Genomic DNA, 54931 nt, shown 5'->3' on the forward strand with positions numbered 1-54931 from the left:
TTTCGTCTTTTTCTTTAAAAATTCTAATCAAACAAGAATCATCTCATTATTTTTTTCATTGACCATATTTTTTTCTACTTCTTTTTCCACGAATCAAACGAGTTTCTTTGTAATCCGATCTCCGCCGTCCAATTTCTTCCCTTTCAGAGTCTTGGTAGGAAGAAGAGCGAGACCGAAAGGTCGCCCATTGCGCGATGACGTCATTCGAAAACGAGATTATTGAAAGTTGATTTCCAATCATAACCGTCCAAAAGGATTCTGGGGCAGCATCATCCACATGACCGGTGGTCCCCACTTCTTCCCGCGAATCGCAGTTACCCTCCGTGGTCCCCACCTCACCCATATTTTTTCCTCGTCCTGACTCGCTGCGCCCGTCCCACCCACCCGCGCCACCACCCTCTGATACCCATCAGACGGACAGCGTTCTCACAACAAAAGTCACAACCGTCTAGATCCTGATCGACGGTGTGCAGCAAGTCCGCGTGTCCCGAAGTCGTTGAACCAATTGGTGATCTTTTTCCCACCGCCCCCTGACCCGACGCCATCAGCCGCGCTCTCCTCGGCTTTCTCCGGAGCGCCGCCGTTAACCGACCGTCTCCCGTCGTTACCCCGGCAAACATGTCGCGCAGTGTCCGCTTGCCACGTCACATCCCGGACGAGCCAGAGGGACAGAATAAGCGTCCTCTTTCCTACCTCTAACCGTTCAACGAAATGGACGGTGTTGATCGAGACAAACTGAGAGCGGAACATTACTGACTCGGTCTCCAACGCGTAATGGGACCGGACTAAGGAAAAATTAAAAAAATAAACAATAAGGAGAAAACTATTCGATGCGGTCCTTCTTCCATTTTTATTTTTTAACATAAATAAAAAGGAACTGGCGTTAGGGTTTTATAGCTGGCACTCCAAGACGGCCTTTCTCTCTCGTTCATGGTTTTAAGTCTCCGAGGATGGTATCCGGTCACCGCCAAATGGGGTCACCGCACTTTCTTCTCGTCTTTCTTCTCCTCCCGTTGTTCTGCTGCTTTCCGGGAGGAGCACCGGATCTGGAGGCCGACCGGGCGGCGCTTCTGGCCTTCCGCGCTGCCGTGGGGTGGGCGGCGTTGCCGTGGAACGCGTCGGCGAGTCCGTGCACGTGGATGGGCGTGATGTGCGGCGCCGGCGGTGGCCGCGTCACGGAGCTCCACCTCCCGGGCGCGAGGCTTATGGGCCAGATCCCGGCTGGGACCCTCGGCAACCTCACGGCGCTCCAGTCGGTCAGCCTCCGGTTCAACGCCCTCTCCGGCCCCCTCCCGCCGGACCTCGGCGGCTGCAAGGAGCTCCGGGGCGTCTATCTCCACGAGAACCGTTTCTCTGGCGGGATCCCCGCCGGCTTCTTCTCCCTCGGAAAGCTCGCCCATCTCAACCTCGCCAGCAACAACATCAGCGGCGGAATCTCGTCTGCGTTCAACAGCCTCACACGCCTCCGGACGCTCTACCTCGAGAGCAACAGGCTCTCCGGCGAGATCCCCGACCTCGACCTCTCGAAACTCGTCAACTTCAACGTCTCCTTCAACCGGGCGCTCAATGGATCCATCCCGGCGCGGCTCCGCCGGATGCCGCGGGATGCATTCATGGGCACCGGCCTCTGCGGCGGGCCGCTGGGAGCTTGCTCCGGCGAGATTTCGCCGGCCTCTCCGCCGCCGGCGCCGGCGTCCTCTCCGTCGCCGGAGCCGAGCAGCGGGACCAATGCCGGCGGGGGAAAGAGCAGCAAGCTCTCCGGAGGGGCGATCGCCGGGATCGCGATCGGCTCCGCCGTCGGATTATTGATCGTGGCGGCACTCCTCGTCATCTTCTGCCGGAGGGGCGGAGGGAACAAGACGCGGTCGGTGGAAGCGGCGGCGTCGGCGGGGGTTGGGAAGCCGCCGGAGTCTGACATGGCGCCGAGGGACCACAAGGGGGCAGTCGAGAACGGGACGGGGTCGCGTCCGGCGGCGGCGGCGGCGGCGGCGGCTGCGGCTGCTGCGGGGGCGAACGGGCATGCGAAGAGCCTGGTGTTCTTCAGCGGGGGGGCGAAGGTTTACGATCTGGAGGATTTGCTGAGGGCTTCGGCGGAGGTGTTGGGGAAGGGGACGACGGGGACGACGTACAAGGCAATGCTGGAGATTGGGATGTTGGTGGCGGTGAAGAGGCTCAAGGATGTCAACCTCCCGGAAAAAGAGTTCCGGGAGACGATTAGCGCCTTCGCCGCGATGGACCACCAGAACTTGGTTCCCCTGCAAGCCTTTTACTACAGCAGGGATGAGAAGCTTCTTATCTATGATTACATGCCCATGGGAAGCCTCTCCTCTCTTCTCCATGGTGAGCTCCTCCTCCTCCTCCTTTTCCTCCTTTTTTCTTTCCTAATATTCGTCTCCTTTCATATTAGATTTGATGTCTGATATAATGGAACATCACATAGATTTGTGTTAAATCTTGTCTCTTTGTAGTGCTGCATCGTGTTTCTCTCTCTCTCTCTCTCTGTCATTTTGATGGTAGGCTGCAGCAAGATAAGGTTAAAGGCTTTAGTTTTGTATTATTGAATGAGGAAATGTGTGTTATAGAATTTGTCTTCTCATGTTCTCTTTGGTAAATTTATTTTAACTTAGTCTGGTATTACGGAAATTAGTCTTGCGATCTGTATTTCGGTCATCCAGTTGGTAGATATGGTCTTTGAAATGCTTTAATTTTCTTCAATAATGCATTCTCATTTACTCCAACAATGTCCTTCAATCTATAGTTTTGGTATCGACTGTATCTTCCTCTATAGAATTTCTGTTTGGTAATTGTTCTTTTACTACCTTCTTCCCCTTTTTGATGCTTGGATTTTATGATTTTCCAAGTAAATAGCTTCTTTGGTAATCAAATGCTTTCTTTAGAGAATGTGAGAAGCATCTCTTCATATTGCTCTCTGGTGGCTAACATTCATATACTCCAAATTACTTGTTCCCTTCACCAATGATTCAGGGAACAGAGTATCTGGTCGCACGCCTCTTGACTGGGAGACAAGATCTGGGATTGCCCTTTCAGCAGCCCGGGGCATCGAATACATCCATTCCATGGGCCCTGGAGTCTCACATGGCAACATCAAATCCTCCAACATCCTCTTGAGCAAATCCTTCGAAGCCCATGTCTCCGAGCATGGCCTTGCCAACCTTGTCGGCCCCTCCTCCACACCCAGCCATGCCGCCGGCTACCGCGCCCCGGAGGTCACCGATATCCGAAAAGTCTCGCAGAAAGGCGATGTGTACAGCTTTGGTGTGCTCCTACTGGAGCTGCTCACGGGCAAGGCCCCTGCACAGGCTTTCCTCAATGAAGACGGCATTGATCTGCCAAGGTGGGTGCATTCAGTCGCCCCAGAGGAATGGACTTCAGAGGTGTTTGATCTTGAGCTACTAAGGTACCACAATGTAGAGGAGGAGATGGTTCAGCTGCTGCAGCTGGCCATAGATTGTGCTGCTCAGTACCCCGAGAAGCGGCCGTCGATGGCCGATGTGGTGGTCCGGATTGAGGAGATCTGCAGGTCAAGCCGAGCATCAGCTCGGAGAAACCAGCAGCAGGAACACCATGCCATTAACGATTCTGATGACCAATCATCTAAACACACCGATTCCATTGACGAGTCCAGACCTTCTGGGCTTCATTCTTGATTGCTGTCTCCGCCAAAGTTTCTTTCTTGGATGGATGTTGGTTGGTTGTTTTAGTTGTTTCCCCTGGGAGTAGAAAGGTGGTTGGTTATGTTCTTTTATTTCTTTCAATTGCTACGGTTTATGTGGTTTTTTTTTCATGTTATTAGTTTGGTTTCTTTTTAACCTTTTCAGGAGTTTCTGAATGATGTTAGGTTGAGTAATAACTTTGAGACTTGAAAACTCCTGATGTTTCCTTCTTGCCTTTGTATCCCGGTTTATTTTTTTCTTGGTGGATGAGGAAAGAAACTGGCTGGTTACTGATGTAATTATATTTAACGGTTTCTGAATATTTTGAACGCTGTTAATATTAGATGATGCTTTGGTTTCTTAATTGAGACCTTTTATTTTGTTAGGTGAACCAACAGGCCGTTTTGATGCTGTTGCCTGTGAATCTTTTTTTTTTCTTCGAATAATAGTGGAAGGTGACATGCTATTTTGCAATGTTTTCTGTGTTAAAAAGCTGACTGGTATGGGTTGGTGACTCAACTTATCTGTATCTAGAAGCTTGCTTGTTTGGATTGGTAAGTTATGCAAGCTGACGAGGGGGAGCAAAATCTGTTATTGCTACTGATATTAAAGCTAGATTGGGTCATATTAGAAGGCAATGGCCTTATGAAATATTTTTATATTTACTAAGGATTGTTTGGTTGACTTCTGATACATTCCAGAATGATGGTTGGTGGGACATCTATTTTTTTAGAAAAGTTATATAAAATATTTATTATATTATTAATAAAGAGAAAAATTTTACCATGTTCTATCTATAAGCTTAGGGGTAGTTTTGAAAAAAAATTATCCTAATTCTCGGCTGATGTCAAGTGGACTTTTCCATGTTTCATATGATTTTTTTAATAAAATATAAAAAATTTATTTCTACGAAAAAGACGAGTTTATTAGGGTTGATCATAGACTGATCGTGATGTTTGTGTTTGTAATTAGATTTGAATGGATTTGGACCATTAGCTTGGCAAAAGTATCAGGGTTTAAACGAGGAGAGTATGTGAGGATCTGTGCAGTTGTGTGTTTAGCCCTACATCATTTATTAGTCGGAGAGATCTTGAGTATTTATAAATGACTAACAAATTTTAAAAAATATTTTTCGGCTAGTTTTTTTGGATAAGGCCATAAGCTGTGACAAATGGTATCAGAATGAAACTGGCTCAAAAAAAACTCCAACCAATGATAAAGCATCTTTCTATTTTCTTGTTGATCCCACTTTTTTTTTTTTCCCGCACGAAGGACTTAGGATTTATTTTTATAACTTATTATTATTATTATTTCCATATGGGCATGCTCAATTTGTCATCCAATATGACCCGGTCATTATTAGTTATAATTTTTTTTTTCCTTCTCTCTTTTCTCCCACCATCCTCGAAGTTCAAGATTTGCGGTCATCTTGGTTGGAAGTTTCAACTGGTGTCCTGCTATTAATTTGGCTTGCCGTTGGCTTGGTGCGTTGGAGTCTGATGTCCTCCATCTAAATGGGAATTCCGTGCGAGAATGGTTTGAAATGCTCCATCCTGAACGTCATAACGGCTGAGCTTATTATTTTATTTTTACCATTGTATAAATTTATGCAGAATTGATAGCGTTTGCAGGTCAAATTAATCTTCAAAAATGGATACAAGTCAGACTCAACGTCTTAGGTTGGCAAATAATAATTTGAAACTATGCATTGATTAATTCAGTTGAATGAGATAGAAGACTTCAGCGGCTATTTAGTTTCATACCATTTGGCCAACCAAATACTGAGTTTCATAACATGTGGACATGGTGTTAAGTCCCCAGTATTTATTACACTTTGAATTAATCAACTGCTCTAGATTAAACCTTGGGCAGTATAAAGATCGCCATCAAGAATAAAAGTAGTTAAGGTCAATTGAGAATAATGAGCTCTCGAGCTCGTCGAAAGGTACATCAAAAAGAAAGGCAAGAGGAGATGAGAGCTTTAGCACTAGGAAAATAACAAGAGTCATGTGAAGTAAAGAGAGTAGTTAAAGTAGGATGCTCTCTTTCAGGAAAGAAGAGAAAGCTTAAAGCTAAGGAGAAAAGAGCTAAAGATTAACAAAGCAAAGGAGCATGCAAGACCTGCAATGGGACATTAAAAGGAGTAAAATCTATAGTATCTAATGGAAAAAAGCTTTCATACTAGAGCTTCGGGTGAGATTGGCTTTTCTAATAGGCAATGGATCCTTCATAACTCAAGTGGTAAATTTCTGCAACTTTTGTATGTAACTACACAATAGGCCAAATAAATATGGTGACCAACCAAGATGGTGTGTTGCATGCAGGCCAAAGTTATATTGTTAATAGAAATTTGTCGGATACTTCGTTTTGGTCGAAATTTCGACAATTCTACAACCATAGTTCTACTTACAAGCCAAGAAGTTCAAAATTCCAACTACTTGGATATTTCCTGGGATGCTTGCTAATCCTCTTGCCTCTAGTTTTGATGGGAGGTTAATTAATTTCTGCATGAGGGAGGTTAGGTTTACTCAATCTCTAGGAATGTAACGGCTAGCGTCATTATTTAAATTAAGCAATGCAGGAAGCTTCATTAGATTAGTTTAACAGGTTACATAAAATGTATACAACTCATTCCTGAACTTAAGACAGTTTAATTAATTGCTTCTGTCAACTGAGCATTAGTTCATAATTAATTTACACAGCTGTAAACAAGCACACCTGCATGTCTTATTTTTCAGTTTTCTTAGGCCATGTGAACTGAATCAGGCCAATTCTAATTTCTCCATTTCTGTGCTCAATTGAGGCCTTCTTGACATCCCCAGCACTTTACCTGAATCCAAATTTACAATCAAAATTTTGAATTCTGACCTTATCCAGTTTAACTTAGGCATAAGTATCAGAATGAACTATTCTTGAACATTGGATTTCTTAAAGGCTATTAGCTGAAATGCACCAGGGCAGCAAGCATGCCAACCATTATTCCTAGTCAATTAAAGTTTTACAAAATTAAAGGATATCGAAGTGGCTTAGTCGATAAAGTCATGAGTGTTTGATAGAACTGACTTGGATTCAAAGATCTCCGGTCTTGCCTTTGATTTCGGCCAAGTTTCCTCCCATCCTAATTCTCAGAAAAAAAAACCTAAATTTTATCTAAAAAATTATTATACTCTAAGAAAAAGCAGCATCAGATCTAATGTGATTTGTAAAATACATTCAATTTTTTTGTATTTCTTTTCAGCATTACAAATAGGATGACCTTTTTGCGAAAGAAAAAGGCCCTTGCAAGAAACAAACCACCATCAGTGTAAATGATTATTTGCAATAGCAATATGCTCTCGCAATCTATCACAGCTGCCTCATTAATTCTTGCTCAGACTAGGGTTTGTTGCTAGAAGAAAATTCTTTTTGATCTTAATATTTAGCCCTTTGGATCATCATCTATGAAACATATCGGTTGTTATGAACATAAGAGATCAAACTTTGATGTCTCTAATCAAATACGCCGAATACAATTCCACTTTTAGCCAGTATTTTACTCTTGTTTCTCTCCCTTAAGTTAAAAACTATGCTAAAAGAGATATATTATAGTTTTGAAAAAGATATATGTTTAGAGTGCCTCATGTGGGAAAATGCAAGTACTTCAGCATGAAAAGGGCTTAAAAACATGTCCAAAAACTCAAGTAATACATATTATATAATGTTGGAGAAAGAATAAAATAGCTTCATATACCAAGATGAAAATCCTTGGTTAGTACTCTAAATAATCTTTATTATTTATAATCCCTTTGAAGACAGTGACGGCAGGAGAACACCTCTTAAAGGACTAGCCTGACCTGGGATGAAACACCTTCTTTTCCGCCTTTCGGTAAGTAAGTGAATATCTCTTTCCTTCCTTTTTAGCCTCTGTGTAGCTCTAGAGCAACCTTAACTTGATCTCAAGGATGGGATTCATCAAAGGGATTAGAGCAAACCAAGTATAGAAAGTATAAAATTTTATTTTTTATTCTATTTATGATTTTATTTTTATATTCTTTAATGATAGAAAGGAGGTCTACATTATTCTTATCAAAGTTCACCATCTCAGTACCGGATCCCGTATTAGTACCATCCTATTATAATGTTAGTATGCGATATAGTATGAGATGCCAAGGCGTAGCGAGTGTCGGTATGGTATGAACATGTATATCAGTTAAGTACTAATACGATATGGTACGGTACTGATTATTACGGTGAATCTTGACTCTTATTATAAATACCACTTTCCTTATTGGCTTGAATAAGATTCTAGAGCTTATTGAGGAACTTTGTTGTCCACTTGGTGATGCTTACATGAAGTGCTTTGAAGCTCGTGAACTAGTTAGTAGCTTGATTCCCCTTGCAATACTTGTCGATCATTCGAAATACTGTGAGATTTTCCATCATATCGCACATACTGAATAAAATTGATGTTACAATCCACACACTAATGGATAGAGATCAATCAAGTTAACTATTATTAGAGGTTCCTACAAATCACACTTCTGTTGCACAAAGAATTTTGATGATGAAAATATTTTCTTTTCAATGGCCTTACGAATTGGACAATGATCAAAAATTTTGTACCATGTGAATTGTTATTTATTTCGGTGTCACATCATATGTATGCAACTTATCTGAAATTAATTATTTCTAACTAATTAATTATTAAAAATTTAAAGTTCCTCTTACAAAATCTTCGAAGTTTCTTCCTCTGAATCACTGATTGGCATGTATTATACTACTCATTTCCTCCTTTACCAGCTCGAGAAAATGATCCACTGTAAAACTAGTTGAGATTTAATTTAGTAAAAAAAAGACAGATTTAAATTAGAGAAATTTATCTCTACTACTTTTTTCTAATTTTTAAGGGATAAACATCTTTGTTCTAATTTTAAATATTAAAGTTTTGTTCTTGCAAAGTGTCGTTTTGTTCAAAAGAAGAGAGTGTTAGATGAATGGTTGTGGCTTCCCATTTATTCTCCAATAGCCAAGTTGATTGAAAACTAGGTTAATAACTAGATTGGACCACATTGCTTTTTTCTAATTTTTTGATAAGCAGCTTTTTTTTTTTAATTTTAAAAGTTTAAAGTTTTGTTCTTGCAATATGTATGATTAAAATTTTTGGATATATTTCTCTTTTTTTTTTCCAATTTTTGATTATTTATTTATTTTTTGGTCTCTAAAATACTCTGTTTTGAAGGTCTAATCACAAAAGACTTGGACAACTACATAATGTTAAGTATATTTACCATCTTATTACTCTACTAGACCAAATATGATTGATATTTCCTTATTAATCTTCATGCACATTTTGCATCTCCCATAGTCTTGATGCACTTTTCTTTTCTGCCACATTATTAGGTTATATATTGACGTACATATTGTTGTAATGGACAAAACAAGATACTGAGAAGAAGCATATACTTTTCATTTATTCTCTCTTTCGTTGTATCTTCATATGGTATTAGAGCCTACTTATATTTCTTGCCTACCGAAACCTCCACTCTCCCACTTACTAATCCATATGTCACTCCTTGTTCTAAGTTCTGTCCTTCGGGCTCTGCACATGAGAAGAGATGTTGAGGAATATTAGTCCCACATCGGATAGGTTAAGAACTCCTATAGAAACTTCGTTCAGATTAACGACAACTAGGCACAAACTAGTATGATAGATTAATAATATTGGTCAGACATGTTCAAAGTCCTGGAAAGGCACAAACTGACAGGCGATTGATGGTATCATTTGCCTCATGATACCACATGGTTGTCATATAGAAATTTTTTTTTTCTAACCAAATTCTTCTCACTGTAATATATCATTATTTAATATCTTAAAGATTTCATGGCAACTAATAAGTTTGATACAACTCGGCTAACAAGCCAAAAGAGTAATCTTACAATCAATGATTATAAAAATATAGTTGAGCTTCTTCTTTAATCTTCCTCTAGACTACATGGGAAGAGAAAATCTCTGAGAGTTCTATGTTTCACATATTTTTTATTCTCGACGCCATGTTAACTAATCATGCATCTCGAAAGCTTATATTGAGAAGGAAAGGTACAATAATGATAAACTTCTCTTCAACAACAACAATAACAATAATATCTTTGTTAAAAAAATCATACTTGGTAGAAAGTCCAGGCAAGAGTTCATCTCTCCAAAACTGGGCATTATATCATATTGGAAGAACAACCGTTTCAGCTTTTGGAAATCATAGAGGACAGTCACCATTGAAGTTTCCACAATTGCAGTCGCTGTCTTCTAAGGATTACCGGCTTCCTATCTAAACTAATGAGAAACGACTCATATGAACTCTCAGTCTTAGACAAAGCCATGGCCAGTTAAATGAGGACATCAAGAATTAATGCAGCAAAGGTCAATAGATCACTATCTGGTCAAAAAAAGGTAGAGGATATGAGAACTTTGACTGCAATAAAATAGAACTTTATGATGTGATCAAGCCATTCGAAGTATAATTTTGTTCTTTCAGAAAAGAAGAAAGCTTAAAGTTGCAAAGAAAAAAGAGCTAAAAAAGATTAACAAAAGAACCAGAGATGTTGTGCTTCAAGGGTATAAAGACACATTAAAAGGAATGCCAACTGTAGAAATGTCCCAGAGCCCAAATGTGAGGTTAACCAATAATATTAAACTAATTATCTAAAAAAGTTGAGCCGATGAATTCAGGATTATCTTCAATTTTTTTTTGTTAAAAAAAAAAACAGAGAGTGGATCTTTTTTTTTAAAAAAAAGTAGGGCTTTCCAGTGCATAAAGCACTCGTCTGTGCCTTACTTTCGTATGTGAAAAGGCTGTTTTCGTTTTTAATAAAAAAAATTTAAAAATAAAAGATAAATAATAAAAAGGATTAAGCAGCTCTACAAGTGTAAAAAAAAAAGGAGGAAAGATATGCGGACAGGCTTTTTTTTGTGTTTAATAATTTTTTTTAAAAATAAAAGATAAAAAATAAAAAGGATTAAGCAGCTCTACAAGTGTGAAAAAAAGAGAGAAAAAGAAGGAACTTAGAGAAAAGGAAATTGAAAGCACAGAGGGAGTCATTCACGGTATAAAGGCAACATAGTCTTTTTGATAGGAAATAATTTTAAAAATAAATCAAAGGCGAAGTTTCTTCGTTAAGTCGTAATAGTAGAGGTAGGAGAGATCGTTCTTCACTTCTAGCAGCAGCAGTCCATGCAATTATTTCCAAATGGTGGCTGACCAAAATTATTAGTGTCTGGTAAAAACATTTCATTCCTTCGGAGCAAATTTCAATTCATGACCTAAGATGGAACAACATTTTTGACCAAAATTATGATGTTGTTAAATTAGAGCCTACACCGCTATTTTTTTAATGAAGTGATCGTACTACAACATAATACATTTTTTATATTGGTTAAATCTTAGTGAAACAAATAAAAAAGATGAAAATTTTTGGACTTGATCTTTGTACAACTTAAGATATATACTAGAAATTGATGTTGGTCCGACATTGTCAAAGCACGTATTGGCTTAATTTTTTTAGGGAAAAAAGAAGCTCCATTGGCAATACATAAGCAATATCGCAATGTGAAATAAAGAGTTATTTTTAAATTTTATGACAACCTGCAAACTAGGTTATAGCCTAGTGATTGCATCCTTAGTACATTAGGAAGTGGTTTGTACATGAATTTTGGAATGTTTTCCAAGTATTTAACATGTTAGTTCTTCCATCATAATTTTTAAAACAAATTGCTGGTGCTCACAATTATTCTAAGGAAAACTTTTACAGCTATCTTACCCATAAACAATCCATTTTATTTTATTTTTTTTGAGAAAATTTTCTTTTGGTTGCAGGTTTCTTCACTTACATGTAACCCATTACATTTTGATCACTGTTTTATAAAATTATTTTTCCATTTCCATTGAGCCATTTGAACATTTGATTTAAGTATCTACAAATTTACAAATAAATTAAACATGTTTGCTCTGACACATCCTCGCATAAGCAGGACAGACAATAAAATATTGCAACTCATGCTGCAAAAAAATGTCTAGAAGAGTAACAAATATTGAAATTGAATGAAGCCACCAAACTCTAAATCTGTTTGCATTTAAGTATTCTTCATTTTAAATCACAAAGGAAGCTTCCTTCAAAATAAACAAATATGTGGTGATATCCATCCACTTTTATACAATAAGCAAGATGGAATATACAACACAAAGGCACATTATTTTTGTTACAATCAATGGTTGGTAGGAAGAGCATCTAATATTTGATCCAGCTTCTTCTCATATTAATAAAAGGCAGGGAGAATAAGAAACCACTGAGCTGGAACTTGGAAGGCAGATCTCCTTATAATTTAAAAGGAAACATACAGTGAGTTCTTTCCTAATGTTGAAGCAATTGGAAGTGAGCACCGAGATGGCAGCTCTTTGTATAAGAGAAGCTGCAAACCTGCTTTCATGTAGTTGGTCAGCAGAATATTCCTCCAATGCGTTTCCATTAGCTTGCTAGGTTTGCTCTGTCCTCTTGCAAGTAATATTTGACATTGCACAAGAGGCATCACTTGGAATAAATTGGCATCACCTAGCTCCAATGGATCAGGGTTGTATCTTTCGCATGAAAGAAGGATTCACCTTCCCTTGCACGAATCCACCATTGGATCATCCACTGGTGACTTTGAGATCTATGCAGGTGGATGAATGATGAAGTTCAAAGCATTTTGAGGTTTGTATGGTGAGTGATCCAATGGTGGATTCATGTGAAGGAAAGTGTGAATCCTTCTTTCATGTGAAAGATACAGCCCTATCGTTATCAATATACAATGCCTCCAGGCAACCAGCAGCTAGTCTCTCTCTTATAGTATAGTGAACATGGATAAGGACAATGTGTGTTCAAGTGGATTTATACAAGGGGTTAAATATAACGAAAAATGTTCAAGATCACCCACCAAATCAGTGCTCTAATGCTTATATTTTTGCTAAAAAAAGAACAGTGAATGACACCTAAAGCGCAACCACCACCATCAATCTTTGGTGGACTGCATCAATCTCCATTAATGCTGAGCAGTGATGGTGGTTGTTTGGTAACAACGTTCAAAAATAAATGCTCCAATAACATTTAGCCTAAGATTGCTTTGGACCTTCTCCTACAAGCATATTTCACTTAGCTAGCACTAGAATGCTCCATGCTGACCTTGAAAAGTGTCATGGACTCACGGTCCAAAAGTTTGAAGGATGTCCAGGCTAATAAACCCATATAGCACTTCTTTTATTAGTTAATGTGGGAATAATCACAATCTCTCCCATCCAATCTTGTGATGCCCTCATCATGATTGGCTCCTACCCGAGAGAAGAGAGCCCACCCATGGCCTGGTTTCTCCTCGACCCTAATAAAGGTCATAATGCACAATGCACCTGGCTCTGATACCATTTGTCACGGACTCACCGCCCAAAAGCTTAAGCTGTTAGGAAAATAATAGGCCTAGGCTAATAAACACATGAGACACTTCTATTATTAGCCAATATGAGACTACGACAAAGGAGGCAAGTTTGGGCTGGGACTAGCAAGATCCTGCCGTTAACTGATTGGATTGCATTGGATTGGGTTTTTTTTAAAATCTATAAGTTACTCATATTAGGCCAGATTAAGTATAATCCAGAACCAACCCAATGCATTTAGGATTGGATTGGGACAGATTTAAAAGAGTCCAATGCAAGATTAAAGAAAAAGTATTTTGTTCATGCTACATTTACAAGAATTACTAATAAAAACATAGATAACAAGCAAGGAGAAAACTCAAAAACACCATCAACCATTCAAATTTCAAAGGATGTTTTTGTAAGTGATTATATTGCACGTCCAACACTTACAGATAAATTATCTATTACTTCAGTTAACAGCATGTTTAAAAAAAAATCAATGTTCATCCTTCTTTTGTAACTCGCATGACAATTTCTTCCTAAAGAAAGAATGAGGAAATATGTACGCAAGATTCACACTCGTACCATAAAGAAGACAACGATATTCAACTTAGAGAATTCCTGAATATAAATTACGCTCCCAGAAGTCAGAACCTGTTTCAGTTAAAAGTCTGCCATCCTGTTTGTTCCTCTACAAGCATTATTAGAAATGATATAACATAATTAGAGTTTATTCCTCAGAAGTAAATCCCTAATTTCATTCTTTTCCTCTCACCCATTGCATTCTGTATCATTTTTAAATTCAGATTTCTAGAAAATTTCTCCATTAGATAATTCATGCCATCTTGTTGGTTCCTCTACAAACATTATTACAAATGACATTACATAATGAGAATTTATTCCATAGCAGTAATTCCTTTTTTCTTTCTTTTCTTTTTTCTGCATTTCTTTTTTTCCCATCCTTTTCCCTCTTTCATATTCCTTTTCTCCTTTATCCCCATCTTTTCAGCATCAAAACTCTTGCACACAGCCTCCTTAATGTTAATGGTTGACCCCTCCTTCAACCAGACTTCTTTAGCTAATCTCAGTAACTTGTGGTTGTGGAACGCCACAACTTATAACTTCAACGAAACTAGATATATTAGCTATTGTTGAGATTCATCTTTAGCAAATTGGACCAAAAGAACAGAAAAATATTACAATATGTTCCTAGAATAAAAAATTAACCAGGAAAGACATCCCTCTAAGAGAAAATGTTATTAGATATAACATAGTAAACATAAAATGCCCACTCTAAGATCAGAAAAACAGTATTTAAGGCACAATCAGACCTCCACTGCCTGTATCAGCCTCCCCTTGCTCCAAATATACCTTCCCTGTCCCTAACTGCAACAAATATATAAACTTTTACCGCAGAATTTAAATGTACAAACAAAATGAAGACTTAAATGATCATATCATAGTCCTAATTTCAATTCTAAATTGATAGTGCTGTATCTGGACAAGTCCACTCTTCAATTTTCCAAAACCAATTAACCAATATCAATTCGAACCCATCAATTATACAGTCAAACTTACCAGTTGTGGAGTAATTTTTCAGGAAGACCATGACATATAGAAACTAACAGGTGTAAGAAGTGGATATATGACCAATTTTATGATATCTAACCGCAGTTTTCTTTGAAGGTCCTGCCTAAACTGTGCAGTCATGGCTATCATCAGTAGACTGTTGAGGTCCCTGCCAACTACTAACTTGGCAACTTGCACAGAGAAACAGAGACCAATACTGTAAAATAAAATATAATTCATACTTCAGATAAGTCTTTACTGACAGATGGATCTAAACTTCGATAAAGGTGAAAATGCAAATATTATAAAATCTGAAATAACCTCCATTTTCATTCATCACCGATGTAAAAATAACAAAGAAAAATGGATTAATTAAAGCTGGGCATTGTGAAAGGTGGATGCTTCATGGAAAAAATTATATGGTCAAAGCAAGAATTTAATTGGGTCTGGATTTTGTAATATATTGAACAGATGCAATAATTTTTTTGGTTGATAAATTATGAATTATATATCCAAGTTATCAAATATAGAGATAAGGTGAAGCAGTCATTATATCTGCCAATACATCAAGATATAAGGAAACATAACCAAAATATATAACAGGAAAAAGAACCTCCCACCACCACACCACTAAGGCAGGGAATATTAACCTGATTAACAGACCTACCCAAACAGCAAATGCTGATTACTGGTAAGCATTTTCAAGTCACACTTTGGCTGAAAAGAAGCAGAAATAAGCTTGTTAAATTGATTGGTTGCAGGCTGCTTCTGATTCAAGACAACAATACCACCAAGAGATGTTGGAATAGCCTTTAGAAGCATGATTATTGGCTGATTTCAGTACTTGACCATTAATGCTCAAGAAAATATAAGCTCTGGAATTCTGCCAGAAAAATAAAATGTGCAAATATGATGCTAACAATGACAATGACATGAAGACCTTAGACATTTTTATTGTGAAAAATTGGTACATGGATATACTGGACAAACAATAGGTTCAAATCTATGACAAATTGAATGCATTTAACAGAAATAAAAAGTTCATGGGATAATTACAAACCGTCACAACAATTGATTTGTCTTCATTATAGAGTGGTTGATCTCCAGAAGTAGGATATATAATAGCCAATTGTTGGCGAGCAAGATAACAATCCTGACAACAATGCAAGCCACTCCAATCAGGGCCTCTGGGCTGCAACCTGTGTTCGAGAAGAACAAATCAGACGAACAGATATGAAGTCTGCTCTTAGGTTATTACAAAATTCACATCAAGACCTACAACTAATGGTTTACATTATGCACTTCAAGAAAGGGAAATCATGTTAGATCATAGTTCATCATCAATGGAATTAGTAAATAAACAATAAGAAAATCATAAAACACAAGTCATGCAGTATATATCTTTGAATGTCTACATCTTAAATCAACCTTATAAGTTCTCATAAGAATACAGAATACCGAAACATCAGCCCATGGAGTCAGTGTTAGTTAGGACAGAGCACCTCCTACATGATACAGAATAATTCTGTCAAAAAGCATGACTAGCTACTTGACAAAGTTGCCTTCAGTCTTTATGCAGAAGCATCTAATACATTCTAGAAAAAAAAAGTAACTGACTGACCAACAGAAGGTTCTAAAAACACAATTCCATCAACCATATGGTCACAGGTTCCAGAAGAATAAGACATGACATTACATCCAGTCTCATGAATTTCATTCAACAGTACTTTCTCTGGTTCAACTTTTCAATTAATTTAGCTTTTTATATAATAAAATAAACTGTGCAGTTTCCTTAAACACTAAACCAGTAACTTCCAATTTAGGGCATATTTGGCATCGCTTTTATTTCTTGTTTTCTATTTGTAAAAATAAAATTACAGAAATCAAGACAAAAAAAAAACATGTTCGATACTATTATTTTTATTTTCTACTTTTTCAAGTCACTTTCATTATTTCTAAAAAAATAAAAGTAAAAAATTCTTACGTCAATATTTTCAGAAATAAGAACCTCGTTTTTTTACCACCATGACCGCTGCCGTCGCCACCATTGTCACTGCCATTGCCACAACCACCCTTGCCGCTGCCACCACCACCATCATTAGCACCTTTACTGCATTGCCAACACATCCACCACCACCACCATCGCCACCACTATCATTGTTGTTGCCACCTCTACCACGCTATTGCTATCCTCATCATCACTTCCGTCACACCATTGATGCTTTTGCCACCACCACCATTGCTGCCATCGCCACCACCACCATTGCTGCCACCATCATCACTGCCATCGCCTCCACCACACCCCTACCGCCATCGTCATCACCTATGCTATGCCACCGCTAAGCCTGCCACCAACATCGCCACCGCCTCCACTGCCTCTGCCGCCTCCGCTGCAATTATCACCATTTCCACCACCATTACTATGTTTGTTTTTAGAATATAACTGACTTACCAAACATGTTCATATTTTTCAAAAACAGAAGAAACAAAAATAGATTTCTATTTTTTAGCTTCTTAAAAAAATAAAAAAGTGAAAGTGATGCCAAATAGCACCTCAACATTTAGTATGCCAAACTTTGGTTCTCAAATAAGTATTCATCAATCCATTAGTAACTTCAATCACAAAAATGTATTTGATTTAGTGGTTAAAAACGGTCTCTCATGAAATAAAGACAATTGTTTTTATGCCACAACTAGAAGTCTTGCCCCGCACCATTGAGAAAGATATCTGATTTTTTTGATAATTAACCAATAATTTTGTAAATTCTTTCCCACCGTATATCATGGTAACCCCGAAAAGAAATCATGCCTTTATGAATATTTGGCAACTTGTACTAAAATTCATAATATTTTGCAAATATCATGGATGGTTTTAATAGTCTTTAAATGATGGTAATTCATTTATATGTTCCCCATTTTTTTATCCATTTCTCAAATTTTCTGACTTTCTTATGACATTTCTTTCGAATTTCTCATTAATCCATAGCATATTACAAATTTTTGCTCTTGGCAAAAAAAAAAAAAAAATCAGTAACTCAAATTTGCTCTAGCTGATTGCATCAAAGACCTGATGAGGCACCAGTAAAAAGAGGTCTCCAGAAAGAGGAGGAGAAGAACATTAAAAGACATGGATCAAAAGTCAATATGGATCAAAATCATAATAAAAAAAAGATTTTGAAAATCTTACAGCAAGACCAATGGTCACCCTTATACAAACAACTAGCTAGCATACAAGGATTCATCCAGAAGCCATGGATAGTTAAAGCAAGATACAATGAGCACGGCGGTTTATGACTATAGAGATTGAGTATTGTCGACCATCTGTTTCCAAAAACATATTTTCCTCAAACTATAAAAGAAAGAAGCATCACTTTTCTACAGTGGCTTAAATCTTTGTCCCCAAAAAAAACAAAAACAACACAAAGATTTCGCATAAAATTCATGTCCCCTTTTTTCAAGAGAAAAAATCCAAGTCCTTGTTAGATTCAATACATTGTCTCCTCTATCGACAAACCCGACAGAAATATTGTCTCCTTGTTAGATTCAGTTGCATTTTTATCAACACAAACAGGATATTGAGCCCCAAATATCTAAAAGAACATTATCGCGTCAAAAAGAACAAGTCGGGGGAATACCTGCGGGAGAACTCGATGATTCGAGATCGCCCAGCAAGGGAGGTGGCGGCGCAGCCGCGCACCCCAACACCGCGAGGATTCCGCCCATGGCCGCGACCCAGGCGATGACATGAAGGCTTTCCCCTCTGTTCATTTTCCTTATTTTATGCTCTTTATAATCATGATAATTGAAATTTATTCCTATATCTTTGCTGCTTACAATCATGGAATCCTTCAATTATCGACTTCTATTATTGTACATATCTTATAGTTATTTCTAAGGTAATAAAATATGTATTTTTAGCTGATAAAAATATTATGAGATTTATATCATAAGAGATTATATATATTTAAAAAATATAATAAAAAAATCGAGACACCCTTTCTGACCAATTTTCTCATTATAGGAAAAAATACCGAACTCTCATCTCCTCTCCATTACATCCCAATACAGCTCTATTATTACAATCAAAAAGAAAAAAAAAAGAGGCTTTTACGTGTTGCAGCCAACTTAGTGTTTTATTATACGACCGAACATATCGTATTAGACTTTATATTATTCGAGAAAAATTGTAAAATAGTATCATCACTGCTTTCTTTTTTCCATCTCAGCATCAATTTGTAAATATTTTCACCAAGGTACTAGGTAAGCTCGATTTCATATGATAATATGCTGGGGTGTTTCTACTATGCACACGCTAAGTTGTGGAAGAGTACTAGATAACCAAGTCAAGCTCGTGCACCTTTATTTCTCCATAATCGTTAAAATTTATACCATATTTGTGCTCTCTAAAATTATGAATTTTTTTTCTGTATATTTATTAGTCAACCTAGTTAAGCATATGTATTCTTATTTATCCATAATTATTAGAATTCGATTTTCTATATTTGTGTACTATACAATCATGGACGGTTATTGAGACATATTTTCATATTTACGCTCTCTGCAAACATGACCAATTATTATGATCCATATTCTTATTTATGCTCTCTACAATCATGGATCATTTCCTTATTGTATATACCTTAGATTCGTTCCTAAGATCATAGGTTTTGTATTTCTAGCTATCCTAGAAATTATGGTACTTTGTATTGCATAAGATTATATATATTTACAAAATATAATAGAGAAGATCAAGCAGTTCCTCCCAACCGATTTTCTCAGTATTGCGATAATCTGCAACACTAATCAATAACAGTAGTAATTTACAAGATTTTGTGGTATCCCAGGTTGCTAAATGATCAGCAAGAAGGGCAATCTTAGAATTTGGCAATCATCACATATTTTTAACTTTGCGTTATATGACAATCATCACATATAAACAACATGTTGCTTCATCCAAAACTGAATGACTTTCATTGGATATAACAGCTAATACTCCATGATTATGTTTCTCAATGGATGGTGATCACATTGTTTCTTATTACCACTGTTAATTTTTTAATATATATGCAAAATTATAAACAGCTCAAACTGGTTAGTTCAAGGACAGCAGATTCATTTTTAACCAGAACATGGGAAATGAATTCTTGGAAAGTTTTCCACCAACATTCTACTGGTATGAGGTGGGACCGGCAATGGTCGTGTACACCTGCATGAATAGATTCATTGAAATGGATGTCATATAGTTCTGGGTGGCAGCAAACTGATGACTTCCAGCCAGTGGCTGATGTGCTTCCTCTGTGGCAACTCAGAAAAATCACTCAAAAAAACATCATCTACTGTCCTAGACCATTCACTTGGCTTCATTATGGTATGTTTCTTGGGTCACATTTCCAGGTACCCGAATCATTTTTCTCCTCTTTATGGTGTCCCCACTGTCATCCACGACAGGAACTCTTGGGCCCAGGATCTCTAAAAGAATCCAAAGATGGCATATGGTTCAAGGATAAGGAATTTGTGTACTGAAAAAGCCAGTGGGAGGAGCATTTGGGCAGACATCTTCCTCTCTGCACATATCCATGGCTTGCATGACTAATTCTATCTTCCCAAAACGCAACAGGATCCCTCTTAGTATGTTTGATTGGCTGAAGGGCAGGAGAGCAGAGCAGAGACAGTCGCAGAAGTACCATGACATTGATCTTCCATTCTCTCTATCACTAGTAGCTAAGACACACCTTCGAGGCAATCCAATGCTTGCATACTACTTTCTCTCTGCAATCTTGTTACTGTATTTTGTATCATGACTTAAGTATACTGATCTCATTTTTGCTTATATATTGTTATAGCTGCTGAACCTGATCAACTTCATCTGAAATTCTAAACTGTGGCTTAATATTGATATGCAGTCAATGATTGGCAGGTAGGGAGCTGAAATGCTGCTATAGGGCCTCTGTTGATGGCTTCAGTGCAACTGACTTTCACAGTTGTTGTGACTTCAAAGGCCCTTGTGTGGTGATAGGCTACACCACAAAGTCCTTCAAGTTTGGTGCATTCAATCCTGAAGGATACAGGAGCACTGATGATTACTATGACACTTTTGATGCATTCCTATTCTACTGGAAGGAGGCAGCTGGTGCAGGAGGTGCCGATGAGCCAATCATACTTCCCAAGGTCGGTGGCAGCGGCGCGGCGCTCTTCGACTACGCTCGGGGTGGGCCGCAGTTTGGAGCTGATGGCCTCCTCGTCGGCCCCCCGCTTGCGCCGGTGATGGGAGGTTTTGCGGGGCCTGACACCAACTCCGGCATAGGTGACCTTAGGCAGGCCAAGTCTAGGCTGGGACTGTCCTATGCTAAGAGGGAAGATGGCATGGAATCTCTGTTTGGGGATGAGTCCAGAGCAACTCTGGTGGAAGTGCAGGTCTTTTGTAGCCCCCAGATAGCAAGCTTGTACTGAGAAGAAATGGAGGAATCAGTTCAGCTTCCCATAGCCATGATGCCAAGTTGATCAGATCAGATGTGAAAGAAGATCAAATTTGGCAGATAAGATATAGTCTAATGATGCTAAGTTGATCAGATGTGCAGGTTTTGCTGTAAGACCTGCTTTAGGCCTAAAAGCCTGGACTGTTATCTCTCAGCTTTCAAACATGGTGATGAGAGAGTCTTAAGGTTACTTTCCTCTAATAAAAGAGCTTCACTTATTGTTTCATACAAATGCTAAAGTAAGGCCAAAGTCGAGGAGTTGAGTATGATAAATGATTTGTCAATGCTATTTTTCCAATGTATATATACTACTATAGTTGCATGTTTCCTTTAGCCATTCTTGAAATACATGTGACAGTTTACTTCGATAGCGAAAAATGTGCTCAAACCTTCAAAGAGAATGTGGTTCTGGTTGGTGACTGTTAGTTGGTGGCCATCATATAACAACTTGATACCAATCTACATCATACAAGAGCATATATAACCACTGAGATGGATGCGAGCACTAATTGGGCTGCTCTGATTCGATCATATATGACTCAGATTCTGTCGGTAATCGTTATCATGAGTTCTTTTGTACCATCATTATACTTTTATTTTGTATTACATATATTAATAAGGGAATGCTATATAACATATAGTTTGTGGATAAGTTCAAATATTTTGTGATGGTCAAGATTTAAATCTAGGCTTCTATAAGATCTCTTTGAAAAATATAAAGCTTGGGGTAAGGTTTCCATAAATCTCTAGTTGCTAATCAGAGAAGTGCGATCGAATTCTATATAGTATTTAGGTTCACGAATAATCTTAACAAATGAATCTTGTAATGACAGACCGGGTTAGATTTTGATTCTGTTGGCTACACCTATATTAGAGTAGGGTGAGCAGCAGCTGTACCCAAAAAAAAAAAAAGACAGCTGGGTTCCGTTTCAAGTCATCTAAAAGTTGATCGGCCGTGAACGCTTATAACTGGCAGTATTAAATCATTCTATGACACCTTGGGGACTCCTAAATAATTCCTCATGTAATATTTCCAAATTTTGCGGACTTCTATGAAACTAAAGACTTCGATTTATTAGATAATATCAATAAAGTACCTAAAATTTAATTTTTGCGAACAATATCATATGGATCGATAGTCCAGAAATTTTTAAATAATTCAAGATATAATTAGGGAAAAATAGATATTTTTTTTAAAAAAATATTTCTCATAGAGATTTTTTTTAAAAAAAATTGAGGATGTGTTGGGCATCATTGTCACATTTTTTTTAAAAAAATCTAAAAGTAAAAAAATTCTATTATATTTTTTTAATATTTCTGACAATAGAAAACTTGTTTAGTTCCTCTATTTTTTTCTTTTACAATGAGGTAGCATCGTGGTTGAGGACAATGGAGAGCTCGAAGTCAGGTGGGAAGGCAGTCGAGTCGAGGGAGCAGTAAAGAAAAAGAAAGCGAGGATGGGATGGGTGACACGGCCGACGACTTGGGATAACTCAGCATCAGATAGAGAAATGACCAGCGAGGTCTAGAGAGATTGTGTGGTTGGATGGGAGCCACAGGGCTTAGAATGAGATTGGGCGAAGAAGAGGAGTTAGAAGGAAAAAAAAATCTTTCTAAAAGAATTTTAAAATAAAATTTTATATTTTCACTTTTTTTAAAAATAAAATTTTTTTAAAAAATAGAGGCAGAAATAGTATAATCAAACATGTTTTCTGCATTTACTTACATATTTCTGTTATAAAAAAAGAAACAAATAAAAAAAAACACACACACAAAACAGGGACCTTCAAGTAAGTTTAGGTCTAATCAGGGACCTACAAGTAATCCTGATCGACTCTCTGCCTATGACGCCTCCAAGTCCCACCCTCTCCTCTTCTTCTCCTTCGCTGTCTTCTTCTCGACTTCATGGCGACCACCGCTTTCTCCAACTCCGGAGCCATCTCGAGCTACTCCTTCCCTCCCCCAATCCCGAACCCTAATTTTTTCCCCGCAAAGTTGAATTGGTCCTCCAAATCTCCGAGCTCTGGCCGTTCCGCAATAGTCCGGCGTCTGAGGAGGTACTGCTCTCCGGTGCCGGATTCTTCGTGCTCTTTGGATCTCCCGCTGCTTCCCTTCGAATTGGATGAGGTATTGCGGAGGAATGTTTTAGTTTCTCTTTGTTTGCACTCCAGCGAAAAGAAGTTGCTTCTTTTCTATTAATATCGTCACATTTCGTGTTAAAATTGTTTTTTTTTCTAGTTTAGTTAATTCTAAAATGATCATATGTTTTCGAGAATTTATCTTACTATTGATCTCAATGGAGATTCCCATATACTTAATTTTAAGAACTAGAAGCCTCCTGTGATTTTCTCTTAGTAAATTACATAACTGAATGATTTACTTTCTTTGCCAGTGGTGGTAATGTGGAAACCGTTGTTTGGTTTTGAGTACAGTGCGTAAGCTGGTCAGATGGTAACATTAGCTTGGGGGTATGAGATTGGAACCCTAGTAAGGGGATGCCAGATTTTTGAAAGAGAGTTATGTGCGTTGGTATAAGATAAGAAGATTAAGATATTGGAAGGATGTGGGAGGGCGGGTTTGTTTAGAAAACACGGCACACCGGGGTTCATCTTTATATGTGAAAATTTGTCCTTTGAAGGGTTTAGCCCCTTGGTGGGAGCATGGATTCGGGTATAAGTGATTTTGGTTAATTAACATCAGTTAAATAGACCACTTTCCCAACCTTTTTATAATGAGATTATTTGAAGATGCATGAAATTTATATTGGTTTGGTTGCTGTCAATGTCTAGGAAGAAGCCTGGCTTACTTAAGCATGGAAATTTTTTAACAGCTCCATGTTCTCTCGACAGCAGGTGCTAATGTCATTAGTAAAACTAGAATGATGGATTAGTTAGAGGCTATAATGGACTTTTATCTGGGTACTTAAATCTAGTGGTAATATTGGATTGACATCACGTGTTGTCATTTCTAAGTCTCATAGCTAATTTTGTATATCAGTTTTTCTCCCTTCTTTCTTTTCTTTTATTTTTTCTTTTTCAAGGGAAGCATGTGGCTATCTGAGGGTCCTTACACAGACTTGTATTTTGCTCACAACCCTTTTTTAATTCTAAATGGACCTTCCTTTAACTGATAGCGCAACAACACTTAATTTACCTACTAAATAGTGGACATACTTTTGGTTTTGTTTTTAAAAAAAAAATTAGTTATATGGAATACAAATATGCCTAGATGAACCTCATGAAATTCATTCATCCCATGGTTCCATGCTCGGCCGTATACAGCAGTCAAAGATTCTTCTTGGTTCATTTATTTTATTAGAACAACTTTGTAGCCATAATCTAATACCCTTGAAATCATGTTTTTTTCAGAAGCATGCCAATTATTTTCTTTTTGTCTATGTGATATAAGTTTAGAGAAGGGTAAACATGAGAGAATTATAACAAAGGTTCGCCGTCTCAGTACTGGACCCGGTACCAATGGCACACTAGCACAGTGTCGAGACGGTATGGTACTGAGTTTTTTTGGCATACCGAGTGTCGGTATGCCACCTCGGTATGCTACCTGTACCAGTCGGTATGCCACCTGTACCGGTCGGTATGCTATCCGTACTAGATACCAGTACGTTACAGTATGCCCTGTGCCGTCCGGTTCGGGCCGGTACGGCGTACTTTGCTTACAACCAAATCTGCATGTTTAAGCATTGATCATAGAGTTGCTCAACTTTTGAGTTTTCATTACATGCATGCACTTTTCAATGCATAGAAGCTGTTCAAATATCCAATCCCTAAAGAAGAGAGTTACTTGATTATTTTAAAGTATTCACATAACGGGCAGACAATCATTCTTAGAATTTTTAGAAAATTGATGGGGATTCAAGGAATGCTGTTTGATACCTTTATTAACATTCATAGAAACAGATGATATTAAACCTATCCATGGTTAGTTTTTTTTTTTTTTTTTTTTTTTTTTTTTTTTTTTTTTTTTTTTTTATGAATTGCTTTTCTTTATCTTGTGATGCAGGTTTTAATCCCATCTGAGTTCAAGACATTGCATTTATATGAAGCAAGGTTTCTAGCATTGCTGGAGGAGGTACTTTTCCCATTTATATAATCGCTTGACATTCCATTCAGTACATGTATGTATTTCTCTTGGTTAACCATATATGCTTAATTTACTTGCCTACACATATTTTATTCAGTGAATGGCCTTATCTCTTTATACCGGTAATATGTCACTTAATCGCTGATGTCTAAGACTCTAGTCAAAATTGATTATTAAGGATACCATAACCTGATGCTTTTGATGTATTACATTCATTATACAAATATTGAAAACATAGACAGCACATACAATAGAGGGGTTGGACCGAGTTGAGAGGTGCTCCTATGTTGGTGTGTGATCATTGCATGCCTTGAAAACTCAAAGGTAACTTTTTACAACATCAATAAATTGCATATTGTTGAATATATTTGAATATTAGGCAAAAAAAAAGGCCACTGGAAACATAAATAGCGATTTAGAGATGAGAATTTTGAACAAGGTGATGGCTAAAACTAGAAGGATAGGGCTAAAAATGACTGCAGATGGGAGTAGGACTATGCATGAGTTGCTTCAATTGAGGATGTAGTGTTGGAAACTGGTTGTGATGTCATGGGCATGTTCAACCAAGATTTAAGGATGTCTCTTATATGGAGGAGCTTGGATCCGTAGTGGAAGACCAATAAAAAACTACAGATGGAGTACTCTGGTTGGGAGTTATGGGAAATGGTTTTGTAGTATTCTAAATAACAGAGGACGTTATCCTTGTATGGAACTGATGATGACGAATCACCAAACTGGCCCATCAAAGTTAGGATACAACATTACAACTTGTTATTTATGTTAGTTTTAGAATGCTTTTATTATGCCAATGTCACTGCAAGTGTTCCTAAATGCAGTATACACTTGAAATGGGAGGAAAACTACGGGTTTGAAAATGCAAGCATGAGATATTTGTTACTGGGCAGAAGGTAGATAATACAACCTTCCCCCTTTCCTTTTAAAATCTGTTATTGGGTGGTTGAAAGTACTTAATTGACCTTTCTTTCTTTGTTCTTTTAAGATCCTGATCAAAGTTCGTCGTACCGGTACTGAACCCCGTACCGGTGCCATACTAGCATAGTATCGGTACCGTACGATGCGGAATTTTTTTGGCGTACTGAGGTTCGATACGCCACCGGTACCGGTACCGAACCGGTACGGTAGGCCCGGTACCATCCAGTACGGTATGGCATACCATGATCTTGACTAATGCATCTAGTTGCATATTGTTTAGGTTTAGGGTTTAGAGTTTAAGATCCTGACTCATTTTTATGTCATGATGTTGGCATAGAAATTACCTAAATATATGGAATACTTTGCTAGTTAATATTATCAAAGATTGGATGGTCATAGATTATTAGATAAAGACTTGTTGGGTGACCTTCAGCAATGGTATTGACAAGCAGCTGGCCTTTCTAACATCAAGTTCGTAAGGCCATCTTGTTGCAGAAAGATTTAGTATGAGCTCCTAATCTAGCATGCTTGATGATTGAATTTTCATGTTAAAGTAATTATATTTCTTTTTTACAAATGTAATAAAATGTAGGAAAGTTCTCTTTACCTATTTTTTTTGTTAATGAGTACATGTGTTTATCTAATTAGAAGGTTACTTGTGTTTAAGAGGTGTTACATATGCATGGTTGTGCAAATGAGAACACCTACATGGAATATGCAACCAATATGCATTCTTTTTTGTGTGGCCTCCACCCAACAGAACATGTGGCCTTTTGACAACCATACACACATAAAAACCAGATTTTTGTTTGCATGCACATGCCATGTAGATGGTCCTCATCTGTTTAACATGCCATGATACATACTTTTTTCCTTGTAATCAGCTTGGTATGGGGTTATAACAAGGTCTTGCATACATTCGTGTATACTTGAAACTTTTGTCTATAACAGCCAGTAAAATGTGAGTAGGTCTCATGTGGCCAATTGAAAGATGGGATACAAAGAAATGAGTAGCCGCTTTTACCAAAAAAAAAGAGAAAAAGATGGGATACAAAAAAGTAAAACCCATAAAATGGTTTCCATTCTCAGTATTTTGTTGTTTATTTTCTGCTGAACCAAGTACCAAAGAGTTCCCCCCCTGAAGAGTATTTCTAATAATGCCTTGCTCAATTCTTTGTTATTGGGGACCTTTGTTATACTTTACTGGTACTAGAGCTATTCAAATGTTTACCTCCCTGCTTCTAAATGTGGATATACAAGAAATGAATTTGTAGCTTGATTGAGTAAACATGGACCAGAGGTGCCTGTTTTTTTTTTATTTACAATAGAAATCTGGATGGATCATATCTCTTGCCTACGCTACTTTTTGCAGTCATTACAAAGAAGGAAGAAGCTTTTTGTTCACTTTGTGCTAGATCCTGTTCTTACGAGTAGATCTTCAGCTGGAGCATCCTTTGCTGCTAGATATGGTTGTCTGGTCCTCATAGAGAGTGTAAGATTCTGCTCTTAATATATTATGTAAGAAATGCATATCATCTAATATTAACCAGTTGTGTGGCTCAGATTAAACAATTGGAGATTGGAGCACTGGTTTCTATTAGGGGCATTGGTCGTGTTCGCATTGTGAAACTGATGCAGGTGCTTCTAATTGACTTACTTTTAGAAATAAATTTTTGATTGTAAGCTTACACTAATAAAATTCAGATATCTTTTCCTTTATCAGTGTTTTTATGCCTTGAGATAAATGATCTATGTTATTTTCATACTGTGATACCATGTTGTGCAGCTGCTTTCATCATTACCTCGTGCAGATGCATGTAAATGTGAAAAATATTGCAGCCTGAACATAAAAACCTCTAAAAAAAGAGAATTAATGGCCAGTCTCTTGGATATTGCGAAATCCAGTATTGTGATGCTTAAAAAGATTTTTAGAAGCTCTTGTCTCAGTTTTTGAAGAGGTTGAATAAAAATAGGAGTAATGTGACTTTTCATCACTGTTTCTTTTTGTTTTTTGTTGGGGGGTGGGGCGGTGAGTTTCATAATTATTTAAAGATGTTATGAAGCAGGTGCGAGCAATATAAGAAGACATGGACTGCTCTGTGAACTTTGAAAGCTGGTCTTGAAGTCATCAAAAGAAGGAATAGAAGCATATTGCTGATATGAGTCAGGTGGAAGATCATGTGATGAAGATATTGAAGCCAAAAGGAGGAATGGAGGAAACAACTCAAGGAGCAACATGGTTGCAATATTAGATGTTGGCTGGATGAATGAAGATCAAAACATCATATGGACTTCGGAAGTTATGATAATGCATGACATTAAGCGACGGGGACTCATACTTTAGAATATACCATGTTTTAGGTTGATAAGGTTGCCTACTTCATAAAAAGCAAATCCGGAGGGTGGCTAGCCTTGTGAGTGAGGTCTCTACTTTTTAAATAACTGCTAGAGGGGTTTGGGAAATACCTAAAGTGAGAAAGGAAGAAATGGGTACTTTTGTGTCTTTTTAATTAGTTTTAGCTGTTTTCCTATTTGATGTACTATTTTCTTTATTTTTGAGAACATCGAGGAAGAAATTCTACGAAAATAAAATAGAAAGTTTTAGAATGCGATTAGAGCTTTAAAGAGGAATATTTGCTATAATATTAGACTTTTTATGCAAATATCTATATATCATTGTTAAGTTTTCTCCCTTCTAATCATTTTGTTTTTAAAAATGGGTTGGGGATTGGTCTCATACAATCTCATGCTAAAATTCGGTCACTTGAAGATTGAGCCTGAAGCATTTCTGTCTAAAACTTGGTTTGAAAATTGATTATAAATAAATCTAAGTTTATTCGACTTAGTTGGATCACATGTTTAGTTGCATTAGTTGTGAAAGAGACATACAGTCATCCAAGAGTTATAAGCAGATCAGATTGCGAGAAGGTTTGCTTGAGGCATTTTTAAACAAAAGAGGAATAAGAATTCTAGCCGGGTTATCTAGTTGTTCTGCTTTCCTCATCTATTAATTAGTAATTAGTATCCTACCGTTCTTTTCCTCTCTTTTGTTATTATTTCATCAAATTTTCGATGTTAAAGTATTTGCCAGGCAAATTAGGACATACTGATGAAGAAAACCGGTGGCCATAGGAGTGACCAAGTAGTTCATTTCTTGTTAAAAAAAATGGCAAGGAAAATTAAGATTCAGGTGTTTATGGTTCTGTGATAGTTTATCGTGGAATCAAGCTTGATACTTGGATGGAGTCAATGCAAAAGTTGAGAAAGTAGGTTACAGCCGGCAAAGCTAGCATTTTGGTTGGGGCCCATAATAACAATTACTGGTCTATGAATATAATTCACAATCACAAAATTAAAAATTTTAAAATCATAATTGAACAATTAAACAAAAAAATGACAACAAAGTTCACTTATGAATGTTATATATGCCCAATACCACTTATATCAGGTTAGAATAGATAACTTACCGCCACTTGTAGAAAAGAAGAATAAAGATAGCAAAAGATTGTTGTCACTAGAGGTGGCAATCAGGTTAGATCAGGTCGGATACAGGTCGTGTTGGATACAGGTTGGAATGAAAAACTATAAACCCGTACACCACCCGTTTAATAAATGGGTCATATTTTGAGATCTAAGCCCAATCTATTTATTAGGTGGGTAACCTAAGTTGATATGCATGACCTGTTTAATAAACAAATCGGTTTTGGTTGGGTTGCCCTAATCTATTCCTCGTCCATTTCCTCACTTCGCCCCTCATCCCTCTCATTCTGAATTCCCTTCTCCCAAACCCTAACCCTAGAATCTCTAGGATTTGAGTGGCAGCATACCTCAAGTTGATTTTCATCTTGGGAAAGACCAAACCCTTGCTCTAGATGCCAGACTCATAGGGTCGGGTGGTGCAGCCAAAGGGGAAGGCAGCGCGGGGGGGGGGGGGGTGTGGCACAAACCATATAGAGAAGGCATTAGCAGCGGCACCAAGGTTATCGTGAGTGGCCCTTTCATGGATCTTCATATCAGTGTGGTGACAACTCTTGGAGAGCTAGGATCTTAGATCTCAATGTCCATGAGGAAGGGAGTCATGAGGAAGGAGACCCAATAAGATACTTAGAGGAGGGGATTGAGAGGTGAGGGTTTCAGAAAGATTGGGTTGGTTTGGAAGGTGAGGGTTTGGGGAGGGATGGGATTTGAGAGGCATGTATCAGGAAGGGATTTAGGGGCTTGAGAAGGGTTGGAGAAGTTTGGGCGTGAGGTTTGGCAGGGATGGGAGGTGAGGCAAGGGTTTGAAAGGCAAATTAGGATAGGAGGGGTTTGGGAGTGGGACATGGGAGGGATGGGACTCGGGAGGTGGGACTGTGGGAGGCAAAAGTGGGAGGGTTGACCTAGACCATCTTCTCCTAAACACCAAATGGCCAGGTGTTGAACCAATGGTCTCGATTGAATCAACTTAAATATTAAATGGGTCTAGCCAGGTTAGATGAGTCGGGACCCTTGACCTGAACCCAACCTTAATGAAATAGGTAAAATGGGTCAACCTGTTTTGGGCTCAAGCCTATTTAAACCAAACCCAAACTAATTTATCTTGGGTCAGTTGCATATCGGCTTGGCGGGTCAAGTCATGGATTGCCTCCCCTAGCTGTCATTGATAACTATTGTTCATTATGAGGATCAAGGTCGGCGGAACTGGTATTGAGCACCGTACCGGTTCTTCGGCGACACGAGCCGGTACGGGCCGTGTCGGGCCTGTACTGACGGAGAAGAGGGCACGCAGATCGTGGAAGAGAGGAAAAGAGAGAGAGAAAAGGGGGAGAGAGGGAGGGAGCCCGGCGGAGGGTGGCGGACACCAGCGGAGGGCCGGTAGAGGCCGAACAAAACAGAAAAACCGGTCGCGGCCTCCGCCGGCCTCCCTCCCTTTCCCGCTCGCTCTCTCTTTCCTTTTTCTTCTCCAGCTCCGGCAACGGATTTCGTTTTCATTGCTGGAACGATACCGGTGAGCTGCCGGTACGGCTCGGAATGGCTAGAGCCATCCGGTTCAAAACGGTTCTGCCAACCGTGATGAGGATCAATATTTTTTTATATCAGATTTCTATTGATGTATCTGGTTTGATACATAATAGGTGCAAATTACATATAAATAGATGAAATTTCATGAGCCCTCTTCTTTCACAAGGTTTGTTGGCCGGAACAAAAAGGTTGGTTGCTCTACCTGTGCATGTTAAACTCAGTGATTCAAGAACACTGTTACCTTAGGAACCCAATTGGCGAGGTTTACTATTATCCTAGTGTCACATTGTGTTTTAGTTTATCTAATGTATTCACATTTTGGTAGGGTCTTTGATGTCAGCAAGTTTCTCTCTTATTTCTTTGTTGTTGCTCATAACTGAAATCTTTTCGGCACCTTTAGATGGTTCACTAACATTTTTTAAAACTGAACATTTACTTTGTTTCTCTTCTATCTTACTTGCATTTTAGATGGTGATATTGTTCACTGACTCAGATGGAACCATACCTGAGAGGAGTGGTTGTACCAATACTAGATGGTGTCTCTGGTCAGAAGAGTGAAATAGACTCAAAACTTTCGGAGTTAAGGGAGTCTCTCCATAATCTACATAGTTTGCAAATCAAACTGAAGGTAGTCATGCATTGTTGTTGTTATCATTTTTTCTGGTTGTGGTTATTTGCTAATCTTCCTTGCTATTCAATCAGTAACTTTCTGCTAACAAATTTTAATAATCAGGCATCCAAAAATGAACTGTTGCAAACTCGTATAAAGAATTCTCTGGCATGGGCTGAAAGAGGAGTTTATGAAGATTGTGATCAAGCTTTTATTCCAAATCTAGCTGAGCGTTTATCTTTCGGAGCACTCCAAACTGTTTCGGGTGCAATTCTACTTTGTTCTTTTGTACTTATAATTCAATCACTCGCCAAATTTATATTAGGACTTGTAAGATATCTTATTTTCTTTGTGGGAAAAAAATATACAAACCATAGCAACCCTCTTGTACTTTGTATCTTCATCCCAAAGCAAATAAAAATTATAAATAAGCAAATATTTAGATATTAAAATTGGACAAGAACAAAACCATGCCCACTAAACATACCTCTGACCAATCAATTGCATGGGTTAAGTCATGGTTGCCATTTTGCAAAACCAAGATAGGAGCAAGGCAAGATTGAGAAATAAAATATAAAAGCTGACAATATAAAAATTCAATTTAATTACAAATGCCCCAATAATTACATGCTTAGTAGATGGGGTTTCTAAATAAATGTTAGCAGGTCCTTCTTGACTTGCTAGATCATACTATGGCCTGTATGTGAAACTCATGCCCTGAAAAATGTTTATTAGACTCCAAGAGGAGTTTCATTGGAAGTTTTGGTTAGATATTCACTATTCAAAAACCCAAGTGCAATGAGGGTGCTTAATGAATTTAAACTGCGAACTTTTCTCCAGATACATATGCTTTCATATTTTCATTATTTCATCTAGAGTTTCCCATCATCCTCATATATCAAGATGGTACCTTTAGGTCGATAATTAATGTTGCAGAAAAAAGCTCTTACTTCTATTATCATGTTAATTTTGGGAAGCATGTCTAACAACTAATGGTTTTGTCTTATAATAAATGCTGAAAAGAACATGATAATATGTATGTGTATCCAATATTTCATTTTTTGAAAACTCTCCTCCTACCTTTAAGCAGACCAGAAACATGGACCAAGAGTTTGGCTATTAGATGTTGAAAGTGTGAGGCAGCAGGAGACTAGATTTGCATTTTTGCTTTTTGGTTCGCTTATCATCAGTATCACTGACATACAGTTCATTGTGGATAGTTCAGCATGATATATGCGGGCATATATGGTGGGTGACATGTCTGCCTTTAAACAGCTGGTTGGGTGCATTTGTGATTAGTAATTTAAGATAGTGTTTATATTCAAGAATCCTCTTAGTGCATCGAAAGAATTGCAATGAACTTTATTCTTTTTTGGTACCATAACACAAAGTAGTGTTCATTGACTTCTGCGTGTGTAAATTAAATTTTTTATTGTTTTTTGTAGCTTTGATGTAGCCCTGATAACTCTGAGATGTCCTTTTATTATATATATTCTTTAAAGCAAGAATTTGTTACTTTGTTTTATTTCTTCTGTAACTGAGGTGTAATCAACTATTTCTTTTGTCATGCCCACTCAAATTTACTGTGTCAAGTTCTTCCATGCTTTAGGAATGTCAGATTCAGAATTACTAGCTTTGCAAAGTGAAAAGCTACGAGCAATGGATTCAAGAGACACTTTAGAAAGATTGTGCAATGGAATTAAGTTCACTAAACAAAACATTAACATGGTTGCAGCCAAGCTTGCTATTCAATCTCTGTGAATCTAGTGTTGATGATGCAGGATCCCTGCAGCCAGTTGAACAGGTACCAAGTGTAAGTATTTCCATGGTCCAATTTTTGGAACATCTGACTAAAATTGCCATGATATAGCTTATATTCATTTTGTGAGAAGTACAAAATCATCGTGGGAAGGGAATATATCTCTTCAGGAAAAAGCTGTATTTGTTTAGTTGTGTATCTGTGTAAATGTAAACTTGCCATATTGATATCTAGAGGGCAAAAAATGCCCCAGTTAAACGTATTGTTTTTTGCTTATATAGAAGCATTTATACTTTTCTTGCACAGAAACTGTTATCTATATTCTTCTGTCTGCTAATTTTCGATTCCTGGAAAAACAGGGTCAAATTTCCAGCAAAAACAGGATCAAGTCTTATACTACACCCTCTCCCTCATCAGGCTACTTCTTGGTTTTACCTGCCTAGTCCTCCGGCATTTTAAGGCTGGAAGTAAAGTGAAGATTATCATTAGGTGCAAAACCTGATGCACTTCTAGAAGAGCAAGTTAATGTGGGAGACTTGGAGTGGTTAGTTTTGTTATTCCGTACTTTTTGATGAAAGAATATTTTTTTTGCATAGCCAATAGTTGTTCATTGACTTGATTCTAAGATATGGTTTTACACATTGCACATGTAGTCATGGTTATGTTGAGATTGAGGAGCATGTTTGATGTCCTGTTGTCCTAATTGATTGACAAATCTCCTCCCAACTGCAAGAATATTTTTAGTTAGGCAACTAGGAGTGAAAACTTTCTAGTTGAAAAATGAGAATACTTTTGATAATTTACATATGAACTTTGACCTTAAGATGTGTGAGGGATGGTTGTAAAAGGATTTTGATATTTGAGATGCTAGTCCTCTTTTGCTAACCCACTCTCGGAATACTCTTGTACCATATGATTTTTGATAATCAAGAAAAAATAGTTTTTGTTGATGATTGCTTTCATTAATCAGCATCTGTTGAATGATAATTATAATTCACCTTTTCTTTTAAGATAAGTGGTTACTTTCCATTGTCATTTTAAAAAGTATTTTTAATAATAAAAATAAAAATTATAATCATTGCTAAATAAAATTTATAATCAATTGTAGCATTCATTAATTGAACAATAAAATTATCTTGTCCTAATTATTAAAAATTAGAATTTTTTTTCTTGCATAGATAAATATTGTTTTGAGATTGGATTAGCAAAAGTAGGAGTTGCTGAATTAAAAAGCGGGATTTGCTGGACTGACATACCATGCCGCTAAGAAAAGAGGGGAATGGTAGGCCTTCTTAGTAATATAAGGCATGCTTATGGGTATTTTTGTAATATTTTCTATTTATGAGAATCCCTCTTTGGTGGCCTATCTTTTTCTTCTTGAAATAAATCTTTTCCCTCTCTTGTGTGTTAATTGGCTGCTCCTCCTGACCAAAAAAATATCCTTGTCTAGGGTTTTGTCTTCTAGGCTCTATTTGGATGGGGCATAGAGTTTTTTGGAGGATAACAAAAAGGTAATTCTATAGGTATTAAATTTATGGGATAAACATGCATGAAACTTTTTTGATTCGAACAAATATGATGCTATTCTGAGCAATGGTTGCAATTATTCTCTCCGCATATTTGGATGCTCAGGAGAGATAGGAAATAATGTTTGAAAGTTACATGATGAAAAGTGGATGAAAAAGATAATTTTTTTATAAATTGGACCAGTTTATCCTTAGAATCCCTACTATTCTAGATTCATTGGATAAAAAAGTGTTTAAATGCTTTCATAGAGACAATATATTTTTTATACCAATACGATTAAAATATATCGTATATCATATTATATTATCATTCCTTTATTATTAGGTATAAATTTTATTGCATATTACAATAGTAAAATTATAGTAGAAGACATTATACAATACAATATAATAAAATATAATCTAGTATTGTTTGATTATAATAGTAAGCATAATCATTTATATCTTTTCATTCAGAAGGTAACCAAGTGGCCGAAAATTTGGCTTGCATGGCGTGCTGACCTCGGCAAAATTATGTGCGCAAATCTGTCTTTTCTTCTTTTGATCATAAAGGCTTTGTGAGGTGGTTGGGATTTCTTGTCGGGGAGACAGAAGTTGAGGGTCAGAGACTTGAAGTAGCAGAGGAAAAGGTAGTGGAGAAGCAAATGGCTACAGTATTAGATTGTATTGCACCAATCATAAATTTTGGAGCCCAATCTGAAACACCAAAATGGTCTGACGAGCATTAGAGCTAATCCAAACCTGTGGAATAGCTGCTGCATAATAAAAAAAAAAAGAAGCATGCATATTGGATTAAAATGTCAGAAGCTTTTGTAGTAATGGAGAGCTGATTTGATCGGATGGTGAAAAGTTGCCATCAGGCATTTCACAAGCAATTTTCTGTTGTTCAAACATGAAATTTCTCCCATGTTTAAATCATATTTGCATTATTTGCTAGTTCCTTTCAGGCTAATCGTGCATCAGTCGTCAAGTAAACCTGTGGAATATATCATGGTTCTTAAACCTGAAGAGTTCATCCCTTGCTCTGCGATATTTGGATGATGGTGAGTGAGGATGTTACATTCTAGGCTACACATGTATATCACGAAGCTAATGAGGCGGCTGACTGGGTGGCAATATATGTAGCGAGCCATTCTGAAAGCACCCTATGAACTGGGAAGGAAGAGATGCCTGAAGCATTTCAGAACCTTTTGTTATTTGATTCAATTGGGTGTATTCGTACCTGTGTTGTATGAAATGCCCACTTTAGCGCGAAAAAAGAAAAAAAGCATTATCTCCATATTCAATACAGATCATGGTTTCTCACTCTCTCACTAGAAGATGAAGAAGTGATGGTGCATGAGGGATGGTATGCCACCATCTTGCACCCACAATCTATTGAGACAGACTCAAAACCATGCCAAGTTGCTGAGTCCAAACTCTATGGAGATCAAGAATTTGCAGCACCTTCCATGGAGTTCAAGCTCTTGGTGCCACCAAGAGGCAGATGCCTGGATGGTAAAAATCATCTTTTTACGCAGAATCTGCTATCCCAAGGCCTAAGGGAACAATAAGTTCCACCAGCTCCTTTCTAAGCCACACCAGTCCACAAATCAGATGACTCATGAATAAAAAAAGCAATCAAAGTCCAAACAGGCTCTTGATATTTCTAATGACATAGGAATCAACCATGGAAGTTGAAGCCATATAACAGCCAACCCCGACAATGGGGTGAAGCTGGTTGCTCATACATTTATCCCTTCTGTCAAAATCAAAGAGGCTACATCGGGTCGACCAGAAGAGAAACTGGAACAATATATATAGATATATCATACATTACAATATGGATATACCATACACTCTCTATAGGAAATCATGGTAGAGTAACATGTGTAAGAAGAATATAGTGCTACAACTCTTCCACTTGAATAGAGAATCCACATGGGCATCGCTTTGTCCGGACAAAGCTTTCTTCATCAAAGCTCTGGCACTCTATAGGGAAGACATGCTCATGATCCTGAACAGATGGCAAGACTGCCCTTGCATTTTGTTGTATCGATCCTTGCTGTGATCCTATGGTTGTTAAGTCAATTTCATGACTATATTTTTGGGAAACAAAATTGTCGTTCTTTTGGTCGGTGGGGGAGTCATGAGGGACGCGCTCCACGTAAGAGTTCTTCAATCTCTGTCTGGTTATAATGGAGGAAAGTAGCTGAAACCACCTTGAGAGAGCCTGTCTTTCATTGCGCTTTCTTTCTTCAGCTTCTCTCCTCTCTTCTTCTTCAGCATATGCCTGTTGGCAAAAGGAAGAAAAGAAAGTTTAAAGAAAATCATCAGTGCATGTTCATCTGAAAGTAGTGCAACAAACAAGTACTTGCAATTGTGCTTGGGATAAATAGTGAGCATCCTTTGCTCTTTGCTGTCACAAGACAGCATCTGATTTTCAAAATGTGAACTTCCTGCTATATTTCATCTCATATCCAAATGAGAGAGAGAGAGGAAATGATGCCTTCAATATATAAGTTTTGCCAGTATGAACTGTCAAATGTCCAGACTCCTTGAGTAGAATTCAATGCTTGGATCAGCAATTGAATTGCTAATGAAATATAAACCCAGATATTGATAGTTCCATCGTGCAACATGCGGCATAACATAGAAATATGCCTACCGAACAAAATGTTGGCCAGAACATGCTATTCCAAAATAATCAATGTGAGGACAACCTATGGAATAAGGCATTGCATACGTGAAGAAACTGCCCTTAAGCTGAGCCTACTGTATGATATGGTTCATGATTGATTGAACAATCCTTTAGACCAAAAAAAAAAAAAACAATACAGATTTCAAGAAATAAAGAGGTTTTATTATTTATGGAAGGATTGTAGAAGATTTACAGTGCTGCCAGAAAAAGTGCAATAATGAATGAAGTTGACCATTATGGAATAGCAGATTTCCTTAGGTATCAAATACTCAAAGGACAGAAAATAGCAACCATCCATCCATCGTGTTTGGCCTTACCTCCATGATAGCATCTTTGAACTCTCTGCAGACTACAATCCCTTCGAACATGGGAAAGCAACGGCCGTTACGATATTCAAACCCAACCATGGCAGGTGCAAAATCAACTTCAAGCCTCTTTGCAACTGGAATCAATCTGGGTAACCTCAAGTGTACCGTGCCAGGTGGAAGACACTTCTCGGACCATACCTCCACTTGACCACGCTCATTCTGGATAGATAATTAAGTTATAGCATGCCTTCGTTTTAAAATTTGAAGCGGAGGGGATTAAAATGTGCAACATTAGTATCAAACATGCTAAACATAAGTACAGAAACATAGAGGTTAATGACATAGCTGAATGACGCATAGAACAGAAGTGGGCTAGAAACATATAAAATGACATAAAGCTGCTCTCAAATCTCAATTGCCTGTCAGCCTTAAAGTACTCTAGTCTTTTCACCGTCTTAGTTTGTTCCTGTTCACATCTGATGTCTATGTTCGTATGGACAGAAATACGTGTAAATGTGGTGACTCGGAAGTAATTTCTTTTGTAATCTCATTCTAAGAATGAAAAGAATATCGACAAACAATTAAAAGAAATGCAAATTTTGATGATTCCAACAAGCAATAGGCAATATGAGGTCGCATAACACAAAAATTTTAGGTAATGTACTAGGAATTTCTTATGCGCATAAGTAGCTATCAACCTCATGTCCAAGGGGCTACTAAACTTAATCGTTATTTAAGATAATGAGTATCCTAGATGTTGAACACAATTCATTTTATTACCCAAAAAGGAGATATCAAAGTTTAACATGCTAAAATTCAACTACTTTGCAAGCTTAAATAAGAAATGGAAGTAAAATCTCACCTTTGGCACAATACCATTTACAGCATGAGGAAGTTGTAAAGGTTCCAATTGCCACTTTCCATAAAGTTCTAAGGTTGGTTCCTCAATATCTTCTTCAAGAACACTAGGTTCAGATGTCTGGAAGTTAATTACTTTTTTGGAACCTTTCACTACCTGAGGAGAAACACCAATAACATAAGAAATAAATGCAAAGAATGACCTACAAGTATGCTTGATTTAAATTAAGCTGCTTCAACCTTGGCAGGAATTTCATTTGGTTTAACTTGCAAGCCCTCCCGCAACCATCTTTGTTTTGTTTGTAGCGTCTGAACACAAGATCGAGGATAGACAGGATGACCTGAACAATAACCAAGTACAGGACCCTTTGGATGGAGTACTTGATTCTTGTTAAGCCATTTTTCTAGGGCATAGAGGTGGTGGTTTTTAAAGGCCTGCATTCACCAAATTGTTTCATTGAGCGAGTGACCTTAGTACAAAACTGATCAAGACATAAGTGCTTCAACTTAAGCATCTGTGTTGTATATATACCAGTTGATTGGTTGGAAGAGGCTCAGTTAATGCCCTAGTTTCAAGCTCCATGTCCTCAAGAGAATTCCTGGTTGAAATCTGAGTCTGCTCAGCTGGAGGTTCCTGTTTAGATGGTTCAATACGGCATTAATCAGCCAAATTCACATGACAATCTTGTGAGCTAGTCTTAACTAAATCCATTTCAAGAGGATGGAGCACTTCTGAGTACCTTTTTCCCTGGGTCATATGGGACCTTCTCTTGTATTGCTTCTAACTGAACTATTCCTCCAGTTGCACCTGATTCCAGCTCCTTCAATGGTGCCAAGACTGTATCCCACCACTGTGAACTTATTCGTTGCGAAGCAATTTTATACCAGTGCTTGCAATACCTGGAAATTTATGACGTCGTTGGTCATACTTGGAAGACAGGTTTATTACAATTGTACTAACATTGAACATGTATTTCTGTTGGTCTTCACACACTATTCATGAGGGGCTTCATAAGTATACATATATCATCTTTTGCCTCACATAGTTATAATTTTAATTACTACTGCAATTCCTCTAACTTTGTGCCTCAAGTATCAATAATAATGACAATTTGAAGAGCTGACAACTCTTGTTGAATCTTAAATCTGCTGGACATGCTGCAGGTGTACCAAGCATAAAGGTGTTAACGGACCAGGTATTGGAATTGGAAATTGAATGAATTCAAATCAGGCCTTTCTGAAAGGACGATTGGCTAGGTTTTAACCTGGCCTTTCACAGCCCTAATCTGCTGCATATACACTGTAGTTGTTGAGAATTACCTATTCAATATTTCACTGACAGCATAATATTTATGGACTCCCTTGTTCAATGGAATTGCAGATGGAAGGGAAAAAATAAAAGGAAGAAGTTTTGCACACGAGAAAGTAAATTAGCACTTATCTATGAAGTAATCAGTGTCAAATTCTTTATTTGTCTTAAGTTGTGCTAACCATACCAAATAGGTTTCAAGATGTAGGATCAACTTTATTATATACAGTGATATAAGGAGGGAAAAACAAAGTCAAGGGGTAAACCTGCGAGTCACTTCTTTAGCACCATTTCCAGCAAAAGCAATAACATATTTCAATGGTCTCCTGAAAGCAGCAACAGCAGCTTCTACTTTCTCTTCACCATCAACTATACCATTTGCTGCATCAACATGCACCCATCTTTCAGTTAAGGTCTCCCCACTGCAATAGACTTCTGCCCAGTACAAGGGAGGTCCTGTTCTTCTTGACCAAACTGCACTAGAACTACCATGAGTCAGAATTGGAGATTCTTCACTTTTGATTTTCCTCATTTTTTTTAAAGGGGAAGCGATAGATGATGCAGTGCTAGGGATATCAATCGTATCCAAACCTACATTTTCTCGAATTCCTGCTAAAGTGGCTGAAAGAGCCATGTCCAACTGCAATTCAAACTCTAGATCCCCTTTCCTTTTTGATTTTTCAGCACAACTGATGACACAAGAATTCAAGTTGTCACTGCATGCTTTGCTGGCTGATGCATCACTGGTTCCATCATCTGAATTACAAGCAGCACCTATACCTTTAAGCAAATTCTTCTTGCAGGTTGAACTGTTCTCTTTTTTGTGATGCTTTTCTCTTTGGCAAACTTTATCAGCCATGTATTTGTTGGCATCATCCATTGAAACAGCAGGATATGGAGCGTTAACCTGATAAGGACTTGCCACAGTACTAGAAGAGAATATCCTTGTGTCCAACCTTTCTGCATCTTGGCTTGAGCCCCCAGGTATGTCAGCATCTGGCTTGAGAGAGGCCACATCTAGAACAGCCACAAACCTAAAAGAAACACATGATTTAATATCTGGTATGCATATAAGCATCCCATAGACTTTTCTTAAACAATTTGATTTTTCTTACAATAATGTACAAGTTTTGTGCTTAATAGAGCTAGACATTGCCCATTTCCTTGATTAGAACATCTTTCCTAGGAACTGAAACTTGTGAAATCATAAAGAAGCCATTACCCTTTTTTATCATGTGCCCATGCATCCTATGGGCTTTTAAGTTTGTAATGATGATGGTGACAATACATAAATACATAGATTTATATCAAGTAAGATTAAGATATTCTGTATAGCTATATGGAATAATTAAACATTGTCTTGTTTCTTACACATGATATGTATGAGCTTATGGCTGTTGGAAAGTAAAATTCCCATATCCTCGTAAGATTTCTTTCTCATTATTCATTCAAATTACATTTTAATCATGCTTCTTAATTTTAATACAGTTTTAATTTCTTAATGTTCAAATAAATTCAAAGGAATCTTACAATGTACAATCTGATCAAACCCCCTCTAGGATTTACAATATGGTTCCAATCTTAACAACACTGCATGGCATTATTGGGGTAAAAGAGCAAATTTCTTTTAATCAAATCTCCAGAAAAATTCTTTATGTTCAAATTCAGTATTTATCAAGCATAAACTAAATGCATCAAAAAAAATATATATGTATACCAAGATAAAAACATTAATATAAACGTAAGGGAGTGATCCACCAAGATGTATGAAAGGGGAAAAGAGAAAGGATCTTTGTGATATTTATGCAAAAGAATGATTCCTTTGATAATATTAGATTGTTCTTAAATACCAATATGCTAGACACCATATGAATAGAACTATCACTTACCCCTTGATACAATCCAAGAATGTTCAAAAGCAGGATCATCGTAAATAATTTTAAATCAGTAGGCCCTAGACCATTCTAGGCTCCCTCAACATCTCTATACACCTAATTGCAGTTCATTTCAACAACCTTTTATCACCAAATCACTAAACCTTTCTATTACTAGCAAGACTCAAATGGAGCAAATACCTTAAACAAATGCAATGATCATCAACATGTTAAACCGCATATATGCTAGCAAAATCCTCCAACAACAAAATGAAAGATGAAATAACTTCAAAAAGAAAAAGTATTTTTCATATATAAGAATGTATGGAGCCATATAAAATAATAACTCTGGCTGATTAACAACATACTTACCGAGTTGTTAAATTGAGAGCTCTAAATAAGGCCACCGACAATGCAGCAACCTGCATCAAATGTTAAATTAGGATATTTATTCTTCCTTTTTTCTGGAAGAAGGACCATGCAGCAGCCTAGCTAAGATTATGGGTGAAAACATCTCACAAATTACAAAAACATATAGTCGTCAAATATTGTGAAACTTGAGTGGGGAAAGAACTCCTGATATATACTCAATGTTACCACATAAGCATATGGTGTATGAGTTTAAGATGGCAAGAAAGCAATGGAATAATGGGAAAAAATGCAAATATCCACAAGTAGATAGACTGCAACACATATAAGAACACTGTAAGTGTGCATGCAGGAGACAATCATATGCAGTCAACATCTCCAATACCACCTTTATCGCAAACTCATGGTGGTTCATAGACCAAGAATTTGCATAATAAAGCATGAATTTACACAATACATAATGAAGTACTTACAATCAACCATACCAAGCATATGGAAGTGGTGATTAGAAAATCAATCCTATCTGACTGGAAAAACAGATTTCTGTAGCACTCCGTCACTATTGTAAAGAAGTGCATGGTAGAATACTTGACATCCATGTCCAAAACGAAGCAACGAAGCCCAATGTAATCAATCGTCAAACCGGATCACAGAATGTCAATCTCAAGCATGAACAAGAGAGAATGTCATGTTCATGCTTCTTTCAAGGATACCAGAAATCGATACATTTTAATTCAAGTCCTTTAGAAATATAGCTTCACAAATTTACCTCAACAAAATGCATTAAAGATTAAAAAATAAAGGGACGTTCAATTGCTTGCGCAAGTTTTAAGCTTGTAAAATGGGTGCTACATTTCATTCCACAAATTTTGTAGCAGGTGCCAGTGAATTCAAATTAGACCAGAATGAACAAGTCCACTATTAACTGCAAGCAATTAATTGAATATAAATTTGAAATGCATTATTTCATTCTAACAATTAATTGTCCATGGCAAAAAACTGAGTTTCTGGAAGAAAAGAATTTGTAAACAATGGCAGAGAAAATGTAAATTACCTCCTCCGCTGTCCCTTCACGAGTTTCAAGAGCAAAGGAAAGATTTGACTTAAAGGATCCCCTCTCTATATTGTGATTTCGTACATGGAAATTATTATGAAACTGCAGAAAGAAGTAATAATAATCAGTGAACCGATCAAAATAGACTTGACCATCTAATATATTAGAAAATAAATATACAGCCAAACAATACAAATTATAAGAATACTCATTAGCAATGAAAACTTAAAATTTACAATAGTATCCAGTACCCAATTGACGAGGGAGTTCAACGTACTAGCTGTCAGTTTTGGAACCTCCACTATCTTCAGTAAGTTTGATGGTAAAAGTGAAACCAAGGAAGCCTGTAATAACATGAGTCCTCTCAATACTTCTAAATTTTACATCCTTGATGTAAGACACAAGATGACAAATTAAAAAGCTAATAATAATCAACTATGTGAACAAAATTTAGAAATATGCTAGCTTGCATAATAATTGTTTAGAACTGATATATTAATTGAATGAGCAGCATAAATAGACCACGTAATGAACAGGTAGAATTGCCAACGAAGTAACAAAACTTCAAGGAGAGTTGAGAATAAGGACATGACTACATGAATGACCATAAAATCAGAGCACTTTCAACCAGAGCTGAATCTTAAGTTGATCTTCAATAGCAGATTCAGATATTCTGTGCTTGCCAGTCCAGATGATTTTCTTATTTAATAATCTTACTAAACACGTTTTTGAAAAAAGTGGCCCATATTAGATTGCCACACCAATAAAACAAAATGAATCAACAATGTTTAGAGTGCTAAACAGCAAGGATTGTACCACCTATTTATAAATATTTAAAAATATTGAAAGCAAAATTTCAATCAAAACTTTACTAATCAACCCACATCTCTTTGTTCTACACCTTAAATATGAATTTGACTCCGCAACACTAGAGGTTGCATGGGAGGTCAACAGTCTAATAATTTTATTGGAATCCAACCAAATTTCTGTGGCTTGTCAGCAAATTAGATCCAACAATTTATTAGATGGGATTTGCATCCTAAAATAAAGCCCAGTGTTTATGGGTTCTATTTCTGATCTGGTCTAATATAATCCCAAGTTCCCCACCCCTGTTTTCCTTTCCTAATCCCCAAAAGCCCTCCCATGAATCCCCAATCCCAACTGTCTTCCCTTGCTCCTTCCAATCTTCACGCCTCTACTGTCTCTGTCCCCAAACCCCAAACACAACCCCATTTCCCGTCATTATCAAAAAACCAACCCTCTATTGTCTGCATTTCTCATCCTCATCCTCTTCCCATCTCCCTTTACAATGCCAGACTCATCCATACCCTTATCCAGTGTAATGAGACAGCAGCTTGGTGGAGCTGAAGCAGCAGCCAAGAACAAGACAAAAGAAGAATCACTCAAAAAATGATCAGGCGTCGATTGTTTCAACAAGGGGAAGGAAAATATTATGTGTTTCTATGGCATTTGAATGACATAGATGTGGGAAAAGAGTTAGCAAGTGTCTATGGACAGTTTCTTAGATCCCCCCCCCCTCCTCCTAAATTTGTTCTCCCTCTGCATCTATCTCACTCAACAAGAGACCCCAAACCTGAACCAAACCTGAAAATTAATGAAATTGGATGATGAGGTATCAGATCATTTGTTTATTATGGGAACCAGAGCCAATTTCAGATTCTACAACAACATTCAGACTTGAATCATGATACATAAAGAAACAGACCTTGATTCTACCTGTTGGAACAACGAGCACAAAAATTAAAATAATATAAAGATTTTGTTAAAGATGATGAGATTATATAATGGCATTAGCAATAACCATAATCAGCAAGCCTTATTGAACTATTCGTTACCAGTTTTAAGAATCTCTTTAACATCAATTTCTATTAAGGGCTACATCCCCCATTAATAAGAACTTTTTCAAACCAAAGAGGAACAGGTAAAGGTTTTTCTGAAAGGAAACTGATACAGATTTTCGTAAGTTAAGGTGTCAAATAAGGATTTTACCATATGGAAAACCAACAGTTGGAAGAAACAGAAAACTAAAGGAAGCACTGAAAGAATCTATAACTCAATATGCCAGGGTTCAAGGCACTGCATGAGTTGCAATAGAATCAACCAATAAGGGAAGAACTCAAGAATATATACAATTCAATAGATTGTTGACTATCCATATGATGTTGGTATCAAATATTACATATGTACAAACCACATTAAACTATATATATATGTATGTATGGATCAAAACTCCCAGCCCAACCACTCCCCTCCCCCCAGGAAAAGATCTTCTTCTCCTCCCCTCAGAGACTTCAATATAGCACTTCTATGCAAATGTGGGGTGGAGGTTACTAACAGATATGAAGGTCTATGGAGAGAGACTTTAATAGAATGATATGCAAGGGATAGACCTCTGCCTGATTATTTTCATCTAAGGTTCAATAGAGCTTCTATGTTTCGGAAAAATCTTCTGAAGGTAAAAATTTCATCCTAACTAGTTTCAGATTTGTTGGGCACAGTATTCTTTTCAATTTCAGGGAGATAGATGGACAAGGGAGACCACCTTGGAAGAGTTGTTCAGCAGGCTTTTCCATCTAGCATATGATCCTAATATTTTCATTTCCAATTTCTGGCTGATTTCAAGTAACAACAGTGGGTGGCAGAGCAGTTTCAGACATCAGCTAGAAGACCACTAGATATCTTGATGCCTCGTCTTTGACCAATCATTTAACCGACTTTCATCTAGTAGATGGCAGAGTCAATTGTGTCTGGAGATGGCACTCTCGCATTCACTCAGCATACAAGATTCTAAAACCTGGATAAAGGCGACTGTTGCTGCAGCTACATCAAGACTATTTAGAAAGTTCAAACTAATCTTGAAGTTCATTTGATTGGTCTGTATCAAGGAACCTGGTCCTTATTTCAGTCAATTTAATTAAGAAAGGGTTACCAGTGGATTATACATGTTGCGACTTGCAATCTGAGAATGTCATCCACCTTTTCCTAATGTGTAGACTTTCCAGAAGTTTATGGAAGCAAGTGCTCCCACCTTTCAGGTTAAAAACTTGTTTAAATATCTCAACGAACTGTGGACATCACAGATGACTCTGCATATCCCTTTAATGTTGCACCCACTTTGGAAGATACTCACAATGGCCTTGCTATGGAACCTGTGGCTAGAAAGAAATGCTAGGGTCCTGAAAGGCAAGTTATGTTCCATCAGAAATTTTCAAACACAATTCAGGTGCAGTTTTCAGGATAGATCCCTTGAAGGGTCCTGAACTTGTTCAAACCCTGAGCTTGCTTAGAGATACTGACCCCTTCAAGTTCTTCACCCCCCCCCCCCCCCCCCCCTTCTCGTTCTCGGCCCCCCACTTTTATGTAATCTCCCTTCCTTCTTGATGTACTCTGCTTCCCTCTCTAAATGAAAGAGTTAACATATTTGTGTTAAGATAAGAAAAAATGCAGAGAAGTATTAACCTCAATGACATAGCCCTTATGGTGCTTAAGAGATTAGATGTACAAAAGGGATACAACAAGATAAAGTATTGAACAAAGTGGAAGGTGATCTTACCATGTTTTGCCTGCTAATTAAAAAAAATAATATAGCAAGCTATGTACATTGAATATGGCTTATCACAATATAAAGAACTATGTGCAGTAAATGTACTAATGACCATGCTGCCCATAAGATGACAAAGCCAAAAGATCTCCATATCATAAAAAGTATAAACTGGATCAAACGACCATTTTCCTTGTGATAACCCATGGAGAATCCAAAAATATGAGTATGACCATAAACTAATGCCTTAAAGCCAATCCAAAACCATGAAGACGGTCATACTCCATCAAATCAGGGAAAAATGTCATGCATGTCAGATTGTTTATGTTACCTCATTCAAATGTATGAGCAGCGTATCTTGCTTAAACAAAAAGCATATAGATCAAATTGTGCATCCATATAGTATATTTGCTACTAAATGGATAAGATGTCCAAATGTACAAATCAAACAACAAAAAGGTAGATGCAAAAAACTTAGTAAAGGTGGCCTATTGATTAGTCCCAATTTTTCATTTCTAGCTGAGTATCTAGAGATAGACCTTAGAGGACAAAAAAGACAAGGTATGAAACAGATACGGTTACAACATGGATCAGTATAGAAAGAACCTGAATGAGGGGATCATTGCAGACACTGTCGACTAACCTACCCCGTGCTAGTAGACAAAGCAAATGGACCTTGTGCACAAGTTCGGCTAGCACCTAGAAACGTGGCAACCCCAGGTTAAGTTCAAAACATCAGTAGCATAAATCCAAAATGAATGAAGCATATTGTAAGATCCTTAACTATCACCACTTATTAATTTATGTGATTTACCTTGTCTTCTGCAGAAGCCCTGCGAGAAGCCCTCCTCTGAGCAGTAGATGGTGAATCAGTGAATTCAACAGTCACCACCCTCCCAAGATCATGGGAGTAGCCTTCCCTGCCTTCCGAAACAGAAATAGTACCCTCTTCCCAATCCATTTCATTCACATCCAGATGAACATTCCCTCCTACATCTTTCCCTCTACTTGATGTGCTTCCTTCCATTTTCTGACTACTACATCCCTTCAGACCTAAATCACAAAGAAGCACTTCCTTAACACGCACTTGACCACTGTTTTCCCCTGGTACCTCTACCTGAGAAAAACAGCATTAGAGGCCGTCAGAGAAATAATATAAGTGCACATCTGAACTCTTCAAAACTTTAATCCATGTCCCATATCATGGGCAGCCTAATCTTATCAAAACATGTATCTTCATTTTCCTTCAGCCCTCCTGGTAATCTAATTACAAACATCAAACAAAAACTAGCAAATTCCACATCTAGGCCAATTAGCTTAGATAGAAAGAAGCATAAAAATAACCAGAAGCGCTTAGAAACTAGTCCAGGCTTTAACACATGGGTTCTACTTTCCATATTGAAGGAGGCCTAAGCTTACAAAAATAAGCACTTTTTTTTTTTATCCTAATCGCTCACCATCCCACATCCCAGCAACCAAACTCCAAAGGCTAAAATACTAACAAATTCCCCGTCATGGGCAGTCAAATAACCGGAAGCATCCAGCAACCGGGCCTTGACCTCAAAAAGAATAAAGGTGACACCTTTCTCTTCATTTGAGAACAGAGAGGCCAAGAACTGGACAAACCTCGACTTCGGTTCCCTCGAGCGAGCTGGGGCTTTCTTGCCGCCGTTTCCCACCGGAAGCTTTGCGAGAGGCAGCCCGTTTCGACTTCTTGACAGAGGCCTCCCCTGAGATGGCCGCGAGGACACCCCCGAAACGTCAAAACCAACCCAAAGGAATCAGAAACAAGGCTTCTTCCGTGAAAATCAAAAATTATGAATTGAAGAGGATGCGAACTAGAAATCAATACAGACCTTTTCCATGACCTGATCCATGAGCAAGACTGGTCTGGGGCTCTGAATTGCGCGGAGCTTTTGGGAAGAAACACAGAAGAGCGTCGATTTTTTAGGATTCTGTTTGGATCAATGGAAGAGAAAGCGACTAAAGAGAAAGAGTTAGGGAGAACGAACCCGGCGGGCTTTCTTTACGTTTGGATTGGCTTCTGGTTCGCATGTCTTCTCTTCGCCTTTCTTCTTGTCGACGAGAACAGGGGAGCAGGGGAGAGGGTTTCGAGGGTTCACCGCGCGGGAGCCCCGACGGGGATATATAGAACTGCCATTCTTTGCAACCACTTCGGTCTCCTGCGAATCTGCGATGCACGCTGAGATTCGGAAAAAAAAAATTCAGTAATATTATCGTCTCTGCTGATATAAATTAATAAATTATGAGATATCAGTTAAAATAGTATGAACGGGTATTAAAGAACCGGATTGGTAGTTTATGGGATCTACCCATCTACAAGTATTTCCAATCAACACATTCAAACCATTATTGAGCCACATTTCCTATAAACATATTTACACCCTCAAATCCCTTTTCCTTACTATCGGCGAAGAATATTTTAATACATCGGATGGTGTACCGGGCTAAAATCATCCTTCCTTAGCCTCCATCCACTTCTCCCTTAGGATATTGTCTTTGGGCATGACAAGGGGCACTTGATCTTTTATCCTTTCTTTGTGGGCCAGATATCCTTTTAAGCATAATCTTCCATAAAATCACCCTTGGATAAATCCCAAGGTCTAATAAGATCAAAGTATATATCTTCTCCACGACAACCTTTATCCCCCCTAACGGCAAAATTAGTGACATACATCGACTAAGTTTGCATATTTTTCATGTTTGGCCTTCATATCATTTTGTAATAATCTTATTAACCTCAAAACATTTCTTTGAGCTAGAACTAATCATATCAATGTCATTTATCTCTTATTTTTTAGATCTAATTCCTATTCTCTTACAAGATTCTAGTGTCCCGTACCTTATCCACATCACTTACACGAGAGAGGATAGAATTAGCCGATCCTTTTTATAAATTTAGAACTCTTTTCTGTCCGTAGTTTGTAATCTCTCCTTTTATCTTAGCCCTTCATCCTAATCCTTTCATTCTAGCTTTTGAAATTCAAAGAAATACAACAAATACACTCTCCCTGATCCTAACTCTACACCTTATCGATTCTCTTCTTTTCCCCTATGGCCAATAAGACGCCTCTAGCCTCATAGCAACCCTAGTCGCTGGGTCTAAAATAGTTCAATCATAATCCTTAAACTAAATAATTTCATCATAGCCCTTCAAAGAAATATAACAAACATATTCTCTCAATTCTAATCTTATAGCCCCTCAATCCCCTCATCTTCTCTCCGTAAGAAGTCTCCATCTCACATCAATCTTAGTCTCCATAAGTAGAGACTTGATGCTAAGGGGACAAGGAGAGAAAGTGGTGATCCAAGCCACATCAAGTGTTATATCCATCCTTCTCCTTTCTCCCTCTCATTTTTTTCTTCTTTACTTCAATATTTTAAATGCTTTTCTTATATCTTGAACCATAATCAAGTTAGAAGTAGAAACTTTTAACCTAAACTGAACTCGATTGGCCTTACTCATCTTTTATATTCCTTAGCTAGAAAGTTAGGTTGGGACTTTCTTAGGGCCCATAGAGTAGCCTATAATTAAAAAACTTTAACTCTTAAAAAGTCATGTCAATAAGAGCTACTTGGTATCAAATGGATCTCATGCTTATGAAGAAAATAGATCGTGGCCATACTTTTTATTTCTATCCAATTGTGAGATTCCTTATCACTAAAGGAGCCGTTGAAGATAAATATTTAGGCAAAAAATTGGAAATCACTTGGATTGGTGTATTTAGAGGAAATGGTGGTAGATCCTAGGAGTTGCTTAGGAGAAACAAACATATTCTTTTTTGAGCTTGGCTAGAAAGGTATTTGGATGACAAATTTAGCAAGCCAATTATGAAAACTTTTTCCTATTAATTATTAAATATAAATAAAGTTGGTATTAATGGCCAAATAAGGGTTAAATTTTAAAGGCTATGGTAATGAATACCTAAGGATTATGATTGTGAGGGTTATTATTTGTCAATTGATTCTCATTTTTCTACTCAAATTTGTTCAAACTCCTTCAAGGATGCCCAAAATAATAGTAAACTTTTATAGGATAATTCTTTTTTCCCAAGTCTATCATTTCTAAAAACTCCTCTTAACCCACATTCTAGGGTTGTTAATGGGCTAGGCCGATCTAAACAGCCCGACGATCTAGCCCAAAAAAATAGGAAGGTAGGGCCTGGAAATTAAGGCCCGATCAATTTTATGGGCCAGACCCCCAGAACCAAAAAATATTGAATTGATAGAGCCCGGGCCTAGGGAGAAACCTTGGGCTATCTTCAGGCCTAGGCCCAATCTGGCCCGGTATAGCCCATTTTACTGGAACTTCTTCTGGATCTCCTTCCAATGTATCCATGATTCATATGTCTCTCTGAGTGAACTTGATGACTCCTATCATGCAACATATTGATTTACTAAAATGTGACTTGTGAAGTACATATGAAAGAAGGAGGAGTGGATTCATTATGAAAAAAGATTGGATTAGGAGCAAAGATGGAAAAGATCTAAGACATGATTTAATTAACTTTTGAATTTTAGGATTAGTAAAAGCTTTAGTTCAAATTTGGATATCAGAAAGGTGGATGGGCAATCAATAAAGTAATAGCCCCATCAATTGTTATTATAATGATCTATTACTTACATTAACCTATACATCAAACTGGAAGGCCTCGAGACAATTATAACCGAAGTCATAACGTTCATGGTTATAACTTTTTGTCCTTGTAACTAACCTTATTAAGGGTCAAAAACTTTGAAAAGAGAAATGCTTCAAGCAATTTATTGGCTCTTAAATACTTCTCCAACCTCCAAAGAGAGTAGGGTCGGCCTGAGTACTGTGCCTGTTTTTCTGGGGTTGACCCGAGCCCTGTGCCAAGCGTGCCAAAGTGTGCCAAATATATCAGATTGTGTTGGGAATAAACTGTCTCAGAATTAGTAAAATCTAAAATATTCTACTTTAACAAATAATAGGCAGAAATAGGCTTAGAGAAAATAAATAGAGAAAGTGAAAAAATGGAATCCGAGATGCTGAGGCGTGGTATGTTGGTCACTTTTTTTGAAGTAGATTTCGCCGCCTTACAGTGCACTAAGCTTGGATGGCGTTCTATTCCTGAAATACAACAGCCTCTCGCACTATTCCTTCTGCCTCAGTGATTTGCACGGATCAAAGAAGCCTTCGAACCCAGAATCAGTATGCAGCAAGCCCGTTGATTGAAAAAAAAATAGCAGAAAGGGAGAATAGAAGTTCTCTACTTTCGATTGTGTCCTCTGTCTAATCCGAAGAGGTCTATTTATAGACTTCTTCGGAACAGACACGACCCAAAACCGATCCAACGGTCAAAACTGATAAGTAAGTTTGAAAAAACACTGGGAGTAGGGCCAGCGGATGCGAGGTCGGTTGCGAAGAGGTGCAAGTGAGGAAGCGACGTGGCTCTTCGCGCCTTGGGTGCGAGGCACAGCCCACACACCTCTTGGCTCATTGCACCTATGGTCCGACCTCGGCTCTTCTGGGCTCATCGCACCTGTGGTCTGACCTCGGCCTCGACTCCTCTTGGAGGAGCACGGGCGAGATACGATCGGACGAGCAGGGCCGAGCGAGCACAGGCTCGAGCACAAAGAACCTCGGGTCGGACAAGCATAGGCACCGAGAACCGAGAGAGTCGAACCAACAACCTCAACAACCTCAAACCAACACACCAACCATCCACACCATACTCCCTTCTTAACCTATATACATAATATATATGTTTTAAGTATGAAAACTTTTAATCATTATTTAACAAAAAATCTAACATTCCCCCATCTGATTAAAATGTTTTCAAAACTTTATAAAATCAAAGATAGTCAAACCGAGCTTATTTATGTCACGACTTCAATAAAGGTAGCTTGCGGCTTTGAACCTTTACCTAGTGAAAGTATATTTTCATCTGAAAGGTATAGTGGTAGCTAAAAGCTTTGAACCAAATTCTTTGGTTCAGATTTCTATATACATCACCCATAACAAATGCAAATACTGGGTTCATCATAGGTGGTGCTTCTTTTTTTTTCGGGCCTCATGCACCAATATCTCAGTTTCATGAGTGCTCTAGGGGTTAAACCCTTATCCCATAGACTGCGGCCACACAGTTACACTCACATAGGTGAGTCCTCTAAGGGTGCTCGCAGCACAGCACCTTGCCATAGACTCGGACTCATTCAGAGTTTTAAACTCTTCCGTATACCTCTGCTGTATTTAGCACTCACATCATAGGGAGAGACCAAATGACATAAAGTCATTTTATAATAGTGCTAACTAATCATTAAACAACTTGTTTTTTCCATTGAACCTTTCGTCTTGGGATCTCCAGTCAGAATAGATAGGGTTGCCATTGTCAATGATTTCTTATGGGTTTCAGTCCCATCCCCTTTGATGTTTCTATGATTTTGCTTCTAGCCAGTCTTTTAGTTAAAAGATCTGCTAGGTTATCTTTAGATCCAACAAATTCCAAAGTTATGATACCATTTTTAATTAGGTATCTAATAGTCTTATGTCTCACACTAATATGTCTTCTGTTTCTCTTGTTATACTCAGTATTTCTACAAGTATTAATTGCAGCTTCATTATCATATAACAAAGAGATAGCAGGCATAGGCTTTTCCATAATAGGTATTTCAGACATAAGATTCTTAAACCATTCTGCTTCTTGACTTGCAGAATCTAAGGCTACAATCTCAGTCTCCATAGTGGATCTTGTGATCACAGTTTGTTTGGATGATCTCCAAGCAACAGCTGCACCACCCAACATGCATATGTATCCACTAGTTCCTTTTCGATTCACTGAATCAGCGATCCAACTAGCATCACTGTATCCTTCAAGTACAGTGGGAAATCTTGAGTAATGTAAACCATAATACATTGTACCTCTCAAGTATCTAAGTACATTATCCAGTGCTTCCCAGTGATTAAGACTAGGGCAACTATTAAACCTACTGAGCTTTCCTATAGCATAAGAAATGTCAGGTCTACTTGTATTTGCAACATACATCAGTGTCCCAATAATTTGAGCATATTTCTCTTGGGCCACTGGATCACCTTTATTGCACTTCAAGTTCAAACCATGCTCATAAGGTGTACTCACTGGTTTACAGTTGTACTTATCAAATTTCTTCAATATTTTCTCAATATATTGTGATTGATCAAAAATTATACATCCGGTATTTTGGTAATCCTGTTACCAAGAATTACCTCTGCCTGATCTAAATCTTTCATATCAAAATTATTAGACAAGAAAATTTTGATATTAGTCACCATATTCATATCAGTACCAAAAATTAAAATATCATCAACATATAAACACAAGATAATGCATGAATCATTTTCTAACTTAGAATATAAGCACTTATCTGATTCATTTGCTTTAAAGCCATAAGAAACAATTATTTTATCAAATTTCCTATGTCATTGCTTAGGAGCTTGTTTTAAACCATAGAGGGATTTGACTAACCTACAAACTTTTCTTTCCTGTCCTTGAGCCACATATTCCTCTGGCTGATCCATATAGATCTCTTCCTCTAAATCACCATGAAGGAAGGCAGACAATAGAGTTTTCATTGATATCCTCGGTTTTATGTTTCAGGAATAACCCAAAGTCTTTCCAAGAAGATGGGAGCTTGTCAATAGTACAAGCAACTTAAAGGCTCTCAGTTATACCCATTTTCCTTAAATCTAATTCATGATAAATCACTGTTAACTCATGGGCATGGTCAACTACAGGCTTGGTGTCAACCATCTTATAAGACAGGAATTGACTAGCAATATACTTGTCCATTCCGGCATCTTGGATATCATATTTCTTATTAAGATCATCCC

The 54931-nt window shown here is 37.7% G+C and overlaps 5 protein-coding genes across 11 annotated transcripts; 3 read left to right on the forward strand and 2 right to left on the reverse strand.

Annotated features, from left to right (window-relative positions):
* The first annotated feature begins 885 nt into the window (after positions 1-885).
* On the forward strand, positions 886-4065 carry LOC103717354 (putative inactive receptor kinase At1g48480). Its single transcript, XM_039117696.3, has 2 exons — positions 886-2340; positions 2986-4065. Exons 1-2 carry the CDS (start codon positions 951-953, stop codon positions 3666-3668), a joined length of 2073 nt encoding a protein of 690 aa, XP_038973624.3. The 5' UTR covers positions 886-950; the 3' UTR covers positions 3669-4065.
* A 10140-nt stretch (positions 4066-14205) lies between these two features.
* Positions 14206-18504, reverse strand: LOC103717334 (uncharacterized). 4 transcript variants are annotated; one of them, XM_089928506.1, is made up of 6 exons: positions 18295-18504; positions 16644-17049; positions 15720-15858; positions 15327-15376; positions 14760-14876; positions 14206-14476 (listed from the first exon to the last, which is right to left on the reverse strand). In XM_089928506.1, exons 2-6 carry the CDS (start codon positions 16784-16786, stop codon positions 14473-14475), a joined length of 453 nt encoding a protein of 150 aa, XP_089784632.1. In that variant the 5' UTR covers positions 16787-17049; positions 18295-18504; the 3' UTR covers positions 14206-14472. The 4 variants fall into 4 exon arrangements, 1 of the variants encoding a protein (XP_089784632.1); XR_016399019.1 differs by having other exon boundaries at positions 14206-14876; positions 15327-15542; XR_016399020.1 differs by lacking the exon at positions 15327-15376 and having other exon boundaries at positions 14206-14876.
* A 1627-nt stretch (positions 18505-20131) lies between these two features.
* Positions 20132-21513, forward strand: LOC103717333 (TLDc domain protein). Its single transcript, XM_008805661.6, has 2 exons — positions 20132-20398; positions 20577-21513. Exons 1-2 carry the CDS (start codon positions 20236-20238, stop codon positions 21107-21109), a joined length of 696 nt encoding a protein of 231 aa, XP_008803883.5. The 5' UTR covers positions 20132-20235; the 3' UTR covers positions 21110-21513.
* Positions 21514-22994: 1481 nt separating this feature from the next.
* LOC103717332 (ATP-dependent protease La (LON) domain protein) lies at positions 22995-34040 on the forward strand. 3 transcript variants are annotated; one of them, XR_605659.4, is made up of 8 exons: positions 22995-23262; positions 25156-25224; positions 27542-27661; positions 27733-27807; positions 31664-31798; positions 31904-32045; positions 33390-33593; positions 33899-34040. XR_605659.4 is itself a non-coding variant. In XM_008805660.4 (8 exons), exons 1-7 carry the CDS (start codon positions 23041-23043, stop codon positions 33539-33541), a joined length of 915 nt encoding a protein of 304 aa, XP_008803882.1. In that variant the 5' UTR covers positions 22995-23040; the 3' UTR covers positions 33542-33584; positions 33899-34035. The 3 variants fall into 3 exon arrangements, 2 of the variants coding, with proteins under 2 accessions (XP_008803882.1, XP_088570119.1); XM_008805660.4 differs by having other exon boundaries at positions 33390-33584; positions 33899-34035; XM_088713993.1 differs by lacking the exons at positions 33390-33593; positions 33899-34040 and having other exon boundaries at positions 31904-32371.
* A 2633-nt stretch (positions 34041-36673) lies between these two features.
* RAD4 (DNA repair protein Rad4 family) lies at positions 36674-49301 on the reverse strand. Of its 2 annotated transcripts, XM_008805658.6 has the most exons (15): positions 49092-49301; positions 48936-48992; positions 48706-48809; positions 47894-48196; positions 47686-47778; positions 43769-43861; positions 43518-43619; positions 42467-42516; positions 40487-41254; positions 39652-39811; positions 39444-39545; positions 39152-39346; positions 38916-39068; positions 38063-38272; positions 36674-37337 (listed from the first exon to the last, which is right to left on the reverse strand). In XM_008805658.6, the coding sequence occupies exons 1-15, from the start codon at positions 49132-49134 to the stop codon at positions 36954-36956; spliced, it is 2817 nt and encodes a 938-aa protein (XP_008803880.4). In that variant the 5' UTR covers positions 49135-49301; the 3' UTR covers positions 36674-36953. The 2 variants fall into 2 exon arrangements, with proteins under 2 accessions (XP_008803880.4, XP_088570117.2); XM_088713991.2 differs by lacking the exon at positions 47686-47778 and having other exon boundaries at positions 49092-49300.
* Between the last annotated feature and the right edge of the window lie 5630 nt (positions 49302-54931).

This window comes from Phoenix dactylifera, chromosome 18 (genome assembly GCF_051530095.1).
Source record: "Phoenix dactylifera cultivar Ajwa chromosome 18, Ajwa_hap1_PhDact_Kaust_v1.1, whole genome shotgun sequence".
NCBI classification, from domain to species: Eukaryota; Viridiplantae; Streptophyta; class Magnoliopsida; order Arecales; family Arecaceae; genus Phoenix; species Phoenix dactylifera.

Coding starts and splice junctions, on each gene's coding strand:
- LOC103717354 (XM_039117696.3), top strand. CDS start 951: ATGGTATCCGGTCACCGCCAAATGGGGTCACCGCACTTTCTTCTCGTC. Junction 2,341..2,985: donor CCTCTCCTCTCTTCTCCATG/GTGAGCTCCTCC, acceptor CCAATGATTCAG/GGAACAGAGTATCTGGTCGC.
- LOC103717334 (XM_089928506.1), bottom strand. CDS start 16,786: ATGTGTTGGCAATGCAGTAAAGGTGCTAATGATGGTGGTGGTGGCAGC. Junction 15,859..16,643: donor TTATTTCTGAAAATATTGAC/GTAAGAATTTTT, acceptor TCTCGAACACAG/GTTGCAGCCCAGAGGCCCTG. Junction 14,877..15,326: donor AATCAGCATTTGCTGTTTGG/GTAGGTCTGTTA, acceptor TTTATTTTACAG/TATTGGTCTCTGTTTCTCTG.
- LOC103717333 (XM_008805661.6), top strand. CDS start 20,236: ATGGCTTGCATGACTAATTCTATCTTCCCAAAACGCAACAGGATCCCT. Junction 20,399..20,576: donor AGCTAAGACACACCTTCGAG/GCAATCCAATGC, acceptor AATGATTGGCAG/GTAGGGAGCTGAAATGCTGC.
- LOC103717332 (XM_088713993.1), top strand. CDS start 23,041: ATGGCGACCACCGCTTTCTCCAACTCCGGAGCCATCTCGAGCTACTCC. Junction 25,225..27,541: donor TTCTAGCATTGCTGGAGGAG/GTACTTTTCCCA, acceptor TACTTTTTGCAG/TCATTACAAAGAAGGAAGAA. Junction 27,662..27,732: donor GTCTGGTCCTCATAGAGAGT/GTAAGATTCTGC, acceptor TGTGTGGCTCAG/ATTAAACAATTGGAGATTGG.
- RAD4 (XM_008805658.6), bottom strand. CDS start 49,134: ATGCGAACCAGAAGCCAATCCAAACGTAAAGAAAGCCCGCCGG. Junction 43,862..47,685: donor GCAATGATCCCCTCATTCAG/GTTCTTTCTATA, acceptor ATGTTATTACAG/GCTTCCTTGGTTTCACTTTT. Junction 39,546..39,651: donor CATATGACCCAGGGAAAAAG/GTACTCAGAAGT, acceptor CCATCTAAACAG/GAACCTCCAGCTGAGCAGAC.